The following is a 72,089-nucleotide window of genomic DNA, read 5'->3' on the forward strand; positions in this document are numbered from 1 at the left end:
AGTCAAGTTGAAAACTCCTATATGATTGTTTCCAACTTAAGGTTTTAAATACTCTGATCTTGACTCACATTGCAAATAAAACATGCTTTGCTTCCAAAAGGAATATGCCTATATTTTTTGTCGGTCTTATAATTCATGCTTCTAATGCCCAAAAAATAAAAAAACCTCTTCATTCTTTTGAGATACTCATGATCTAGTTTCCATTTAATATGCTAGTACAGTGGATGATTCTAAGTCCAATGCATCATCATATTCTTTTTTGAATTTTATGTAATAATACATAGTAGGATCGTATTTGGATTTGTATGAGTTTAGGGTGCTCTACCAATCTTTGTAACACGTGGTATGTCAAGGCTTTTTTTGCCCCCTTTTTCCTTTTTAATAAATCATCTCTTAAGAAAATTTCTCTTTGTTGTGGATGATTTCATGGTCTAAACTTGTTTTGTTTCCATTCAATCGTAGGACTAAGAGAAAGTTAAGTATCAAATATTTCAGTTGCACACTTAGAGATGAGAGAGAGTGTCAGAGAGAGAGTGAGAGAAAGTCTCAAATGTTATCAGTCCTCCGGTGAAGAATGATCGACGTTTGTGGATAACCTGAGTATGAGAGTCTCTAGGAGAACGGTTAGGAGAATTTTTCAACAACATGGTAGTGTTATGCGAGTCTACATTCCGAATGTTACTAACAAACCGAATTATAGAAAACATACTTTTACTTTTATTCAGTTCGCGAAGGAAGAAGGTTTGAAGAAGGCGATTGCGAATGTAAATAGTATTTGGATTGATGGGAAGAAAGTATCTGTCGGGGTTACTAAATATAAAAAATAGCGGTCTAGGCTAGCTACTAGTAGCAAATCCAAAATGGAAGAAGACACGTTGAATAAGGGACTGAACTGGAGAAGAAAAGTTAGAGAAGAGTCTTTGAGTCAGTTGAGGGATGAAAGATCGTATAAGGATGCTTTAGTCTCCAATGGTAGGCTGATGGAAGAACCAGTGAGGAAAGAGATTAGGGAGGGGCTTTCAAGAATGGAATCAAGGAAGAGAAATGTGTGGGAGATGCATATCCCTTTGGATGAATCGGATTGGGTGAAAAGATCCTTGACAGGGATTATTAAACTTTATTTTAATTTGGAACTAGTGCAAAAGGGTTTGGCCAGTGATGGGATTAAGGTTAAGTTAGTTAAATGGGGATATGCATAGAACTCATGCATTATCACCTTTGGTTCGGTGAAAGAACTAAATGAGAAGCGGTCAAACAAAATGGAGGAATTATCTTTTGGTTTGAATAGCTTGAACCTCTACTGAATGTGGAAGGTTTACTTATGACATTTTATTCGGTTGAACTAGTTGTTGTCCCTTTATTATGTTGGAATGTTCATTTTATGGAAAAACTTGCTGCAAGGTGGGGGAAGCTGATATGTATCCATGTTTCGACGGTTAGAAGAGAGGACATGACGGTTGCAAGGGTCTTGTTGAGGGTGGTCAGCCCTTTCGATATATCGGAATCAATCACACTGGGATTATATGGAAGATCTTTCAAGGTTAAAATTAATTTAGAGTCGGTTTTTAGAAAACAAAATGTTTTTTTTTTCAGAAATGTCTTCAGTGGTGGCCAATGATGGTGTGTACATGGATGTTGCATCGTCAGAGGAGGTAGAAGATCGGATATCAAGAGGGGTTGGTAGAACTGATATGTTAGCTGAGGATGCTAGGTGTAGGGTGAACACATGGTTGGAAGGGGAAGATGGTGCGGGTTTGTCTGGCGACTGTGGGGAACAACAATCAATGTAGCAGGTAGGAGAAGGCCAACCTAATGGAGATAGGATGTCAGAGTTTCCAGCAAATGGTTTGAATATTATAAGGGATTTTGAGGGAAAATAATTTGCAGGGAAGTGAAAAAGCCCAGACAGAAGATTTGAGTGAGCCTATCTCAAATAATCCAAGAATTATTCCATCTGGGCCAGTTGTAAAATTAATAAAATTGGGTTATGGGAATCAAATTGAATCTTGGGTGGAGTTACAAGGAGTTTTGCAGCAGATTATTTTGGACGAAAAAAAAATAGGGAAATGTTCATTAGAGGCAGGTTTCAGTGGTTCAGAGGCAAGGAAAGTGCTAAGCAGGAGGTGTTCTTCATCCCCGCCAACAAATTGAAGATATCCGATTATCGCTGCTACCATTTTCTGAGATATAGTGTACATCAGGTCAAGTAAGAAAAATCATAGAGGTGGCTCGGAGAAGGGATTTTCTGCAGTCGATGATTCGAGAGAAAATAAGGAGCTGGATTCAACTTGACAGGTTAGCAAAATGTTGGGTGTAACTTTTACGGGAGGGAAGATAACTTTTGCTAAAATGTTTTCGGATATGAATCCGAGTAGGAGTGAGGAGGGTGGGATTTAATCCTACATCTCTGATGAAGGTGTTTATTAATCAGTAATGGTAGGGGTATCTTGTGTAACTTGGAATATTAGGGGATTAGGAATGAATGAAAAGGTAAGGGCAGTGAAGAAGGTGGTATTAAATAAGAAACCATCGTTTCTTTTTCTGCAAGAAATGAAATTGGAGCTAGTTAATCAGTCTATGAGAAGGAAGTTGCGGGGTAAATACCTTGGTGGGTTTGTTGAGTCGCCCACAGAAGGAGCATCATGAGGTATACTGTTGAGTTAATCGATCGATGAAATCGACCAAGAGGGGGGTGAATTGGCAATTAAAAATTTGGTGGAAGCTTTTGCAGAAAATTGAAAGTAATTGCACAACGATTTAGAGTGGTTTGACTTTCTCAAACAAAGTCTACGTCCACTACCTTAGCTATCCACAATAAGGATTTTCCAACAAATTCACTAATTTGTTCTTTCTTTTAAGGCCAAAGAGATAACCTTACAATTCCCTGAAGAATATACCCCAATTCTTGAGAACACTCTTTCTCAAAGAGAAGATTACAAATTCGCAAACTTAATGAAAAATCTCATAAGGCAAATGTGTTTACACAATTCTAGAACAAAGAAAAGACACTAAAAATGAATACAATTGAGTACAAGTAGTGTTCTTGAAAGCAAAATGAATATTGAATGAAAAATAGGCTTGAATTGCTCAAACAATGAGTTTGATGCTTTCTCTTTGATTCTCTCTTGATTCTAGTTGCTTGTTGTTTCTTGTTGTTGATCAATGGCTTCTAAGCTTGTTTAAATACTCCTTCAATTGATTCTGAACGTTAGGGATGATTAGTGGAGTCAATAGAGCCGTTTAAGTGTGAAAACAATTAATAAAATCAGTTGGGAGCGTCAGTGCATCGATGCATATCCAAGGTGCATCGGTGCATCAAGTGTAAAATTCAAATATTTTGACTGTTGCATCCCTTTGAAAAATTGATTTTAGGCTCGTTTTTTGTTCAAAAATACTTTGTGAAAATTGTTTTAAAAATAGTTTAAGTATAAAACACAATTTTACACATTTAGTAAGGATTAAAAATTGATCTTGAAAGACTTGGAGTAATATTTGGATATTCGTGTAATTAAATCGAATATTCTTAGAAAATCTTTTGTAAAATCTTAAAATTCATTTATACTTAATTTGTTATATCGAAACATCAAAATGTTTTCAACAATCTCCCCCTTTGATATAACAAAACATTTGTGTAATTTTAATATTTGTTTAAGAAAATTATTTTTAAAATCAATTTTGAAAAATTACTCCTTACTCCCCCTTACTATAACACTTTTCTTGCTATAACACTTTTCTCCCCCTTTTTGTTAAATAAAAAAGACTCTAAAACGTTATTAAATAAGGTTTGAAAAATATACGCCAATTGAGTTATTATTTCAACGTTTAAGCTGCTAAGATCACAATCAAAAGAGAGATTAGCCATTAGTTTTCATAAACAATATTCATAAACATGTAAATGATAATTGGTCATATATGTCTAATGATGCAAAAATTAATAAACATTAAGCTCAAATTGAACGTTAAAACCAAACCAAATATATATAATAAGCTTAAATATCCAAACATATAAATCATAAATCCAAACAAACATCAAACTAAAGAAAACAATCCCAAAGCATTCAAAATGTTTTAAAAATTAAAGTTCTTTGTTCCAAAATAAAACAAGGTCTACTCGTCCATAGAAGGATCGGGAGGAGGATGAGGAAATTGTGCTTGCATCTCAAGAGTAAGAGCATCCATACGTACAAGCATCTCCCTTTGAAACTCCATTTGTCGAGCTTCCAAAGTGTCTAAGCGATGATTTACCGCTTCGTGAGTAGCAGTCAAGTGGGATTCGATGAAAGAATATCTTAGATCAAATGTCTCCAAAAACGAACGAAAATATGGAGGCACTTGATCCTCTTGTGGAGTGGTTCCGGTGCAGGCTCATTATCTGGTACGTGATCATCGATATCTTGCATAAACTGTTGAAGTTCAGGATCATCGTCAGCAGCCGGAGCCTGAAGAGGAGGGGAGCACGAGAGGAGTTAGGAACAACTCTTGAAGATCTCGCTCCCGGAGTTTGCTTACCGGGTCGAAAGACCCAAAGACCAGTTTCCTTGTCTTGTTTCTAATCCGCTTTCTTCAACGAGGTGAGATTGATTTGATTTTGGAGAGGGATGGGATTGTCAAGAGAGATGTTTAGACCGAGTTTGATAAAAAGGTTACTAAGAAGACATCCATAAATTAATGTTCCGACATGTTTTGAAGGAACAATGTTTATGATATCCACTAGTTGACTAAATATAATATGAGGTAGATTTATTTTGTTCTTATTCTTGATACAGTGCATCCACCATAAATCCCTAGTACGAAGAGTGGAGTACCTACCTCCGGATGGTCTAAACCACCAAGCGATCATCAAATGAAGAAAACGATCGTGATGAGATCATATAGTACTAACACTAGAGTTTGGAACATAGGGATATTCCACAATTTCATTCTCATTATATAACCCATCATCATCTAGCCTAAAATGGAAAGCTATAGTCTCGGGGTCAATATTAATATATTGGCCTAAAAGATATGATCTAATTGCTATAGTCCCACATTGAGTTTGGTTTTGAATGCATACCGCATTGAAATAGAAAATGCGGACTAAATGATGATAGACGATAGGTTTGAGGTGAAACATTTTATCAAACTTCCAAGTTTTAAGAATCAGAAGGTATTCGAAGTCAATATCTATCATGGCTTGAAGAGAAGGAATACGCTCTTCCCGGATTCTATAGATTGGAAAGAATTTATGTACCTAGAGTACAAGTCTTGTCTACGACGTTCAGACATATTAAAACAAGATCCTATAAGACTATTAGGTAGAGGAGGAATGGGATTAGAAGGTCGGGTTGAACGACTCGATGAATTCCTAGGACGTTTGGGGTTGGACATGGTTTAAGGAATCAGAATAAGGAAAGAAACCTACAATCTGAAACACATGTATGCACAATAATCAATCCCAAAACTCAATTGAGTCCTCAATAATTCAAAGTTCTCTAAGCCGAATCCTAATGGGCATGATTTTGAAAACTATTGAAAATATTATAATATATATATAGTTTTCATGCAAACAATACAATTAAGTCAAAAACATCAATAAATTTCGAAAATAACAATTTTTTTTAAAATTTCCAAAATTCAGAAAAATCTTGAAAAATTGTTTGTTTTTGACAAAATTGATTATAAAATCTAGTTTAGAATCATAATATAATCAAAGTCCAATATAATGTTCATCTTAGAACTAATTAAAACTAGTCCTAAGATCAAAAATCAATAAAAGATAGGTTTTTAGAAAAAATACCTTGAAAATTTCGGATTGAGAGGAATGTTGTGATATTTTGCACGATTTGATTATAAAAGCAGGATATGGAGATGAAATATGAATGAATTCCGATAAAAAAGTGAAGGTTATGGAGCAATTTTGAGAGAGAGAAGAGGAAGAGGAACGACGGCAGTTTGAAAGAGTTTAAGAGAGTATGAGAAAATAAAGAGAAAATAGGTTTTTTAACCAAAAACCCGACGGATTCATCGATGCATGTACATTGTGCATCGATGCACATTCAAGGAGTGCATCGGTGCACCTTCATGGTGTATCGATGCACATTCAAGGATGCATCGATGCACTGTTAAGTGTATCGATGCATTAAGCACAAAAATGTCAAAAATCTGTTTTAAACACTCAAAAAGCTAAATTAATTGGCTCTAGTGGTATTGGCAACTCATATAATGAAAATTAATCATGTTCAATCAATCAAATTAATCCTTAAACTACATTTGAACATAAAGTTAATTTTCACCAAAGAACATAAACTCCCCCTAACTATTAGCAAAGAATGCAATAAAAAATTATTATTATAAGCATTTTTCATTTATTCTTAAAAATGCTAAAATTATTTTAAACACTAAGTGAAGATAGGTCAGTTAAACCTAATTCTCTCCTAAGTGTCCAAAAATATTTCTTTGTCTAAAGGTTTTGTAAAGATATCCGCTAATTGATGCAAAATATCAACAAATTCTAGAACTACATCTTCCTTAGCGACATTGTCTCTAATGAAGTGATGTCTAATTTCAATATGCTTAGTTCTAGAGTGTTGGATGGGATTTTTAGTGAGACAAATAGCACTAGTATTGTCACACTTGATAGGAATGGTACCTACTTCAATTCCATAGTCAAATAGTTGTTGTTTCATCCATAAAACTTGTGCACAACAACTACAAGCTGAAATGTGTTCCGCTTCAGTGGTAGATAATGCTACACAATTTGTTTTATTTCAAAACCAAGAAATCGACATATTTCCAAGGAATTGGCAAGTACTGGAGGTGCTTTTCCTATCTAATTTGCATCCTCCATAATCCGCATCAGAAAAGATATTCAAGCTAAAGCTAGAGTCTCTAGGATACCAAAGTCCTAAACTAGGAGTGTCCTTAAGGTATCTAAAGATTCTCTTAACAGCTAGTAAATGTGATTCCTTAGAGCATGATTGAAATCTAGAACATAAGCAAACACTAAACATAATGTTCAGTCTACTTGCAGTTAGATAAAGCAAAGAACCAATCATTGACCTATATAATTTAACATCCACACATTTACCTCATTCATCTATGTTAAGCTTTGTTGATGAGCTCATTGGAGTGTCATGAGGTTTCCCATTTTCTAGTCCAAACTTCTTGAGCATATCTTTGACGTACTTAGCTTGATTGATGAAGATACCATCTTTTCTTTGCTTGATTTGGAGTCCCAAGAAAAATGAGAGCTCTCCCATCATGCTCATCTCGAATTTACTTTGCATTAGCTTAGAAAATTCTTGACAAAGGACATCATTAGTAGAACCAAATATTATATCATCAACATAAATTTGAACTACTAATAAATCTTTACATTTATGCTTTAAAAACAATGTAGTGTCAACCTTTCCTTTGGAAAAATCTTTTTCAATTAAAAAGTTTGACAATCTTTCATACCAAGCTCTAGGAGCTTATTTTAAGCCATAAAGCGCTTTTGTCAATTTAAGAACATGATTTGGAAATTTTAAATCTTCAAAACCAGGAGGTTGTTCCACATACACTTCTTCCTTTATAAAACCATTTAAAAATGCACTTTTAACATCCATTTGATATAATTTAAATTCATGAAAACATGAAAATGCTAATAACATTCTAATTGCTTCCATCCTAGCTACAGGAGCGTATATTTCATCATAATCTATGCCTTCTTCTTGAGTATACCCTTGAGCAACAAGTCTAGCCTTGTTTCTCACTATATTACCACTCTCATCAAGCTTATTCCTAAATACCCATCTAGTACCTACAGTAGATTTATTACTAGGCCTTTCAACTAATGTACATACTTTACTTCTCTCAAATTGATTTAACTCTTCTTGCATAGCCATAATCAAATGTTCATCATTTAATGCTTCTTTAATATTCTTAGGCTCTATGCATGAGATAAATGCAACATAATTACAAATATTTCTAAGAGAAGATCGAGTTGTTACCCCTTTGGATGGATCACCTATAATCTCACCATCCTTGACATAGGGGTAAGATACTTCCCTTTCTTCAATGGTTGGATTCTCGAGAGGATCTTTAGTTTCCTCATCTTTCGTTTCTTCCTTTGATGATGGTTCTCCAACGTCATGTTCAACGTCATTTATATTTATAATACCTACATCATCATTCAAACAAGAATCCTTCATCGGAAGGGGATTATCATCGAAAACAACATGTATAGACTTTTCTACAACTAAATTTCTTTTATTAAATACTCGATAAGCTTTAGAATTTAAGGAATAACCTAGAAAAATTCCTTCATCACTTTTAGAATCAAATTTGCCAAGATTGTCTTTACCGTTGTTTAAAACAAATTATTTACATCCAAAAGGATGAAAATAGCTAATGTTAGGCTTTTTATTTTTAAAAAGTTCATATGGAGTTTTCTTCAAAATAGGTCTAATCATTACTCGATTAATAACATAACAAGCGGTATTTGTGGCTTCTGCTCAAAAATATTTTGGCAAATTGTTTTCACAAAGCATGGTTCTAGCCATTTCTTCTAAAGTTCGATTTTTTCTCTCAACAACTCCATTTTGTTGAGAGGTTCTAGGTGCTGAAAAATTATGGCTAACACCATTTGAATTACAAAAATCAGTAAATCCAAGATTTTCAAATTCAGTTCCATGATCACTTATAACACTAGTTATAGAGTAAACTTTTTCGTTTTGGATTACTTTTGAAAACGTGATGAATTTTTCTAATGCTTCATCTTTAGTACTTAAGAATAGAACCCAAGTATATCTAGAATAGTCATCTACCAAGACAAATGCATATTGTTTTTTACCCAAGCTAGTAGTCCTAGTTGGCCCAAAAAGATCTATATGGATCAATTGTAATACTCTACTAGTTGATACGTCATTAATGGATTTAAAAAAAACTCGTTTTTGTTTTCCTTTAGCACAAGCATCACAGATTTTATCATTATCAAATTTTAGTTTAGGCAACCCTTGAACTAAATCTCCTTGAATTAGCCGTTGCAAAACACTCATATTAGCATGTCCTAGTCTTCTATGCCATAACCAACTATCATGCTCATCCTTAGCAACTAGGCACAAATTAGTCATATCAATAGAGTCTAAATGCACTATGTAAATGTTTCCTATTCGATGACCAACAAGCATAATCTGATTAGATGCAATGTCATTAACTTTACAACCATTAGTTTCAAACATGACATTGAATCCCTTATTGCATAATTGACTAATAATCAAAAGATTATGCTTTAATCCATTCACATATAAAACATTTTTAATTTGTATGGAAGAGGTATTACCTATTGTACCTATACCTTTAATGTGACCTTTTGAATTATCACCAAAAGTCACTTGTCTTCCATTTTTGGCGTTAAGCTCTATGAACCAGCTTTTGTCCCCGATCATGTGTCTTGAGCATCCACTATCAAGGTACCATGAGTTTGAATTTGTTTCTCGTGCCTTGTGGCAATGCTCCTTTTCTTACAAACGTAGATTAATTTCTAATTTTTGGTACCCAAATTCTTTTGGGTCCATATTCATTAGTTTCCAAAATCCTAATCCCATTACGTATCCATTTGTGTAGGATATCCTTATCTTTAGTAGTAACGAGTCCTTTAGGAACCGATATACTTCTAACGATTTTTCCATTAGAGGTTCTTCGGGGACCTCTATGATTTTAGTTTTTAATACTTTTTTCTAACAAAGTTGGATTTTGATTTTTCTCCATTTTCAAAACGTTTTGTTCCAACTTTATCAAAAGAAGCTTTAAGATCATCAATTTTCGTTTGATGATCATCATTGACCTTTGAAAGTAAATTTTGCAAATCTGATTTTTTCTTTTCAAACTCTTCTAGTTTGATTTGCAAATCTTTGATTTTACTTTCAAGATCGTTGTTGGTTTTGGATATGAGTTTATTTTCATTTTTCAATTTTGAAATATCATTTTTATATTTTAAAAACAATTTCTCATAATCCGAAGCCAACCCATTATATTCCTCTAATAACTCATCATAAGATAAATCATCTAAATCAAATGATTTAGAGGTTACTTTAGAATCTTCCCCGAATGCCATCAAGAACAAGTTTGCTACTTCTTGTTCCTCTTCATCGAAACCTTCTTCATTGCTCCATGTAGCTACATGAGCCTTGTGCTTATTTGATTGACCCTTTCTCTTCAATTATGGGCAATCATATTTGACATGCCCCGATTTTTTGCATTCATAGTAAATGATCGGGTCCTTCTCTTTTGGTTCATTTTTGAAGCCTTCATTTCGTTTGAATTTTCTTCCTCGGTTAGGCCTCATCATTTTTCTGAACCGTTTGACAAACAATGCCATTTCCTCGTCATCGTTATCTTCATCCGAATCACTCTCATCTTTTGTTGATTTGAGAGCAACTCCCACGTTCTTTTTTTTTCTCTGTGTCCTTCTTTGGTTCGTCTATTCTCTCAAGGTCTTCATCTTCTTTAAGCATCATTCCATGCGTGAGGAGAGAGTTAGAAGAGAGTAAACTAACTTTCTTACAAGCTTGTCATTTGGAATGATTTCTCCATATGATTTGAGGCTATTGAAAATCGTGGAGAATCTATCCGTCATAGCTTTGACATCTTCATCCGGTTTCATCATGAAATTTTCATAGCTATGAGTTAGAAGACTAATTTTATATTCTTTTACCTCGTTTGTGCCTTCAAGAGTGACTGGTAGTTTATCCCATATCTCATTGGCGATTGTTCAAGATGAAACTCTCTCGTATTCATCTGGTCCAAGAGCACAAAAGATGATATGGATAGCTTTGGAGTTGATCTGGAACAATCTTGTCTCTCATTCACTCCACAACCTCGGGTGAGTAGAGGGTTTGATGTATCCATCTTCTTTGATGTTCCATGCTCCCATGTCACTTGCTTGAATGAAATACATCATCATATTCTTCCAATAAGCGTAATTAGCTCCATTGAAGAAAGGAGGCTTGTTAACGGGCAATGAATCGAGATCGAAGTCGGAGTTTGAAGTGTCGACCATTGATGACTTTGAAAATCGATGTAACTCTTCCCGAATCGACTCTAGAGGCGATTAAACCTTCAAATGAGTGAGGCTATGATACCAATTATTGAGTTAATTGATCGATGGAATCGACCAAGAGGGGGTGAATTGACAATTAAAAATTTGGTGGAAGCTTTTGTAGAAAATTGAAAGTAATTGCACAATGATTTAGAGTGGTTCGACTTTCTCAAACAAAGTTTACGTCCACTACTTTAACTATCCACACTAAGGATTTTCCAACAAATTCATTAATTTGTTCTTTCTTTTGAGGCCAAAGAGATAACCTTACAATTCATTCAAGAATATACCCTAATTCTTGATAACACTCTTTCTCAAAGAGAATATTACAAATTCTCAAACTTAATGAAAAACCTCACAAGGCAAATGTGTTTGCACAATTCTAGAACAAAGAAAAGAACACTAAAAAATGAATACAATTGAGTACAAGTAGTGTTCTTGAAAGTAAAATGAATATTGAATGAAAAATAAGCTTGAATTGCTCAAACAATGAGTTTGATGCTTTCTCTTTGATTCTCTCTTGATTCTAGTTACTTGTTGTTTCTTGTTGTTGATCAATGGCTTCTAAGCTTGTTTAAATACTCATTCAATTGATTCTGAACGTTGGGGATGATTAGTGGAGTCAATAGAGTCGTTTAAGTGTGAAAACAATTAATAAAATCAGTTGGGAGCGTTAGTGCATCGATGCATACCCAAGGTGCATCGGTGCATCAAGTGTAAAATTCAAATATTTTGACCGTTGGAACACTTAGTGCATCGATGTATCAAATGCATTCGATGTTTTGTAAAAGCCTGAGTGCATCGATGCATGGTATGTGCATCGATGCATCAAATGCATTCGATATTTTCATTAAAACCATAGTGCATCGATGCATGACCTGCATTCGATGTTCAATTAATTCATTGGTGCATCGATGCATGGATTGGTGCATCGGTGCATCCCTTTGAAAAATTGATTTTAGGCTCGTTTTTGGTTCAAAAATACTTTGTGAAAATTGTTTCAAATATAGTTTAAGTATAAAACACAATTTTACACATTTAGTAATGATTAAAAATTGATCTTGAAAGACTTGGAGTAATATTTGGATATTCGAGTAATTAAATCAAATATTCTTAGAAAATCTTTTGTAAAATCTTAAAATTCATTTATTCTTAATTTGTTATATCGAAACATCAAAATGTTTTCAACATATACTCACTTTATGGGATGAAAACTGGTTCTTACCTCAGATGTAGAAAATATCATTTAGGTTTGTAGCTTTGAAAGGTATAGTCAAGGAAAGAAAAGAAGATTGTTGTTTTATCAATGTGTACGGGCCTTCAGTTGAATCGGAAAAGGAGTTTTTTTTGGGAGGAATTACTCGGTTTCATTACTAAATTGAAGTGTCCCTTATGTGTAGGAGGCGATTTTAATACTTATTTATCGCATGATCAGAAGATGGGGAAATCAAAGAATGCAAACTCAATCAGGTTGTTCAAGGATTTCCTGTTGCAAGCAAATTTAATGGATCTACCGTTGGTTGGAGGGAGGTTTACATGGTGTAACAACAGGGAAGTTCCTTCGTTTATGAGACTGGATCGATTTATAGTTACGAACAATTTTTAAGGCTATTTTCAAACATTGTACATGTGTTATTAACAAAATCTCGCTCGGATCATAATGCAGTGGTGTTGGAATCCAACAAGTTAAATTGGGGTCCGAAGCCTTTCAGACTTTTTAGTTATATTATGGAAGAGGAGGGTTTTAAAGACGTTGTTGAAAGAAAAATTAAAGACTTGAAGAAAAGGAAGAGGCCGAGTATTGAAGTGTTAATTAAAGAAACAAAAGAAGTGATCAAAAAGTGGTCTAATGAAAGTAGAATGCAATTACCGAGATTGATAGATAGCAAGGAGAAGTCAATTTCGAACCATGAAGCACAACTACAACAAGGGAATTCAATGGTTTTGAAGGTGGATATTGCAAAAGTAAAGATTTAATTATGGGCCTTATATAAAAAGAATGAATTAATTTGGTTCCAAAAATCAAGGGCGAATTGGATTCAGGATTGAGACCGGAACTCGAGGTATTTTCATCAATGTGCTACAAATAGAGGGAGGGTCAATGCTCTTAACTCTTTGGATGTGAGAGGAAATTTTATTGAGGATCCAAATCAGATAAAATCATTCATTTATGATTTTTTCAAGGATGCTCATAATGTAAAGCCTACGGTGGAGGTGGAAAAGCTGGATCTGAATTTTAATAGGCTATATGAGGCTTAAGTCGTACTTCTAGAAAGGAATTTCTCGGAGGAATAAATTTGGGAGGCAATAGAATCATCGGATAGTAATAAAGCACCGGGTCTAGATGAATTGAATATGGGTTTTTTCAAGAAATTTTGGTCGGTTTTAAAAGGAGACATTCAGAAGTTTTTCAAAGGTTTCTTTGATGGGAAGAAGTTTGGGAAAGTCGTGAATCATTCTTTTATTATACTTATTTCAAAGAAGTTGAATGCAGTTGGCATTAAAGATTATATACCAATTAGTTTGGTAGGGGGACTATACAAAATTTTGTCTAAAGTCTTGTCAAGAAGGTTAAGGATGTGCATAGATGGGTTGATTGGCCATTCTCAGTTTACTTTTATTCCGGGGAGACAGATTTGTGATTATTCTTTAATAGCTAAAGCAGGCATTGATTATTGGAGGAGGAAAGAGAGGGAATGTATTGTGTTCAAATTGGACTTTAAGAGAGCTTACGATACTGTGGATTGAGATATTTTGATCAAAATTATGGAGTGTATGGGGTTCAGACAAAGATGACAGTCTTGGATATTAGAGTATTTAACTTCAACTTCAATTTCAATTCTTGTCAATGGTTCTCCTATAGAAAGTTTTAAAGTTTCTAGGGGGCTAAGACACAGATGTTCTTTATCCACGGTTCTGTTTAATCTTGTGGGAGAATTTCTAAATCTTTTGCTTTCTAAAGCAATAGCGTTGGGGTTGTTCGAAGGTTTTCAGATAGGCTGCGATAATTCATCTGTTACGCTCTCTCATTTACAATTCGCTGCTGACTTGATAATTTTTGCAGAGCCTCAAAAGGTCAATTGAAAAATCTTAAAAGGGTTTTGGTAGTATTTGAGTTGTGTACAGGGCTGCAGATGAATCTGTTGAAGAGCAAGATTTTTGGTATTAATTTACAAGATCAAATTATTGAGGAATGGCCAAGATCTATAGGGTGTTTACGAGGTGCTTTTTCGATGGATTATCTGGGGTTACCTTTGGGAGCAAGGAGAAATCCTATTCATATTTGGAAACCGATTGTAAATAAATTTTATCAGAAACTCCCAGACTGGAAATCAGGTTCTTTATCCCTTGCGGGAAGGGCAGTTTTAGAAAAATTAGTCCTGAATGCACTTCCTAATTACTATATGTCGATTTTTAAAATGCCAGTGGTTGTTCCAAAAAAGTTGGAATCTTTAATGGCCAATTTTTTGTTGGGTCCTCGGCAGGGAAGAATCAGTTCCACTGGGTTAATTGGTCGATTGTTTGTAAAAATAAATAATTTGGGGGTTTGGGTATCTCAGACCTAAAGTTGAGGAATAAGGCTCTTTTGGGTAAATGAGTTTGGAAGTTTGGAAGTGAAAAGGATTCTTGGTAGAAGAAAATAATATGTTGTAAGTATAATGTTGATAGGATATATATTGTGTTGGATGTTAATTTGCCTCCCAGTTCGTATTGGATTTGAAAAGGAGTTCTAAATAACTTTCGGTTGAATGACACATTTGGGTTATGTTTTCGAAATCATCTAATGCTACAGGTGGGAAAGGGAGATTCAATTAGGTTTCGGCATAACAGATGGATTTGTAACTTACCGTTGAAGACTGAATTTTCAAGGATATTTGCTTTGTCAGTTAATAAGGATGGGGTTATTACAGATTTTGGGTGTATTAGTAATGGGGAGTGGGTATGGGATTTTTAGCTGAGGAGAAATTTAATGTACAGTGAATTTGATCAATGGACGGATCTGATGCTTTTGTTGGATAATTTTCGTATGTTGTTGAAGGGTGAAGATTGGTATGCTTGGAAAGGAAATGGGGATGGAGTGTTTTCGGTTTATTCATGCATTAGATTAATTTCAAGCTTATCTGAGTCAGATGCTTCTTGGTCTGAACTCGTGTGGAGGGGGTTAGTTCCTTCTAAAGTTGAGGTCTTTCTTTGGCAAATTATCCACCAGAAGTTGCCAGTCAAGACTGTTTTACTAAGCAGAGGTGTAAAAGGTATTGAGAATTCAAAATGCACGATCTGTGGATTGGAGCCTGAATCGGTGAATCACTTGTTCTTTTCTTGTAAACAAGTTTGGGAGATTTGGGTAAAATTCCTTCAATTGCGGAATGTATTTTCGGTACTGCCCAATAATCCTAAAGGGTTTTTGCTTTCATGGTTGGAGTTGAGGCCTAATTCGATTTTGGAAATTTTTGCTGGGTGCCGTATTGTGGTTAGTCTGGAATTACAGGAATCAGATAGTGTTTGAGAATGGCAAGATGAATAAAGTTAATCTATTCTTTTTGGTCAGGAATAGGGTTGCTTCATGGTTTTTGGCTAAAAATAGTGAATTCTTTATACAGGTTAACAGCCTTGTGGGTGACTTAACCTTGGCGGATGTGCATCGTTCCCCTTCTAAGATTGATATATCTAAGTTAAAGTGGTGTCCTCCACCACCGGTTTTTTTAAGATGAATGTTGATGGGGCTGTTAATTTTGACTGGAGAAGCAGTGGTATTGGAGGAGTCCTAAGGGATGTTGATAACAAAAGGTTGGATTTTTTTCTCCATAGCGATAGGACTTTGCCCTCCGATTCTTGCAGAGATTTTTGCGATCAAAGCAGGGTTAGAATTACTTATTGATTCAGTTTGGAGGGATAAGGTGATTCTAATTTTAGAGAGTGATTTCTCTCTTGCTTTGAAGTGGATCAACAACCCGAATCTTTGCCCTGTTCGTTATGTTGATTTGGTCAGAGATATTCAGAAGATTGTGCTGCATTTTAATGTCATTACTAGGCATGTTAACAGATGTATTAATGGGGAAGCTGACTATTTAGCTAAATCAGGAATATGTTAGGTTGTGGATTGGTGAGAATGGGGTGGTGGGTTGTTGGAATGGATGTCTTTGGATTGTTTGGTTGGTTTTGGTTGTATTTCTTATGTTTGGCAATAAAATTCTGGGCACTATTTTCCCCCTTCCAATGACTATGGAGTTCTACAAAACTCAATAGTTATGAAGGAGGTTTTTAACGAGGCCTAATTCCTATAAAAAAAAATCACAGGACTAGCTGGTAACAATCTAAATTATATAACAATTCAAATGCTTATCAATTAATCAAATTACAAGTTATTATCAATTATTAATTTATAATATTTGTTATTAGTATTAATTAATATAAATTAATAATATTTATATTAATATATTTCGATTTATAAATCTATATTTGTATATAAATAAATCTATATTTGTATATAGTATTATTAAGTCTATATAGTATTATTAAGATATATAATATTATTAATATATTATTAAGAATAATATAATAATATATTTTATTATTATATAATTCTTATAATGTATATTATTTATATTATATAATTCTTACTCTCGATGTGCAATGTTATTATGTATTATCCAACAAATGGTCTAGGTATGTCTAGGACTAAGGCTTCATACATGCTGCTTACCTTATTAAATTCATCATGACTTATCATGTAATTCAACTCATAGGATCATACCCTTTGGAGAGCCACCTTCACCAAGGGCAGCACATGTGGCAACTGCTGTCGTGACTATGATAGTTATTCAGGTTAGTAGACAGTGTGGTATTTTATAGTGTGTATATATATATATATTGCTGCTTATAAATTATTTAGTTGAACTTCTTCCTACTGCAATTCCTGATCGGGAGCTTTTACTTTGTCTCAGGGTGGAATTGGTCCAACCAGCATGTCCGGTGAGGATCTTCATGTTCTTGATCTCACACAGAAACGATCACGATGTCATAGGTTGGGCCTCGAAGGATGCATGTGCGTTCACCTTATTTATAGTGTTACAATTAGTTTAATGATATGACTGTCAATTGTATTTCAGGGTTGTCGTTCAAGGCCCTGGGCCAGGGCCACGCTATGGCCATGTAATGGCTTTACTAGGGCAAAGGTATCTCATGGCAATTGGCGGAAATGATGGTAAATGTTTTTCTCTGTTTTTTCTTGCATGCACCTTTTAAAGATTTATCATTAAACACTTTATATTTTATTTTCATGTATGATAGAATTTTCTTATGAATTGCTTGTTGAAAATTTTGGTGCATCATATCTAGGAAAATGACCTTTGGCAGACGTATGGGCCTTGGACACTGCTGCCAAGCCTTATGAATGGCGTAAATTGGAACCTGAAGGGGAAGGTCCGCCTCCATGCATGTACACTACACACACAATTGATTTTCACTGGCCAATCTTAGGATTTGCACTCTGTTTTATTTTATGATTATGGGTCTCTTAGAAAGAGCAGTATGCAAGAGATGAAAAAAATTACTGTCACTTCTCCGATACCTTACTTATTGCCATGCCCATCTTACCATGGATGTGATTAATGTTCTTTATTTTTATTTATTTGATGATTTATTTTGATCTTTGTAGATTAGTTACTTGTTGAAAATTGTTGTTTAACTAGGTATGCTACGGCAAGTGCACGATCAGATGGCATTCTTCTGCTCTGTGGCGGGAGGGATGCAAACAGTGTGGTGAGTCGAGAAGTCCTCATTGTATGGTATAGAGTTGGTAGTTCTATGGCATAATGTATGTTTTTTAAATATGTTTTTTTCTGAACAATATGCCATTAGATTTCAAAACCCATAGTTTTAACTTGTCATATATTATTGCCGAGGGCAGCTTTTTCTTGTTCATTTGAGTAAAGCTTAAATACATCTCAATGTACTTTGGCACTGATTTAAGTATATATTTTATCCATGTTGATAGGAAAAAGAGGCATTCTAATGAATTCTGAAGAATTTGAAAATAATAGCAATGAAGATAATTTAAAAGATTGAGCTGTGATACATGAAATGATGTCTTAATTTTGTCCTTTTTGTACTTCTAAAATATAAAGATCCCTTTTTAGCATTAGATTTGCTCAAATAGGTTCTCTGCTCATGGTTTCCTTTCTCTGTGATTCTTTCTCAGCCATTAGCAAGCGCATATGGGCTTGCAAAACACAGGGATGGCCGTTCGGAATGGGCAATTGCTCCTGGTGTCTCACCATCACCAAGATATCAATATGCAGCAGTGAGTTTCCTTTTCTTCCATGCACTCACTTTTAAATAAGTTAGTTCACTCTATGATTCTTCTAATTAGGTGGATCACATCTACATGGTATGCTTCTAGGTTTTTGTCAATGTAAGGCTCCATGTTTCGGGTGGGGCACTTGGTGGTGGACGCATGGTTGAAGACTCATCAAGTGTTGCAGGTACTTGATCTTGTTTTTCCAATGTTGAGACTTCTAGTGATGTGCTGTGTTAGTGTTTTTACCGGCATGCTATCAAATGTGGGTTTGTAAAAGATTTAAGGTTTAAAAGTAGTTTTTGGGTCAAATATGTGTTGAACTTCCCCAATGTGCTCTGCTCTTTCTGTCGGGAAAAGGATGCAATGGTAGTGTAGACCATAGGGAACAAATTTTCTTAGATCTGAAAGTTGTCCACTCATTTGTAACTTGGAGTTTCCATATTGTAATAAAAAACTAAAACTATTATTGAGGTTTGACATCTTAATAAGATTTTGCTCGGAAGTTTTGAGAATTGTATCTGTCCAAAGGTTTTGTTACCTGAACTGAACTCAGGCTCTATAAAGTTCTGGAAATTTGTTAAATTTATATAAATCAAGGAAAAACTATTTCTGTACATCTACTAGTTGCTAACATATCCACATTTCTTATAGTGTTGGATACCGCTGCGGGAGTTTGGTGTGATACAAAATCTGTTGTTACTAGCCCAAGGACAAGTAGATACATTGCCGATGCTGCTGGTGGAGATGCTTCTGTTTAGTTAACGAGGCGTTGCAGACATGCAGCTGCAGCTATTGGTGGCTTAATATTTATTTATGGTGGTTTACATGGTGGTAAGATATTTTTTTATTCATTAATATGTGCACCCTGCTTTTTCCTATCTTCAGCATTGAGTTATCAGTTATCAATTAGGTGCATGCCTTTACATATTGTATATTTAATTATATTCTCTCTTTAGAACTTTATTGTATGATTAATCTAGAATGATGCTTTTCCATTTACATAAACATAATTTAGTCTTTAATTTGTCGATTACTATTTGAATGTGTGATATATTATGCATTATGTGATCCAAATCTGGTTATTTTGGATTTCTCACTGCATTTGTTTTATTGAATGATCCTCCTAGTTCCTATCCTTTTTGTTTTCCTGTAAGTGCGAGCTTTCTGGCTGATGGTTTGTGCTTTAGGGTTGTAATGGTAGAAGTTACAGACTTTTTTGAGGAAGTTATTGATAAGGCACTGTAGCTTTAGGGTTCCAGATTAAATATCTTTCATATTTGAGCAGTGATTGATGATAACATGAAGGAAAAGAAATACATTTACTGGAAGAAGCCTGGTTGTGATATGACCGGGATTGGATGGGGTGTATTAAGAAAGCTATATTGGGATAAAAATATGGTCTTAAGTGGGCTAGTATGTACTGTGAAAGTTTAATCTTGGCATCATCATTATGCATTTAAATAGGACACAAGGACTTGCAGAATTTGTAAACTAGCTGGTTGTAAGGACCAAATATTGATCTCGGAGATAACTTTGGATACCCTGGTACTTCCCCATTTCACGAGATCAAATTTTGAATATTTAAAATTGGTAAAAAGTGGATTTTGTTTTTGTTCTCTTTGCATTGTCCTCACTGAAAATGCTCCTCTTTACTTATATTTGAAATTTAGTTGTAAGGGAGTCTAGAAAATTTCAATTCATCTTTGGGTTGGAAATTAAAAAACTTTATTTCTTTAAGGTCTCTATTTTCATATAATTGTTATTTTCTTTTCATTTATCATAGAATTTTAAGCTGCAGCTATTTTTTGATATTTCGTGCTACTCCTTATGTGCATCAATATTTGAATTTTTTAGTGCGGTAATATGTTGTATTTGTGCTGTAGGAGTGTTGCTTGATGACCTGCTTGTTGCTGAAGACCTGGCAGCTGCCGAGACAACAACGGCAGCTTCACATGCTGCCGCAGCAGCAAATGCTGCTTCCCATGCACGATTACCTGGAAGGTATGTATCTATTGATGGAAGAGCAAGGCAAACAATGACTGAAGCAGTTCCTGATGGAGCTGTTGTGTTGGGAACTCCAGTTGCTCCCCCTGAGAATGCGATGCTTCAAGTATCACGGTAAGATGACCCTATATACTTGTTTGTGTTACAGGTCTCTTGGATGGTTACGCCTCCTCTGTTAATCCAAGGAGATATATAATGTGGCATATCTTTCAGGAAAATGGGCAAAGGTGTTGACTATTTGGTTGAGGCATCCGCTGCTGAAGCTGAGGTTATAAGTGCTACACTTGCTGCTGCCAAGGCACGACAAGTTAATGGAGAAGTTGAACATCCTGCTAGGGATTGAGGGGGAGAGGCCACACCTAGTGGGAAACAGATGTGTACCTTTATTAAGATGCCTGATTCTGCTGGATCAAATAATGTTGCACCTGCTGGAGTTCGGCTTCACCATAGAGCTGTCAGTATCAGAAAATTTGATCTACATTGTACTGGTCTCAGGTCAATATTGGCATTTATTTAGCAGTGACACTGTCAAATGTTTCCTTTATGCCAATAGGTTGTTATAGCGGCAGAGACTGGTGGAGCTCTGGGTGGAATGGTCAGACAGCTTTCTATCGATCAATTAGAAAATGAAGGCAGGCGGGTTAGCTATGGGACTCCTGAGAACGCAAGTGCAGCCAGGAAACTATTAGATAGACAGATGTCAATCAATATTGTCCCCGAAAAGGTACTAGTACCTTCTTCTTTTCTTCTTCATGCAGGACCTGTGTGTTTTTGGGGTAATTATTGAACGACCAAATGACAGTGTTGAATAGTAAGATCAGTATCTGCTTTGGTGTTGCCCAAAACCTCTAACACTTACTCTTGAGAATGATTTCTCTCTATTTGAATGGTCTTTATTATATGGAATAGGATCTTGTTATATCATTTATCCTTATTGCAATATGATTGATTATAGTTTTAGTTTTTGGGTTTTCTTAAGTAAGACAAATCTTTTTTTTTTAATTTTATAGACGTGGTACTCAATCAAATTTAAGAACAGAATATTTATTATTTTTTTAAATTAGAAAAGAATGAAGAAATAATATGTGTCTTATTTCTTGAATGAGTACAAGGCTCCTTTTATACAGAGGGAAATTACAACAAAAAAAGAAACTAATTAGAGCCAATATTTGACAGCTTCTACTTTTCTACTTTTTCTTGATTTACATCTTTTACTTTCTATATTTTCATAGAAAACAAATCCTAGAATATCTCACAGATTATGACTAAATCAAGGCTTTCAATGACCAAATTTCCAACACTCCCCCTCAAGCTGGTTTAAAGATATCTTCCATAGCCAGCTTGCTAGTCAGATTACCAAATTGCTTCTTGTGTAGTCCCTTCGTTAGTACATCAGCTAATTGTTCATCAGTTGGAAGATATGTCATGCATATTATTCCCGCATTGACTTTCTCCTTGATGAAATATATATCCACTTCTATATGTTTCGTTCGATCATGAAGAACTGGATTATGAGCAATAGCAATAGCTGCTTTGTTGTCACAATAGACCTTCATTGCAGTCGAGTAAGAAAACTTCAATTCTTCAAGAATCCAATTTATCCACATCGCCTCGCAGATTCCATGGGCAACGGCTCTGAATTCTGCTTCAGCACTACTTCTAGCTACTACATTTTGTTTTTTACTCCGCCATGTAACTAGGTTTCCTCCAACAAAGGAACAGTATCCAGACGTTGATCTTCTGTCTGTAACACTTCCTGCCCAATCTACGTCTGTGTAGACTTCAACTTGAAGATGTCCATGTTTCTTGGACAATAAGCCTCTTCCTGGAGTTCCTTTCAAATATCTTAAGATCTTATAGACGACCTCGAAATGCTCCGCCCCTGGTGAGTGCATGAATTGACTTACCATGCTAACTGCAAAAGCAATATCAGGTCGTGTATGAGACAAGTAAATCAACTTTCCTACAAGTCTCTGATATTGTTCCCTGTCCTTTACTTCTTCAACCTTAGCAGCTTGTAACTTCAAGCTTGGCTCAACCGGAGTTTCAACCATCTTACAACCAAGTAGACCTGTTTCTCCAAGGAGATCAAGAACATATTTTCTCTGATTGACAAATATGCCTTCCTTAGATCTTGCAAATTCCATTCCAAGGAAATACTTAAGAGCTCCCAGGTCCTTAATTTGGAACTCCTTTGCTAGTCTTTTCTTCAGAATAGTTAATTCTGTTTCATCATCACCAGTGAGAATAATATCATCAACATAAACAATCAAAATTGCAACTTTACCATCTTTTGAATGTTTATAAAATACTGTGTGATCAGCTTGACTCTGCAAGAAGCCATAACTGATAACTGTCTTTTCAAAGCGGTCAAACCAAGCTCTTGGTGACTGTTTGAGTCCATATAGTGACTTATGTAATATGCATACTTTGTTACTGCCAAGTTTCTTCTCAAATCCTGGCGGTAGGCTCATATACACCTCCTCTTCCAGATCAACATTGAGAAATGCATTTTTAACGTCAAGTTGATGTAGAGGCCAATCGAAGTTCACTGCAAGAGATAACAACACTCTAATAGAATTTATTTTAGCAACAGGAGCAAAAGTCTCTTGGTAGTCAATCCCATATGTCTGAGTAAAGCCTTTAGCCACCAATCTCGCCTTGTATCTCTCAACGCTTCCATCAGCTTTACTTTTTATTGTAAACACCCATTTACACCCGACTATTTTCTTTCCTTTGGGTAGATCGACAATCTCCCATGTACCACTTCTCCTTAGAGCATTCATCTCCTCCATGACTGCTAATTTCCAATTCGGATTATCCAATGCTTCCTGTATATTCCTTGGAACAAACAAATGTGAAATCCTAGATGTGAAAGCTTTATGGTTTTTTGATAGTTTGTGATAGGAAAGATATTTTGCAATGGGATGTTGAGTGCAATTTCGGACACCTTTCCTAAGTGCTATAGGGACATCAAGATCAGGAATACTAGGTGAATTGTTGGACAAAGTGGAGGAAATCAAAGGTGTAGTAGGGATAGGATTACCTGAAGTTTCGACACAAGAACTTAGATCTTCAGATTGGTTTCGTGCAGGGTTGATATTTGAGTCTTTATTTCTCAAATGAAATCTCTTCCTAGTATAAAACTGAAGCTCAGAATTCAAATCATGTTGATTAGTTTGTAGTACTTCTCCCCCTGAACGAGAATCTCCTTCATTAGGCACCAACAAACCTGGTTCTCCTAGGCAATCGTTATTAGAAACACTTGAATTTGGATTTTCAAAGCGACCACTCTCAGAAATGCGCGGTTTTTGTGTAGGATAAATGACATTGGGTAGTGGGATAGAAATGTCCCAAAAATTGTGTTCTACATCACTTGTCTCCACTTGAAGAGAATTTTTTGTGAAATAAGGTTTTGTTTCCAAAAACGACACATCCATACTCACATGAATTTTTTTTGTTTGAGGATCAAAACACTTATACCCCTTTTTATTTGAAGAGTACCCCAAAAAAATGCATTTAATAGCACGTGGGTCAACTTTTGAACGAAATTGACATGGAACATGAACATAGACAGTACATCCAAAAACTTTGACAGGTAACTCAGAAAATAACCTTGTTCCAGGAAAAGATGATTTTAGGCAATCGAGTGGTGTTTTGTATGTTAACACCTTAGTAGGCATCCTATTTATCAAGTAAGCGGCTGTTAAAACTGCTTCATCCCATAAGTATTTGGGAACATGCATGTAAAACATTATGGCACATGCTACTTCAAGTAAATGTTTATTTTTTCGTTCTGCAATGCCATTTTGTTGAGGGGTATCCCGACATGTAGAGTGATGAAAAATCCCTTTCTCTTTCAAAAAATCACCTAAGTGCTCATTAAAATATTTTGTTCCATTGTCAGAATGTAAAATACTAATCTTGGTTTGAAATTGGTTTTCAATCAGAGTGTAAATTTTTTTGAATAAATCTTTTATGTCAGACTTTTTATTCATTAGATAAATCCAACATAACTGTGTGTGGTCATCAATAAAAGTAACAAACCACCTTTTACCAGAAATAGTAGTAACTTTAGAAGGGCCCCAAACATCACTATGAATCAGATAAAAAGGTTTGGAGGCCTGATAATCTTTTGGTAAATAAGGGGAACGATGGTTTTTTGAAAAAAATGCATTTTTCACAATGAAAAGAAGAACAATCAATCCCTTTAAATAATTCTGGAAATAAGTGTTTCAAATAAAGAAAACTAGGATGTCCTAGTCTATAGTGCCACAACATTATTTTTTCTCGAACAGAAATTGAACTAGTACCACTAAAGCTCTAAACGTTTTTATTACTGATAGATACTTCATCAAAGTAATAAAGACCTTCAATCATCCTAGCATGTCCAATCATCATCCTCGAGTTCCGGTCCTGAAATTCACAATGTGATTCAAAGAAGGTAATGCAACAATTACAATCTCTAGATAGTTTACTGGCAGACAAAAGATTGCAGGCTAATTTAGGGACATGAAGAACATTATTGAGATTAATTTTCTCTGTCAGTTTAATGAGTCCTTTTCCTGCAATAGGTGAAAAACTACCATCGGCAATTCTAATTTTTTCATTTCCAGGGCAAGGTGAATAGGTATTAAATAAATGAGAAAAACTAGTCATGTGATCTGAGGCTCCAAAATCTATTATCCACGGAGAGGAATTTGGACAAGAAAGGGCTTTAGGATTACTACCTGTTTGTGCCAAAGAAACACTAGGAATACCGGATGAGAAATTGGATTTTATCAGTTTCAAGAGTTGATCAATCTGCTATTTGTTGAAGGGACCTGAGTCAGCTTCACTTGCAGTAGGAATTCCACGATTCTTCTTTCCTTGCTTGTTGCTTTTCCAGTTAGCAGGTTTGCCATGAATTTTCCAACATGTCTCACGTGTATGGCGGGGTTTGTTGCAAAAATCGCACCAGACCCGTGGTTTATCATCAGACCTGCGCTGGTAGTTTGTTGTCTTGTAGGCTGCAACATCACTCAATAAGGTAGAATTTTCAATTAACTCACCATTACTCTTCTTTTTGAGCATGACATTCCTTCGGCTTTCTTCTCTTCTAACTTCGGCAAATACTTCGCCAATGGATGGAAGAGGAGGTCTGCCAATAATCCTTCCTCGTACTTCATCAAACTCAACATTGAGGCCGGCAAGAAACTTGTAAATACGACTATCTTCTACAGTTTTCTTATGGTGATTACAGTCGTCAATACTTTTCCATTCGTATGTGTTGAAGAGATCAAGATCCTGCCACAACCTTTTCAACGAATGGAAATATGTGGTGACAAAATGATCTCCTTGACGAATCTCCTCCAATTTTAAAGTCAACTCAAAAACCTGAGCTTGGTTGCCTAGGTCAGAATACATCTGACTAACATTATCCCACAATTCTTTTGCAGTAGGATAGCACATGTAATTGGAGCTTATGTCCTCCTCCATGGAATTGACCAGCCATGTCATAACCATGGAGTTTTCAGCATCCCAAGTAGCGTACAGCAGGAGCCTTCTTGTCACCAGTGATGTAACCGATTTTCCCTTGTCCACGAATATACATCCGGATTGATTGTGCCATCGAAGGAAGTTGTCACCATTTAAGCGGATGGTGGTGATTTGGACAGAATGAGAATTGGAGTGGTGCTGCGGAGTGGCCGCAGCAGGGGTTGAGGTGATTTCCGATGCGACTTCGGATATGGCTACAATGATTTTGGAACTACTGTGTTTTAGGGTTAAGACACGATTATGGCTCTGACACCAAATTAGAAAAGAATGAAGAAATAATGTGTGTCTTATTTCTTGAATGAGTACAAGGCTCCTTTTATACAGAGGGAAATTACAACAAAAAAAGAAACTAATTAGAGCCAATATTTGACAGCTTCTACTTTCCTACTTTTTCTTGATTTACATATTTTACTTTCTATATTTACATAGAAAACAAATCCTAGAATATCTCACAGATTATGACTAAATCAAGGCTTTCAATGACTAAATTTCCAACATTTTAACCTTTAAGTGAAGACGACAGGTTCCTTGATTTTTTATCCTAGTGGCACAATTACCCTCCATTATTCTGTATTATTCCTGAGGTGGTTATTCCCTTGATGTAATTTGGAAAGGCACAAAGAATAAAATCCATGAAAGGCTATATAATCTGGATTTACCAGCTGAAGCTGTACATCTCATAACATTGGGAAAAAAAAAATCTCCCTTGGCTTCTTAATCAGTCATAGCTCAAATTCATGATATCAAAGGAAACGACGATAGAGAAGAAATGAAAAAAAAATAAAAACCACAAATTATTTTGCATGTCATTACTTGGAGGCCTGATTTCATCACCTTGCTCTAAATGCATCGTACTCTTGTCATGGCCATGCAATCTTCAATAATACCCATTAGTATTAAAAATACTTAATTATTGGTCTGATTTATTTTTTCTGTTATTAGTTCTATGTTGCTTGGACAGACTTCATCCTTGAGGTTTTTCTCATTCTATTTGGATTACTGGGCATAAAAATCCATTTTTCTATTCAGTGTCAGTTCAATTATGTAGTAAACTCTTATTACATTGATCTGATTTGATTTTCAACCAGTTTTTGAGATGTTAGTGAATGTTACAGCTGATAGAAGTTTATTCAGTAATTGTGCCCTCAAGCTTCTTGAAAAGTTCCATTTGTTGTACTATAATGGTTTTTGTCGCTTTCCCCAGGTCATTGCACATCTTCTGAAGCCTCATAAACCTCCAGTTTGTCGACAGTTTTTCTTAGACTGCAACGAAATAGCAGATCTATGTGAAAGTGCTGAACGAATATTTACCATTGAACCAACTGTTTTACAGCTGAAAGCTCCTATTAAGAATTTTGGTGATCTACATGGACAATTTGAAGATCTTATGTGCCATTTTGATGAATATGGCTCACCTTCAACAGCTGGGGACATTGCGTAAGTGTTGGCCTAAAGATCTTGTTTTCTGAAGGCTCTTGATTGGTGATGTTTCAGCATACTAAGGACTGACCTTTCTAATATCTATAAGCACTGTTGTCTTCTCATGTGTAATCTGCATGCGCGGTGTTGCATCTCATTTTTACTCTTTACATATTTTAACTTGATACTAATTTAGTATAAATTACTATCAGATATATCGATTATCTCTTCTTAGGGGATTATGTGGACCGGGGCCAACACAGCTTGGAGACCATTGCTCTTCTGCTTGCGTTGAAGGTAAATATAGAAGTTTGGTACCTCCACTATCTTCTCATGCTCAGTTTTACTTCCTATTGAAATATTGATGAGCTACCTACCTATGTTAATGTTGCAGGTTGAGTATACCAAAAAATGTTCATTTAATTCGGGGGAATCATGAAGCTGCGGATATAAATGCACTTTTTGGCTTTCGGATTGAGTGTATTGAGCGCATGGTACTGTTTCATGTGTTAGAAAAATGTCAAGTAATGCTTTCTAGATTAACATTTAGTCACAAATCTGATGGCTTGTGTAACAGGGTGAGAAAGATGGAATATGGGCATGGCATCGCATAAACCGTTTATTCAATTGGCTTCCTCTGGCAGCTCTAATTGAAAAGAAAATTATCTGTATGCATGGTGGCATTGGTCGGTCTATAAATCATGTGGAACAGATTCAGAACCTACAGCGTCCAATTACAATGGAAGCTGGCTCGATCGTTCTTATGGATTTATTATGGTCAGAGGATGTTACTGTTTTTTCTGGTGATGAAATATAATATTCATAGTTTTCTTTTGTTGATACATTTTTTGCCATTTTCTTCTCTAGGTCCGATCCAATGGAAAATGATAGTGTGGAAGGGTTGCGACCAAATGCTAGAGGTCCAGGTTTGGTTACTTTTGGGGTGAGTAAGCTACTTTAAAGCTTTTAAGCTACAGAAATTCAAGACCTCCATGTTGCTTTCATTTCGAGATTTGAGGAAAGTAAGAAATTACTGGCTGGTTGATCTCCGTACTGTACCTATGAAACAATTTCTCTCTCTCTCTCTCTCTCTCTCTCTCTCTCTCTCTCTCTCTCTCTCTCTCTCTCTCTCTCGAAAGCTAAAACTTTTGATTGAAGATACTTGTTTACTTTGTTTGTGTATTTCTTTTCTTACTTGCTTATACTGGCCTATATCAGAGTAAAACTTATTCTGTGGAGTACTTAATGCTCTGATTTTTCGTGTTATATTTTGTAAATGATTGTTTCCTTTTGCAGCCTGATCGTGTTATGGAATTCTGCAATAATAATGACCTCCAGTTGATTGTCCGTGCCCACGAGTGTGTTATGGATGGCTTTGAGCGCTTTGCACAGGGACATTTGATCACCCTTTTCTCTGCTACCAATTATTGTGGTGTGTCCCTGTCTTGTGTTTTGATTTTGTGCGTGTTTGACTATCAGGTCTTAAGACTAGTAGCCTTTAAATTTTGGATTATGCTTGTATTTTTCAGGTACTGCTAATAATGCTGGTGCAATCTTAGTTTTGGGTAGAGATCTTGTGGTTGTTCCAAAACTCATTCATCCTTTACCCCCAGCAATTTTATCACCAGAAGCATCAGCGGAAGGTCATACAGAAGATACAGGTGTTGCTTCTTCCTCTTTGTTAGCAGTAACTAAGCTTGAATTGTTTCTGTATGTTTTTTACTTGGACTAGGTGTACTTCTGCTTTAATGACGTTGAATTTTGTGTTTATGGGATTAGGAGCTGAATGCTAACAGACCTGCAACACCAACCAGAGGTCGTCCTCAAGTAGCAAATGCAAATGACCGAGGCTCACCTGCTTGGATATAGTAGATTCTTCAAATTGATTCTATATATACTCATTCGGGCTTATGCTATACCACCTGGAGATTCTGGTGCTCTGTATAGAGCATGATGACATATACAGGCATTTCCCAAACTTGTAATCTCTACCACTGAAGTTAGAAGGAGTAAAAACACGTGTGAAAAATACCTCATGTATTCATATTAACCATTTCAGTACACTACTCTTATATACAATTCAATTACATCAGCTAACATACTAACTAGCTTCTAACCAACGGCTAACTAACTAACAAACCTTCTAACTAACTCTCAACTTCTCAACACTCCCCCTCAAGCTGGTAGGCTAAAGATATCTTTGACTCCCAACTTGGAAATTAAATACTCATACTGTTGAGTTCCCAAAGCCTTGGTTAAAACGTCAGCTAATTGATTTGCTGATGAAACATAATCTGTGCAGATCACTCCTTGTAATTTCTCTCAAATGAAATGACAATCTATTTCAATATGCTTTGTCCTCTCACGAAATACTAGGTTTGCTACAATCTGCAGTGCTGCCTGCCTTGCTATCACAATAAAGTCTAGCTGGTTGGAGATCCTTTACACCCAGCTCTATTAACAGACCTCTTAGCCATACAATTTCAGCTGCCACCATTGCCATACCTCTGTACTCTGCCTCTTCTGATGACCTTGCTATAGTATTCTGCTTTTTTGGCTTCCAGGAAATTAAGCAATTTCGTAGTTCAACACAGAAACCAGTAATTGATCTCCTTGTCATCAAACAAGCTGCTCAGTCAGCATCACAAAAGGCTGTTAGCTGACATTGTCCTACAGAAGACATAAAATTCATTGACCTGGATTCTTCTTTATATACTTAACCACTCGAAGGGTTGCTTCCAAGAGTGACCTTTTAGGTTGCTGTATAAACTGACTCAGATGATGTACCACAAAAGTGATATCTTGTCTTGTATGAGTGAGATAGATCAACCTTCCTATCAACCTCTGGAAGACTTCTTTTTCACCCTGCAACACTTCATCATCTATCCTCTTTTCACCATTTTCAATCAAACCAGAATCATAACCAGTAGAAGTAAGCTTGACATTCTGCTCCATAGGAGTACAAACAGGTTTAGCACCTCCTAATCATGTTTCTTCTATTAGCTCTAGTGCATACTTCCTTTGGTTCAACAAGATTCCTTCACTAGATCTAAGTATCTCAAAATCAAGAAAATACTTAAGTTCCCCTAAGTCCTTCATTCTGAAGCTAGCATGCAAAATTACCTTCAATTCTTCTATCATGGTAGCATTATTTCCAGTAATCAGTAGACCATCAACATATATAAGCATGACCACTATATTTGTTCCTTCTCTTTCTGTAAAAAGCGAGTAATCAAACTTACTTTGAATATATCCAGCAGCAACCAAAGCTTCAGTCAGCCTCATGTTCCACTACCTAGATGCTTGCTTAAGGCCATAAATAGATTTCTGCAACCTACAAACCATGTTCTCCCCCTGGCTGCAGAATCCCTGAGGTAACTGCATGTAGACCTCCTCAAGCAAATTGCCTTGAAGAAACGCATTATAGACATCCATTTGAAACAGAGATTAGTGCTGCAAAGAGGCTAACGCCAAAACAGTTCGTACAGTAACAAGCTTAGCAACAGGCGAGAAAGTTTCAACAAAATCCACACCTTCTTGCTGATTGTAACCTTTCGCAACCAGAAGTGCCTTGTAGCGTTCAAACTCACCATTGGATCGAAACTTGACTTTATACACCCACTTGCATCCAATGGGAACCTTTCCCGGTGGCAAAGGAACTACACACCAAGTATTGTTTAATTCTAATGCTTGAATCTCCTCTTGCATGGCAGTAACCCATAAAGGGTCTTTAATGGCATCATTATAACTAGTAGGCTCAACAATAGAAGTGGAAGAAAGGAAAGATTGAGTGTGAAAGGGAAGATGAGAATAAGAAATATTATTTGAAATACCTCGTGTATTCATATTAACCATTTCAGTACACTACTCTTATATACAATTCAATTACATCAGCTAACATACTAACTAGCTTCTAACCAACTGCTAACTAACTGACAAACCTTCTAACTAACTCTCAACTTCTCAACAGAAGGCTTTACGACATTTTGGTTTTTTGGCGATTTCAGCAGACTGTTGGCCTTGAGATCATTAAAAAGATGCAAGTTCAGGCACAAGATTGCCATACGCCGTTGGTTTGCCTTCCCGTAATGTGCTGAAAGTTGCACTCAAGGCTTCTCCCTCCGTGTAAACTGAGCGTGGAAAGCAGGCTGCCTGGTGGTTTCTTCGATGGGTTGGTAGTATTTTTCACATTTAGTTTATGTATATATTCGTCATTTTAGATCAAATATTTTTCTGCCCTCCTTTGGGGGCCATTATATGTGAGGATGATGATGAGAGAAATAATAGTGATACATATGTATCATAGAGGGGTTATATATTGGTGTAATTTTCACATTATGTGATATGTACAATATTGTAATGTTTTTGTGGGAAGATAAAAGAAACTTTAGTAAACAAGGTGAGAAAGTTTAGGCAGGTTTGATCACAAGGCTTTTCCCCTTTTTCTTTTTAAAGGGCCAGCTTCAGATTGCTGCCATGTTTATGCAGTTAGTTTAGGTGTTTACATTTACATTTTCTGGTCTGATCTGAGGTAGTGTTTGGTTCTGTTCATATCCATGAGAATCAAATGTTATCAATTTCTAATTTAAGAAACTTGATGACGTTTAAACTATATGAACATAAAAGATTTAAACAAACAAAAAATAATAATAATAACAACAAATGTTCGCTCTCTGCCCAAAAATTTCTAAACGTTCACTCACTGTTTATCAATACGATACTAGCTCTCTACGTCAATAAAGATTCTATACAAAATAGTAAGGGTCCTAGCCACATTACCCCTTTGTTTATCAATATGTTTGTATTTTTTTCATAGCGTTATTAATAAAATATTATTAAAGGATCATTTGAAAAAGCTTACGTAAGTGTTTTTAATCTGATTTATATCGTTTAAAAAATATTATTAAGGGGTTTGAAAATATTTATGAAAATATTTTGGCCTAAAATTCTAATTGAAACGTAAGAATATTTCCAAACAATTCTTTCTATACAATTCATTTTTAACAAAAATAAAAATTTACATTTGAAACATTATTATGGACTCAAAACAAGAAATTAGAACAATGATTTTGCGTTAGAAAAACTTGTTTGTAGAAACATTCCCAAACGAAACCTAATTATGTTATTCGACTTAAATAACATTAACCTAAAGTCATGTTTTCTTGTTTAAAAATAAAATATTAAAATTTTACGATTTACATCTGAATGTAAATGCATAAATACATATAACGTATTAAGAAAATTATGGAGAACATGAAATTGAGCTATTTATATTACATATATTTATGTACTTGGGCAATACTGAAGAAGTCGAAATAGACAAGTTCAGAAGGGTTCATCGAAAGGTGATGGTATCGGAATACAAAAGCTACATTGTTAAGATGAACGGACACGCACAGCAGCAGTTAACCACGCTTTACAGGCCTCTGAACATACGATTTGTTGGGATCCTCCGTCTTCAGTTTTGGTGGACGAAGTTCTCCTTTCTTCGACTGTGAACCAATCATTCCATCAATCTCTCTTCTTTTTAATTAACACAATTTCTCATTTGTTTCCCTTGGAATTTGAATTTGACTTGATACATCCTAAACTCTTAACCCTAAACCTAAATAAGACGCATGTTAAAATAAACCGAACATAAAATCTAAATCCCTAATGATAAACCCTATGTCCCAAACCCTAAATAGAACACGTCATTAAAATAAATAGGCTGTAAATTAAAGTTCACACAGCATGCGAATAAGATGATTTTAATATACAAAACTTTTACCTTTTTCCCTGACTTCATAAAATCCCTCCAACTGGAAACCTGGCCAAGAAACAGAGAAGAGAAAACAAACATTTTAAGCATTTAATAAAGCAAGAGAAGGTTGAACTGGTAACTTCATTATTCCGGGTTCTTAAAAAAGAAACCAAAAAGAGAGGAGAAAACATACTCGCTTTTCCCTTGTTCCTTCCCACTGCTCCTCATGTTCACGCTTCCTTTTCCACATCTCCTTTTGCTCTTCTTCGTCCTTCTTTAGTCGACCTTCTTCTTCAGATATCTGAGATGACATTAGAAGAGGTGATTAGATCATCACAATCAGAAGCCTTTAACAAGCCAGAACAAGTAAGGAAAGCAAGGACGTTAACAGAATCCAGTGTACCCTCATTGCCATTTTTCTTCGCCGCCATTCCTGCTCTGTTAATAACTCCCGAACCTTCAATTTCAACGCCTGCTGGAACTCCTCTGATTGTTCATATTCTTGTTCGGATTTTCCCTGCAAATAAACATACTACCTTAGTCTCTTCTCTTGGCAAAAAATATAAAGGAATTGGATGGGGCAGGTAAACAAGAAAAACCCAATTCAATTGGATGGGTTTAGTTCCTCCAAGAGTTGAGGCTTTCCTTTGGCAAGTATCCCATAAAAAATTACCGGTTAGAGTGGAGTTGAAGAAACGGGGGGTTCCCTTAGGGGACGATATTTTATGTCCTCTTTGCAATCTTTGTGAAGAATCTGTTCAACATCTTTTTATTTCTTGTCAAGTTTCGTGGGAATTGTGGAATAAAATTATCGGCTTTTGGGGTATTTCGTGTGTTTTACCCTCTGATCCTCCCTCCCTCCTTAGCTCTTGGACATACTTGAAGCTTTATTCTGCCATGTGGAAGTTCATCCCAGCGGCAATCCTATGGTCTCTATGGAAATTTAGAAATGATATCATCTTTAATGGAGGTAAACTGGACAATTTAGCTTTGTTTTTCACAGTTCGGCTAAGGTTAGCGAAATGGTTCTTAGCAAAGTATCCAAAAAGCTCTATTCAGCTGGATTCATTAATTGTTGATCCTTCATTGGCAGACACTTGCTCAGTTATAAAAGATTTGAACAGGCCGGAGGTTAGTTGGAGTCCACCTCCTACTGACTTTTATAAAATGAATGTGGATGGAGCTGTTTGTACTGTTGGGAGATCTGCTGGAATTGGGGGTATTCTCAGAGACTGGAATCGGACAAAGCTGATTTCTTTTTCAGAAAATGTTGGTCATACTCCTATCATCATAGCAGAGTTGAAAGCAATCAAGAAAGGAATAGATTTATTTGTTTCTTCAGAATGGGCACCAAAGGGAAGGTTAATTGTGGAATCTGATTGCAAACTAGCAGTGGAATGGTTGGAAGATCAAGCAACTGTCCCTACTTTTCTTACTAATCTAGTTAAGGAGATAGCTTCTACAATGTCTGCGCACGAGATTATAGTGAGGTGGATTCTGAGATGCTGTAATTGCGAGGCTGATAAGTTAGCAAAGGAGGAGATTAGATGATGGGATTTGTTGTTTCAGCGAGTTGTGGCGTTTAGTAGTTCTGATTTTTAGCAGTGTGTTTAAGTTTTATGTATCTTGTAGGACTGTTTTTAAGTCTTATGTAATTCTTTTGCAATCAATAAAGTCTGGCACTCTTTTTCTCCTTCCGCTAGTCGGTTCTTACCATATGGTAAAGGACCTCTAAGAGGGAGTTTTTTAATGAGGCCATCTATTCCTATCAAAAAAAAAATGTAAAGGAAACATCAGACATAGAAAAGCAAATATATTACAGAAGTGATCAATATGAAAAGGTAAAACTCTAATTGCACCAAATCGATCAATATTAAAAGCCTGTAAGGAAAATATATTAAGGATATACCTCGTCAATGACTTTAACTTGGAAGCCGTGTCTTTCTTTAACTGCTCCTTCCTCTTCGCCCCAAGTTCTTCTGCACATTGCATCAAATGAAACATGAGAACCTTTTTTTTGCAACAGTTTTTTGGTTTATTTTACTTATTCATGTAAGAAAAAAGGGGGGGGGGGAGAGAGAAAAGTGCAATTCAAAATGATCAAATCAAACACATGCATGTTATGATAGCACATTTCCAAAGATAATCATACTGATAAACTGACAAGTTTACTAGTTATTCATCAAACTAATTGAACATAACATTAAAGGAAAAGTCAACCAAAGAAAAGTGAGTGCAAAATCTACAATTAGACTCTTCTTTAGGTACATGGCACCGGCAATAATATTCCAAACAAATGTTTTCGATTTTGAAGAAATTTTAAGTGAGAAGTAACAATGCCATGCAAATAGATAAAGCATCCTCAGAAAGTTACTAAATTTTATTACTAGTTATTCATCAAACTAATTTTTTTTTTTATAAAATAAGGCCTCATTAAAAAACCCCTTCTTATCCTACATGTTACAAACATAACATGAAGGAAATTGGAAGGAGGAAAAGAGTGCCTCTAACTTTTATTAATTAGAACAATAATACACCTCCACACCTCAACAGCTAACAACTTCTTACAAAACAGAAAACCATAAATCTGGAAACATAACACACCCTGATACTCCCTAAATAAGAACAACCAAGGCATAACACCTTAACCATTACACAAACCTAAAGATCAGCCTATACCAGCTTTAGCTAACTCATCCGCTTCCCAATTTGCTGCTCTCGAGATGAGCCTTGTGATAATACCCTTCCTCTCCACAGTAGAAGCTATATCCCTTACCAAGGAATGAAACAAAGTAGTACTAAGGTTCGGATTATTAATCCACTTCAGAGCATTAGAAGAATCCGATTCCAAAATGATCCTCTGATTTGAAAAGAAATCAGCTTCAACTTCCTCAATAAGAATCAACCCTCTCTTGATCGCCAAAAGCTCTGCGAGTAAGGGAGGACCTCCCCCTACCTTCTCTGAAAATGACCCAAGCACCATCCCACTACCATCTCTAATCAAGCCACCTATTCCACCCTTATCCCAACCTTTGACCATTGCACCATCAACATTAACTTTTAAGAACCCTATCGGAGGAGGACTCCACCTAGAAGAAGGAAGATACCTCTTATTCAGATTGACATGTTGATCTGCTAGTTTTAAATCCCCCATCAAGGAATCGAAGTGAAAATGAACATCCTTAACTGATGTTTCAAACCAAGAAACAGTTCTGAAACGTGAAATGAAGAACAACAACGCTGAATCTACCTTCCCATTCTGAAAAATCACATCATTCCTACATTTTCAAACAGACCACAACACTGCTCTTGAAATAAACTTTCATATGTGGGATCGCGGCACTAGGTCATCCCAGGCAATTAAGAAGTCCATCAACGAACCAGGAACCGCAAAGAAAACATTCCATAACTTTAAAAACTTAGCCCACAAAACCCATACCACTTCACAGTGAAGAAACAAATGAGAGACCGACTCATTGTACTTCCTGCACAAAGGGCAGACAGAGTCTTCAACCCCAGAAACTCCTCTCTTCAGCAATTCCTCTTTCACCGCAACTCTATGATGAGCAAGTTGCCAAACAAAAGATTCCACACGTGGTGAAGCTACTCCTTTCCAAACATACCGTTCCCAATTACTTTCTAATTGATCAATACCCTCTCTATCAAAATAAGTCTTCATGCATGATTTTGCTGTAAAACAACCCTCTCCATTTCCCAACCAAATCCAACAATCTTCCTCTACTAGAGACAAAGAAGAGCTATTCAACAGAGAGATAATTTGCAGCCACTGCTCAACCTCCCAATCCACCAAATTCCTTCTCATTTGAATATCCCAACCCAACCCGAATCATTTTACAATCTGAATTCTGCAACCTTACCCTCTTTGTTATTCGAAAGAGCAAATAACCTTGGAAACCTATCTTTTAGAGGAACCGAACCCAACCAAACATCATGCCAAAACTGAACAGTTTCTCCATTTCCAGCCCTAACACACAAATTTCTCCTAAAACAGTCCCCAAATGCATCACTTGAAAAGAAGTTCTTAACAACTCCTCTCCAAATCCAAGAAAAACGAGCTGTCCAAGTATTCCGGATCATCAATGAATTAGGATCCATATTGTAAACACAACACACAACTGATTTCCACCAAGAATTTTTCTCTGCAACAAATTTCCACACCCATTTCCCCATAAGAGCCCTGTTTAATAGCAACAGATTCGAAATCCCTAAACCCCCCAACTTCTTTGGCTTACACACCAAATCCCACTTGATCCAATGAATGTTCTTTTTATCTGATGATCCCCCCATAGAAACGATGCCATGATAGAGTTTAGTTTGTTGAGAAAACTAATAGGGATCCGAAAAATAGAAAGATAGTGAATTGGAATAGAGCACAACACCGATTTGACCAAGACAGCCCTTCCAGCCAGAGATAAAGACTTGGCCTTCCAACCAGCTAAATTATTATAAAATTTTTGTACAACCAGTTCCCACAGGGAAAAAGAATTCCTCTTGGCTCCCAATGAAAGACCTAAGTACTCCGAAGGAAAAACTCCCCTTATGCACGCTATTTCCTTTGCCCATGAAACTAGTTCCTCCTCCCCCACATTAATTCCAAAAATTCTGCTCTTAGACAGATTCAACTTCAAACCCACCATCAGTTCATAAATTAAAAGCACCCTTCTAATATTCACCAAATCATGAATAGAAGCCTTACTAAAAATTATTAAATCATCCGCAAATTGTAAATGAGATAACATGAAAGAACGATCATTAGAGCCTAATTCAAAACCCGAAAACAACCCCTTGTTCACTCCTTTTACCAACATTAAATGTAGCAATTCCCCTCCCAAATTGAACAACAAAGGGGATAACGAGCAGCCCTGCCTTAGCCTTCTAGTAATGTGAATTTTCTCCGTAGGTGTGCCATTTACCAAAACTGAAATGGAAGCTATTGAAACACACTTGTACATCCAAGAACTCCATCTAGCTCCAAACCCCATTTTACTCATTATTTTCAGCAAGATCCTCCAATCAACCGTATCAAAAGCTCTTTTGAAATCCACCTTAAAAACAACTCCCTTCAATCCTTTTTTCCTCCAACAATCGATGCCTTCATTTGCTATAAACGAGCAATCTAAAATATGCCTCCCCGGTATAAATGCGAACTGTGAAGGACTAATAACTTCATTAATGCAAAAGCTTAACCTTCTAGCCAGAACTTTTGAGAGAATTTTGTAGAAGCCCCCAACTAGACTAATAGGCCTAAAGTCTTCAAGCCCCTCTGGATTGACCCTCTTGGGAATAAGAGAGAGGAAAGAATGATTGGTTTCCATGTCCCATTCCTTTCCCTCATAAAATTCTTTAAAAAACAGCAACAAAACTTCCTTCAGACTTGACCAAAACTTCTTAAAAAAACCTAAATTCAGTCCATCCGGGCCAGGTACTTTATTACAATCCTAATTAGCGATTACACCCCAAATTTCCTCTTCAGAAAAAGGCTTCTCGAGTGCCATACTCTGCTGATTCGATAGCTGTAAAAAATCCAAGTCCATCTCCTCAACTTCCAATGTATTTTCCTGATTAAACAACCCCTTAAAAAAGTGCACCACCGAAGCTTTAATTAATTTTGGATCTGAAATGTCTTCATTATCTACTTTGATGGATTTGATACCATTTCTCCTTCCTCTACCTCTTGCACACTGGTGGAAAAATCTAGTGTTCTTATCCCCATTCAAACTCCACTTCAATCTTGACTTTTGAAGCCAAATCAGTTCATCTTTTTTATACAAGTCCCACAGCTCTTTCTTTGCTTCCACTAGGTTCTTCATAGACACCATAGAGAGACCTTGTTGCAGATTAAGTTCCATCTCCTGAATTTCTTTCTCCAATCTATTTATTCTCCCGGGGATCTCAAGATAACCCTTCCCAGACCAATTCTTCACTGCATCCTGCACTCCTTTTAGTACACTAGAGATTGGTTGTCTATTCTCCACATTACAAAGCTTGACCAGTTCTCCCTCCATCATCCTACAAAATCCATATTCTTCCAAGACATAATTAAACAATTTGAACGGTTTAGGGCCCCAATTCCATCCCCTATTTTCCAGCAAGATGTTATGATCTAAAACAGACATTTCAAGGAGTCTTTGAGTTATCATAGGGAACAATGATAAAAATCTTTGATCCACTAGGAATTGATCAAGCCTCTCATAAGTTGGGATATCCCTATTGTTACACCATGTAAATCGACCTCCAACCAAAGGCAAATCCAGTAGATTAGCTTTGCTCATAAAATCTTTGAAAGCAAACATTGTAACTAAGTTCACTGCACCTCCAATCTTCTCATCCTGTGACATTACAACATTGAAGTCTCCTCCGAGACATACTGGACAGTCTATATTCTCTAAGAATGATAACAGCTCCCCGAAAAATGCCTCCTTTTCTGAATCAACACTCGGACCGTACACATTTATGAACCAACATGATCCTTGTAACTCATTAATAATACCCTTAATTGCTACAAACCTCCTATGAATGATCTCTTCTATAACCTTACACTCTTTTTCATTCCATAAAGTAATCAGACCTCCAGCAGAACCTACAGCTGCTGAAACTGCCGAAGCTGTCAACAAATTACCACCCATTTTCCTCACTACCAGCGGAGTCAACACTTCCATTTTCGATTCCTGAATGAATAAAATTAAAGGCTTTCTCTCCTTAACAACCCTTCTTACAGCTCTAGCCTTTATCCTCCTACCCAAACCTCTAACATTCCAAGACAGTAAATTCCAACTAGTCATCTATATCCAGTCATAACCTTGAAATCCATCACCCCTTAGTTTCCCCCATGCGCTCCTCTCCCCTTAACCAATGGATTTGCTTTGTTCATAAAAGCTTTTTCCCCCTCTAAATGAAATCCCTAACAATTTACTTACATTCCAGCTCTCCAATGCCTCTGCCCCATCCCCCTCCTCATTTCTATATTCATATTCCGAACTTGTACCTAAACAGCTCCTAGTTCCCCTCAACCTAGATCTTGAATAAACATGTTTATATTTGCCCCTTCCCATTCTACTCCCAGGTACAGTCCCCAAATTCCTATGAGAAGACAAGGAAACAGACCCCACTTGCACTGGAGTTTGACAATGCACAACATTATTTTCTGCTGTTTCAAAACAACATCCCTTGCTTAATCTCTCCTCCTCTTGATCCAACCCACTCCTCAAATGTATATCCGGGCCCCTAATAAGCCCATTTCCGCAGTCAACTTTTTCATGCTCTATGCGAACACCTCCCAGACTTTTCCTATTTTCTCTCCCTTCATTAACTTCTTCCGACTTTTCCTGCTGTATGGAGACATCCCCTACTTCTGTCACATTTTTGCACAAGACAAAAGTATTTTCCATACCTATGTTTAAATTCAAGCCTCCCTCGGTAGTTGTGTTTTTGCCTTGTTGAGAACTTCTAATCCAATACTAAACCCTATTCTGGGGTTCTGACAACTCTTGTACTCCCACATGCTCTTCTTGCCTATTCTGCACATCTTCCTTGCTCCAATCCGAAGAGCTTTCCTCCCATGGTTCCTCTGCAACTTCTTCTACCTCCATATCTGTTAATTCTGGGAAAAAATCCTCAGCACCATCAACTTTAATTTTAATCATGAATTTTCTCCCATACGTAGTGATGATGATCTGTTCTGGAATGTCATATGGACTCTCAACCCTTAGTAACAACTGCGCCACTCTGCAATCCACTCTATGTGCAGTTTGATCTTGGATTTTTACTACCTTGCCCCATCTGGATGCTAAGCTAGAAAAGAACGGGACCGACCAACAATTTAATGGGACACCAATCATTGAAATCGCACAATAAGCTAATGGAATGCTCCCCTCCTCTACCACTGGCTCCAATATTTCAAACCAGAACATCAGGGCTTCCCATTTTTCTTCCATTGCAATCCTTCTCTCTTCAACCGACTGAAACACTACCAAACACGCATTCTTCGCATATCCCCACCTTATCACCTTAACTTTGAAGCCCTCATTTCGTAAGGCTTTCTGCACAAATTCTACTTCAAAAATATCTTTGCAAATGGCAGGAAGTGAATTTTTCAACCATAATCTCTCTTCCATCGGGATAAAGACTTCCAAAGATTTCTTCTCTTCCTTAGTATTCCTTTGACTGCTTATTTGATGACCCTCTGGAACTTTTTTCACCCTAACCACCGTGTCTCTATAAATCCTTCCATCAAGGAACTTGCTCATTCGTTCCATTTTCTCTTTCCCTTGTGCTGGAGAAGTTAATCTTCTACCCTTCAATTCTCCTATTTCTACCTTATTGAAGCCCTCCTCACTAGCCCCTTCACGACTCTTCATCTCAGATAACTTGTCATATTTAGCTACTGATACATAAATTATCTTCCCGTCAATCCTGACATTATTCATCTTCTCCACCGCATTGCACAGATCCTTCTTGCTTGCAAAATGGACAAATGCAAACGTACAATCCTTGTATTTCGGTCTGTTGTTAATAAAAGGAATAAACACCCTAATAACTTTTCCATGATAACTAAAATGTTCCCCTAATGTTCTTCTGCTCACTCTCCTACTAAGATTATCAACGAATGCAGACCAAGAACCCCCTCCAAGAACCTCTCCATCTTTGCCATCAGAATATCTGCTCTCTCGTTCTCTCGATCTCGTTCTCTCCATCTTTGCCATCAGAATGTTATTCATCAAACTAATTGAACATAACATTAAAGGAAAAGTCAACCAAAGAAAAGTGAGTGCAAAATCTACAATTAGACTCTTCTTTAGGTACATGGCACCGGCAATAATACTCCAAACAAATGTTTTCGATTTTGAAGAAATTTTAAGTGAGAATTAAAAATGCCATGCAAATAGATAAGGCCTCTTCAGAAAGTTACTAAATTTTAAGCATTACCTTTTGCCGCAGTAACTTGGCTTAGGATATAATCCCTTTCTTGTTGATCAAGCAATTGTTGTTGGGCTTTTGCTAAAGCTGTTCACAAGTCAAAAAACCAGTGTAGTTAAGACATCCTAATATAAACTTTAGTAGTAATTCTAAATAAATACAGATGCATCAAGAGAATAGTTAATACAACTTACCCTTAATATTTCTCCACTCATCAAACAGATAAACAGACCATGTATCTAAGTATGTAAATGCAAGATGCAACATCCCAACATCTTATGTGAAAGTGGCAGTGTGCAAAGGAATAGATAATCTCACTGCAACTCTTCAGTTGTGATTCAGGTGTTATTATATGCTAACATCTGGTGTTATTAGGGCTGAAATGTTGTCAACTTTTTCAAAGGAAGATTTTATGGTGCCAAACTAGATGGAAATTAAGGACCATTACAGCTAAAATAGAGAGCAAAATTCCGCATCTCCTCAATTCTTTATCTAGTTTTATGTCTTCTTTTTTAGTTCAACACAACAAATCATCATCGCTTTTCTTTTTTCCATTAATCATTATCATCTTTCAATTCACTAAGTTTCATCCTAAATTTCATATCATTTTGAACAAACAACATGATAGCTAGCGCCTACCTCAAGAGACAAAAACACAACAAATTTACTGATTTTCATGATAACTTCTTATAGTTGGGGGAACAAAGGAGAAGATGAGGTAGGAAAACCTTAGATATTCAACCGGCACAAGCCCTTATTGTTGGATTATTTCTATCAAGAGTCAGCAATGCTGAATATCAGGATGTTGAATTTTATTTTCAGTGTATGAGTCCTCAGAGGGGTAAGGAGGAGGTGTCCATTATTCCTTTTTATCAACAATAGTTGTTACCAAGCAATGGAAAAATAATAATGCGGATACAAACAACAACAACAATATGCTGATTAATCTGATAATTTTCTATTTGAAGTTAATTGATAAGGCAGGCTTTCCAGATGAGAGAAAACAGCACCATATATGATGTGAAAAAAATCAACTAACCTCCAAAAGCCTCTTTTGCTTGTGGATGTTTGCATTTATCAGGGTGGACCATTAATGATAACTGCATATGTTTAGAATGAAATCAATCGATAACTATCCAAGTTATAAAATCATCAATGAATAAGGAAATGGTCATGGAAAAATAAGATACCTTGCGATACTGCTTTTTGACATCATCTGGAGATGAAGAATCAAATGGTAGCTTCAGAAACTCGAATGGATTTAACTTGAAGCTTGAAAGGATTCTATGATTTCCAGAAAGAATTTAAATAAGCCAAAAGTTAATCAAAGGATGATAGAAAAAAGTAGCTCATCAACAATAACCAAAATTGTTATTATTTGCTAGATGCAAACACAGTCAGAAGACAACATCAAACAAAAGGATCATTAATATAATAAATATTAATAAGTGATGGTCAGGTAGCTTTCTTATGTACACCCATATCAATTTGGTATTGGAACAGGGATCGGACAAAGCAAAATCTCTCGTGGATTAAGATAGTTCTTTCAAATAAGATGGACCACTAAAAAATGTCATAAAATAAAGGTCATGATGTAAAAAAAAAAAAGTAAACCATTAATCCAATAGAACTTCCCAAATTCTGGTGTTAAAGCAAAATGAACAAAACCAAGCCATACATGCATAGTAGACATAATGGTAGTTGTTGCAGTTTTAGAAACCACCACGTGTTATTTTGCATCAATGAGACAATGACCAAAATCAGCCACTATAGTTGTGGCAACCTTAGTTTAAAAAAGCGCCGCTTAAGCGCGATTAAAGCGCTAAGCGACACGAGCGAGGCCTTTGGCGCTTCAGCATAGCAAAAGCACTACGAATTCATTAAACGGTAGTAATCGATGCTTTTGCAGCGCTTTTAGCAAAGCGCTAATCGACGCTTAATCGCGAGTTTAGAAGATACGATTCTGGGCTTTAGCAGATACGATTTTTGGGCTTATTTAGGGTTTAGCGGGCTATTAAATTATCAGTTTTGGTTTTTTTTTTTCTTATAGCTTCACACTAAGAAACGAAATAGATTGGCACAATCTAGATTGAATTACATGGTGTTTGTGAAATTCAATCATGCCTTGGAGCGTCGAGCTAAAAGTAAGGAGACCAATCCCATTCTTTTGCAAGATATTGATGAGAGCAATGAGTGGTTGATGAGAAGAATGGAAGAAGATGAAGATGATGATGAGGCGGTGTTTATTGGTGAGGATTTGACATAGAGTGATGTTGCTAACGCTTCCGGTGCATATGAGCCTAGTTATCTAACTAGAGCATCAAAAGTAATGAATGATGGAGCCGGAACATCGAGAAATGATAAAGGAAAATCTCCTGCTCATAATCCTATCTCTAGTATACCATCTCGTAGATGCTTAGTTGATGAAGATGAGATGGAAGAAGATATTGGAGTGTCTAGTGATGAAGGAGATGGTGTTGTCCGAGTTGATGACGATTTAGAGGATTTTTAGTTATAAGGAATTGAGGGTTTAAAAAAATACTTTTGTTCATCTCACTTTAGACTACTTTTAGTGTAGACCATCTTTTGAGATTAGTATGCTCGTATAGTCGTATGGTTAATCGTATATAAGTATTTAAGTGTTTATAACTTATAAGTTATAAGTAAATTGAGAATTATATTTTGGTGTTTAAGTACTTATAAGTTTTGAATATGATATTTAAGTATTTATAAGATAATTTATAAATATTTTGTATTTTTTTGTAAATTTCGGCCTTTCTGGCGCTTCTTGTGCATAAAACGAGTGCTTTCGTTTAGCGCTTAGCGCTTCGGCGTCTAGGACCTTAGGCGCTTTAGGGCGCTTTACGCTTTTTAAAACCAAGGTGGCAACAAACAGATAAGGGGGAAGCTATATTGCTACAAGCCTACAACTATTTTTTTCTTCATCCCCTAAACTCTAAAGTGCCCATTTTGGCCACATATCTGAAACTTCAAACTGGGTCAGGATGGGGCCATGACCCTTCAAACAGAACAAGCTTTGGCAAACCTGAAAGTATCTTGTGTATGTCTTATATTCAACTTGCACACTTATGTGGAAGGAAAGAATCATGTATCTATTGCATTTCTGGTTATCTCAACAAACGCACAAGGGGATTAGAAAAAATAATAATGCTTCACATGGACTACAGCACTAAACCACCAAATGTATATCAAAGTGCCACAAATTCATGTTATATACACTGCTTACATCATAAGCAAATGCATTCAAATTCCATTCAACTTCTGATACTCTCTCTTAAGCATAGGCTAATAGGACATCGGTTATAAAAATGCCGAAAACATCAAAGCATTCTCTTATTAAATATTAGTGTATTTAGAGCTTTCACCAACTTAGATAGTACTGGCTACTTGCATGACTTTGATCTTGAAAACATCCACTAATATCAAGTTCTAATAAAGAACGGAAAAACAATGTAATCTGGAATTAAAAACAGCATCAAATACAAATAATACCTATCAAGATTAAACGGCAAAATGAGCTACAAAATATACACATATTTCCTACCTAAGCATATTTTTATAAATATCGAACTTAAAAAGTATGCCAATTAATCGAATGGTAAAGTATATTATTTGAGCTGAAAATTTACAGAAAGAAAGAAAACCCTAATATGTGAGAGCAATCAAACCAAAATAAGTTGAAAAAAACACATAAACTCCGTGTATAAGAACAAATTAACGGGAAAATACAGATAAAAATTACTATATTCAAAGAAAATAAGAAAAGAGATGGAGAGATAGAGAAAACCTGACGACTTCATTGTCTCTTTCGACTTCGCTAACTTCAGCGAAGAATTCTTTGAGAAGGAAATCCTCATCGACGCTGCTGTTGCTCTCTCCCATCGCTGATTTCTGCTTTCTATGTGTATTTTTTCCACAGATTGATTCTCTTTTCGAAGCTATTTGGCTGGCCTGCCTTTTGCCTTCGCGTCCCACAGACGAAGACGAAGCAACAGAACGGAATCGGGCCGATTGCTTGGTTTCTATTTATGTTTTTTTTCCAATACCCCAACGGATTAATTATTCAAGCAGATTAATTATTCAGGTGGATTGGGTTAATATGAACTTTATTTTAAAAACTATGACATTCTCTATAGTGAACATCAAAATCGTCACCTTTAAAGATATTATTTTTAAATTATTCTCGTGAAATAGACTCCATATAGATCATTATTTTATTATTATTAAAATGACTCGTCACTTCGACATGGCAAGTTCATTTAAAAAATATATTTTTTAAAATTAATAAAATAAAAAATATAAATTAAAAAACACGTGGAACTCATCACCTCGGCGTGACGAGTTCTTTCAAATTCAAAAAAGTAGTCGTTGGTTAACGGTTATATGGGCAACGATCATGGCCAACGGTCAATTGGAACTCGTCACCTCGAGGCTCGTCGAGTACGTTGGGATCGTAGGCTTTGATCGTCGTCGTTGTCGTCGTCTTACCGAGGAGGTGTACTTAACACACTCTACGATCCACCTTTGAAATACGATGATAGATTTATGACATTTGAAGCTATCATTGCCGTAATTGTGTCGACTTGGCTTCTACTTTGTTGATCATATAGGATATGATCCCACTCACCTGCAACCGTATATTTTGTCGAAGATGCTTGAGTGTATTGCAATGCATCCCATGAACCTCCAACCCATTTCGACCGAGTCTCGACTGAAATATGAAATGGAGGATAAAAACTGAAATTAGTCTGAGATGCATAATAGTACTCTTCAACTGCATATGTTGAAGCGGAAGGCGACGACGACGACGACGTTTTCTTCCTAGACTTAGACTTTATGCGTATTGCCTGATGATGTTCTCATTCTCCCATCTCTTCCAGTGTCGTGAGATATGATTTCCAATTTGCTTCGTAATTTTGGAGATGAGGAGAATAATCCAAATCGAAGTCAAGCGATGTAATATCAAGACGCGGGGGAGCGATTGTTCACGTTGATTCCACGCATCAATGTATATAGTGTGTTTCACCGGTCAATTTTTTGTATGTTTCCCACGCGTATCAATTCTATGGAACGCATCCATATCAACCATCTACGTAGGAATTGGCTAATGTGATGCAAATTGTTGTATCACTCTATCAGCAGCGTGCCACTCAACAATCACATAATACAATAACGTCGTCACGACACACCATAAGTGGGACCCCTAAAAAATCCCCTTGGCAATAACTGGTTGATCTCTTCTTCAATATACGAACGCCAAGAGAACTGTAAATATTAAATATCAAAATTAGTATATATAAAGTTAAAAAGATTAAAAAAATTGTATGTCATACCGCATATCAACCATCGACGTCAATCCTCAACCATATATCTCACACAGTGGCATCACCAACTTCGTCACAAATATTTTATGACACAATCTAAAATTTTTAAAAATAAAAAATATTATAAAAATAAAAAAAAATAACTAATTTATTAAATTAAAATTATTAAAAAAACAATTACCTTGTAGCTAGAGGAAACTAGACTGAGGTTGTTGTAATCGACGTAAAAAAAGAATCGATACCACGCCCAAGATTGTAGCAATATTAGACAACCTGCTATATTGACCTTTCGACCTGGCTAGACAATTACAGCTTTGCAAAGCTCCTGGTACAAAGAAGCTAAAATTGATGAGACTCAACTGGTATTACAACACATAACGAAGTCTTCTAAATATCGTAGATACTGAGTGTGCACCAAATTACCAGATTTATCCGGTAATAATATCCCTCTAATCAGTTGGAGAATATATGCTCGAGACACGAAAATAACCTCATCCTCGGTAGAATCGTCCGACACTTAGAATTTCGATTATAACCATGTTATCCATACCTGAAAACCGTCGATGACGTCGGGTGATGGTCATTTTCCCAAAACTTGGTAGACCAATGATGGGGGACGTACATGTTCTGATTCTCCACGGGGCTTCATTTAAAGGAACATCGAGTTGGTAAGCCACTCTTCCAAAGTTATCGTCACTTCACCACTCCGGAAGTGGAATGTGTGTGTCTCGGGTCACCAACATTTGACCAGAGCCTCAATCAACGCCGGGAACAGCTTGAACCTAGGCACAAATATGGTTAAAAATATTATGGATTTCTACAGATATATCATGGTCCACTGATACATCTCTGCGTATGTCATCCTGCGCTTCTGGATATTTCATTCATCATCCTATCGATGTACGATCGACAAAACATGGATGTTATCTAGGTATAACATATATTCTCGAGTTTCCATTTTTTGATATTTTGACAGAAGGTTTTTGTAATTTTTTGTATCCCTATTTATAGCCTTAAATCCAACAACTATATGGAAAAATACCCAGACAAACTTGTCACTGACGTGCTCATTTTTCACTTCAAATAATTTCCTTCCTTCTCGGATAAAAATAAAAAATAAACAAAGGAAATTAAATTGAATAGTATAGGAAAAGTAGGGTCGATCACATAGGGACTAAGGAGACTGATAAATTTCTTCATCTTCAATTATGGCCTAGGCGTGATTTACTTGGAAAGTAAATAAGACGGGAGATTTGATGGTTTGAGAATAAAATTGAAAGAAAGATTGTAAAGAAATTAAAGAAGAAAAATAATTAAAGAAAATAAAGAAAGGTAAATTAGAGAAAATAAAATCTGAAAATTCAATTGATTTAGGCAGCCTTGGGTAATAGTTTTGACTCAAATTCTTCGGATCATCGAAACGGAGTTACCCTTTGGGATTTACGTCGATTATCATGACACATAGGCAATCCACACAACTAAGTTGTACACCGAATACCCAAGTCAATTTTCGATTTCGATTTTGGAAATTAATCAAACCAAGGCAATCTTGATAATGATCAAAATCCAAGCGTATTTGCAACCAAGTTGGATAAGATATTTCAATAATTGCTTCCCCAATCTCAATTCCCATTTAATAAGGCAATCTTGTTAAATTGTGTTATTAGGAAGTTGAATGTGCTTTAAACCGATCATTCCTCCCACATATATAATCGCGACAATAATTAAGACTGAAATCAATATTTAGTTTTGAAAAATTGTTTTGATTTTATAAAATAAGCACAGAGAATAAGAGAAAAAAATATGAAGTTATTGAAGTGTTATTTAATTCTCTCGTCAGAATTGAGTCATTTCTTGTACCTACGGCTAAAAAAGAAAATTAGCTAAGCATGACAAAAGTCATACTTAGCATTAGCAATAAAAACTTTAAAAGAAAAATAACAGAGAAAGTAAAAGAAGAAATTTAATAAAACTAAAAAGAAAGAAAAAACAAGAGAATTCTAATGATTAGAGATATTGAATGATGAAAATGACTTACCCGAGATGGGTATTTATAGCCTTCGAAAACCCTAGAAATGCTAAAAATAAATCAAATAAATTACAAAAAATAATTCCTAAAAATGTTTGAATTTAATTCTAAAAGATAAATCTAATTTCTTGAATTTGAATTATTCAGCCGTCCGCACGTCTTCTAGAAGCTTGTTGACTGGATCCTGACTGAACCTTCTGGAAACTGCTAACTCACTATCACGTCAGCATTTTATGCCCGATTTTATTCCCACTGTTTCAGTCTTTGATTCCAGAATGAAAAGTGTAGTTTTGACCCTTTTTAGCACATTTTACAGAAACTACTGTCATGCACAAAAAAGATGTAAAACCACCCAATTCAGTACAAAAAAACATGAACAAACAACTAGCAATTAAATAAGAGAAGTGGCACAAAATAAACCTCTGTCAAATTCCCCCCACTTATCTAATGCTTGTCCTTAAGCATTTTTCAATTAACATGAATAGAATATAGGTTTCCATTCCCTAACTCAGTTCACAATCCAATTGCTCCAACAAATCACAATAAAGCAAAGAATCGAAAATTAGAAAGCATTTCAAGTAAGTGAGTAACCTAACAAATAATCGAAGTTAGACATTCCAATTATTAAGTTAATCTCATGATGCACAACTTGATTGCCTCACAAAGGTTTCACTCATTCACTCTAAGTGTTTAAGGATAAGAAACGCTCAAGCCAAAGCAAAGTTAAAGCACAACCATAAGATTGTAATTTAATCTAATCTCCAATACTTAAAAATGAATTCAATGCAAAAGTCAAGAGGTATTTTATTCGGGTTGTAACTAGGCTAAGGTTTGGGGTAGGGAAATAGGTCGAAAGAAAGGGTTATTTTTTGCCAAAACCAAGAACATTGAAAAATTCGTATTAAGCCACAAATCAAAATAAATCACAAGAAAGAAAACAAAATAACCAAATGATAATATATTCGAATCAAGGACTATTTTTTTCTTTTTTTCTAACAAGGAGGGGGTTTTATCTTTTTCTTGATGTTCAAATAGTGAACAATACACTATTTTTTTCGGTTCAGACATAAATTTTCAACAGTTAATTTTCATTGTTTTGGCTGCTATTTTTTGTGTGTGAAGAAGAATGGTGATTTAAGTGGTGAAAACAAATTCCCAAAGTTTTGGAAAAGGGTGGAAAAAAGAGGGTGAAAGAAAAGAAAATAAAAGAAAAGGATAAGGCTAATTTTGACTGAATTTTGGTGAAAACAAAGAAAGGTTTATGCTCAAATTGGGTTCACTAAGGGGTAATTAAAGGTAGGCTTTTTAATTTGGGAGAAGAAGTTGGTTAATCCTAATGCCTCTATCATCCAAATACATTATATCCACATGTATGTAGTCTCGAAAAGTATTAAATGACAAGTTCTATAATGCAATACATTGCTTGGCACACTCAAAGAAACAATGAGTAAGGAACGAAATCAAAATATCATGCTCATATAGGCTCAAGTCTCACTAAATTAGTTCAATTAAATAAAGTACATGCATCAGTTAATTAATCAAGCTTGTGAAAACATAAAAAATTTCGAAAATCATTTAACTAAACCAATAAACCATCATGCAACTAATCATCAACTCAAAGCAAAATTAACAATTCATCAGAAAATCAATCAAGCTAATCAACAAGTCAAGGAATTAGGCAACCAATTTCAAGCATATCAACTTTAAAAATTTTCAATTTCAAGCATAAATAAGTAAGGAAAAATTTAACTATCCTCCCCTTCACTTATTCCGTTTTGTCAAAAAACGATAACTAAAATTAAAGTGCAAAAGTGAGGGAAAATAGTAGCCCCTGATTAATTATAGTGGCATCCACATCTGCGTCGAGACAATCTCAGGCGTAAATAGGAGAGAATCTTTGCAAGGTTGGATTCAATGGAGATGAGGCGCCCTTGAACGTCTTGCATTTCTTCTCGTACATCCGGTTGAGTGTGCGCCGCTTGTGCGAATGGTGGATCGCTCATTCTAAAAAATACGCTCTCATGGCATGGTCCCATGGAATCCAAGCACCTTTGTCCCATTTTACATACACCATAAAAAGAAAAATTCAACCTTACTCAGGCAGGACCTAGTGTCGTTACATCCCAAGTAATTGTATGCCAAAAAATATTGAATATATTGCAGAGTCGGATCATGAATGTGTCATGCCTTCGTTGTTCGAGAGTCAAAGAGTTTAAAAATGCATGGTCCATGACATCCATCATGAACTCCATGGAAAAGTTAAAATCAACCAATGTCATCCTAAAATATTATCCCATTAAGTGAAAGGTAATAACACGATTTCGAGAAAATTTAAAAATTGTATAAAACTCAAAGACTAGCTCATAGTAAGTATTGCAATGAATATGCAAATATAGAGTCCAACCTATAGCATCGAAATACTACATTACGACATCACTCAAATGTAAAATATCTAAAGTATGTGATGAAATATACTTACAAACATGAAATCAGCGATGACGAATATTTTCGAAGCGTCACGCTTCGATATCGTCAAAGTCGAGATAACCTTGCAACACCTCCTCAACCAAAACCAAATAAGTTCGACCATATTTATTGCGCTCGTCGAAGGGTTCGAACTCATCATCAACCACCTTCTCGAATTCGGTCGAATGAGTTGGAGAGGGAGGCGCATGATGCTGTCCGAAAAAGTTTCACGATGAAGATGTGCGCTCAGACGCGGGCGAGGGCTTCGAGCTTGGTTGTGGTGGAACACCGATTTGAAATGAAAATTCATTCTGAAAATCTTTGGAATAACCGAACACGGGATGCCACATCATCAAAGGCTCGATGGCGATGGGCTCAGATTTGATTTTAGGCTGCTCAGTAGTTGTAGAATTTACCGTAAAAGACATAGCAACATCCGTCATCGTTTGAGAATTGGATGTCGAAAGTGTCGTATGAAAGGAACCGACCGCGGAGGATGACGGGTAGTGCGTCCGTGCATGAGAAGGATTGAAAAAAAATTGTGGTGGAATGAGATAATCGGTGGAATTGTACTCAGTAATAGCATAGAATTATGGTTTGACCACATGAACCGGCTCTGAAGTCGGTGATCTCACGCGTGGGAATAAAGCATGGCATCATCCTCGTCGGGTAGTAAGGCGTAGGGCGGTGATGATTGAGCGGGCTGAGAGTCTGTACTGCTCAAGACTTCCACCATGGGTGGCACGACAAAACATCGATAGCCTCCTTCGAGAGTGAAGGGGGAGAGGCGGGTTTCTGCTTTGATTCCTTGTATGAACCATAGTGAAAGCAAATTATTAGTGGAAAAGAAAATGGAAAATAGTAAAGAAACTAACATTTTTCGTTCAAAAATAAATGTCGATCGGCGGTGGGAGTGGAGTTTGACGACGGTTCTAATTATTGGAAGGGTGGTGCACGATTCTTTTACAAGCACAAATAAGGCGTCGGAGCGGAGTGATGATCAGAGCAATGGGGTAGCAGTGCGCAATCTGAGCAAAGAAAAAGTGGTGATGGCAATGATGGATGATCGATGATTGATGTGCGTCTGGAGAAAATGGAAGAGTTTTGGTTTTGTTGGGTTTACATGAAAATGGAGGGGATGAGTTATGATAGGAAATAATAATTTAATTTTGGTCAATGGATAAAATAAAATTTTAAAAAAGATGGATAGTGATAGGGTGAAAATTTCTGCTAAAAGTAAACAAAGCAAAGTATTTTGAATTTGGAGGGAGATTTGGTGGGGTAGACGACAATGAAGAGGGGACTAAATTTTGGATTTTGCAAACTTACAGTGGCCCCACTTACTTTGCTAACTTGCGCCCATTGCTTTAGTGAAATGGTGAGTTTCAATTGTGGATGCAATTTGTACCCAATCTGCCTGATTTGCTCTCAAAATTGGCGTGCTCTCCTACTCCAATTTCCTTTGAAATTTATTTGCTTTAGGCACACGTACTATGCTTGATTCGATTCGATTATTTGACTGTTAATTCGAACTGCTTTCAACGAATAATTTTAAATTCAACACCAGACAATGGGGTACCTACAAAATCAAGAAAAATTAAAGAATTCAATTCAAGAAAAATAAAATAATTAAAATTGAAAACAAAGCAAAATAAAAATAAAAAAACTAAATTAAATTAAAAGAAAACGAAATATGAGTTGTCTCCCATTAGCGTTATTTTTAATGTCGTTAGCTCGATGACCTACTTAGTTCAGATCACAGGTTCTTTGAACCCAATATACTCGATTAATCCAATCAGAGCATTATTGTAATAAGGTTTCAACCTTTGGACATTCACTTTGAACCGACAATTCTTATCATCTTTATTTTCTACTACTCCATGTGGGAATGTCTACGTTACTCGATAAGGTCCAAGCCACTTTGATTTCAATTTTCTTGCAAAAAGTTTCACTTTTGAGTTAAATAAGAGAACATTTTCACTAACATTAAAAGATTTAAAGGAAATTTTTATCATGTTAATTCTCCTTAAATATTTTAGTGTTGTTGTAAGCATTATTTCAAATTTCTTCAAACTCTTGAATATCCAATTTTCGAGTTTCGCCAATCGCATCCATGCCCATGTTGCACTGTTTAACAGCCCAATAAACTCGAAGCTCTAATTCCACTGGTAAATGGCATGGCTTACCAAAGACTATTCGATATGACAACATCCCAATCAGACCCTTATATGCAGTCTGGTATGCCTATAACGCATCGGGAAGCTTCAAGCTCCAATCTTTTCGATCCAGTTTCACAATTTTTTTCGAGAATCCTTTTGATCTCGCGATTTGATACTTTGGCTTGTACGTTAATTTGCGGATGGTAAGAAGTAGCAATCTATTGAGTTACTCTAAATTTCTTCATAAGGGATTCGATCACCTTGTTGATGAAGTGGGTTTCTCGATCGCATATTATTACTCGAGGTGTTCCAAACCTAGAAAAAATGGTGTTTTTCAAGTAGTTAATAGTGGTTATGGCATCATTATTTTGGGTAGCTTTAGCTTCTAACCACTTAGAAATGTAGTCAACAACTAATATGATGTAAATATTTCCAAAAGATGAAGTAAAAAGACCCATGTAATCGAGACCACACACATAAAAAATTCACAAACAAAAATTGAACTATGAGGTAACTTATTTCTCCAACTCAAATTCCCTGCACATTGACATTTCTCACAAGATTTACAAAATAAATATGTATCACAAATAAGGATTGTCCCAAAGGTAAAATTGAGATTCTTGTTTTAAATGTTTAATTTTGAATTTAGATAAATTTGAGGGAAATTTACCTGTGGCAAGATAATTTACCATGTCCTCATACCATGGGATTGAATTATGTACTACCATCAGATGTTCTTTTGGGAACTCCTCTCAAACCGATCGATTGACTAAGGAAACAGGAATACGACTCAGATGATCTGCAACAAGGTTCTTGCTTCTCTTCTTATCTTTTATCTCCTAATTAAATTCCTACAAAAAAAGGATCCATTTGATAAGCCTTGGTTTCGCCTCTTTCTTACTTAACATTTACTTTAGAGTAGCATGATAAAAAAAACAACTACTTTAGTTCCTAATAAATAAGATCTAAACTTATCCAAAGCAAATACAATAGAAAGTAATTCTTTTTCTATTGTAGAGTAGTTTTTTTTTTGCTGAATCTAAAGTTCACGAGGCGTAGGCATATATGGCTCTTTTCTGATTCTTTGACCAAGAACGGCTTCAACGCTTTTATCTGAAGTGTCACACATAAGCTCGAAAGTGTAATTTCATTCTGAAGCTTTAACGATCGGTGTCGTAATCAACTTCTCCTTAAGTAAGTCAAATGACTCTTTACACTCTGGGTTAAAGTAAAAAAAATGTTATCTTTTTGCAGTAACTCGCACATTGGTTACACTAGCTTCGAGAAGTCCTTTATGAATCTTTGGTAAAACCCTGCATGGCCAAGAAAAGATCGAACCTCCCCCACAGTTGTGGGGTAGAGTAGTCAGCGTATAACATTCGTTTTAGCTTTATCAATAGCAATACCATAAAAATAAACTACATACCCTATAATCAACCCTTTATCTATCATAAAATGACATTTTTCATAGTTCAATACTAGATTATATTATAGACATCTTTTAAGAACATTAGTCAAATTTTCAAGGCACTCTCCGAAGGTATTACCGTAAATCGTGAATTCATCCATAAAAACTTCAATGCCCTTCTCCACATAATCGAAAAAATACTCAACATACATCTCTCGAAAATAAATGGTGTATTACAAAGACTGAAGGGCATGCAGCGATATACAAACGTTCTGAATAAGCAAGTGATTGTAGTTTTTTCGTGATCCTCTGGTGCTACTGGAATATGGAAAAAACATGAAAAGCCATCAAGAAAACAATATTGAGTTTTTCGGTCTAATCTCTTAATCATTTGATCAATAAAGGGAAGAGAGAAATGATCTTTTCTAGTGAGAGAGTTAAACTTCATGTAATATATGCAGACTCACCATCCATTTTGAACTCTTATCGGTACCAATTCCCCTTCTTGATTTTCAACTACAGTAACTCCAGTTTTTTTGGGAACTACATGAACCAAACTTACTCAATTACTATCTGAAATTGGATAGATTATATCGGCATCGAGAAGCTTCTGAACCTCCCTCTTTACCACCTCTATCATTGGCAGATTCAAGCGGCATTGTCCCTCTCATGATGGCTTCACTCCTTCTTCAGTTTTGATCTTGTGCATACAAGTTGAAGGGCTAAGGCCTTTTATGTCGGCAATGGTCCACCCTATGACTTCCTTATACGTACACAATACCTCTACTAATGCCTCTTTTTCATATCTGAACAATTTATTCGAGATGATTAAAGGTAAAATGTCTTTTTCACCAAGGAAGGCATATTTCAAGTGTTATGGTAACTGTTTTAATTCTAATTTGGGTGCTTGCACAATGGAATGTAACATTTTTTTAGAAGAAGGTAAATTTAAACTAGAATTAATCGAAAGAATTTTTCAAACTCTATTTCTTCATTTTTATGACAAAACTCAAGTTCCCTGTACAAATTATAAGAAAAATTAGTCTCAATAAATTTGTCAACTAAAGGGTCGATCATATCAACCGAATCAATGTGTTTAACTTGATTTGTGTACTTCATATCCTTTTAAACATTAAATTCAATGATCTCACCATCAAACTCCATTGTAAGAATATCACTTCTTACATCGATCTTCGTACTTGTCGTGCTTAGGAAGAGTCGGCCCAATAGAATTTTGGAACAATCATCTGTCTTATTTTCTTCCATATCGATTATATAAAAATCGGTAGGAAAAATAATAGTTCTTATCTTTACTAAAACATTTCGAGCATACCTTCCGGGTAAATGACCAAGCGATTCGCCAACTGTATGGTCATTTGTGTTTCTTTCAAAGGTTCGTTTGTAAACATTTTATAAACAGAGAATGACATTACATTAATTGAATCTCCTAAGTCACACATTGCACGTTTAATTTTAAAAATTATTGATTTCACAAGGTATGACAAACATACCTTGGTCCTCTAATTTTGGTGGAATTTTTAGGATTGCTGATATGTTCACACTTAGACTTATTTCCTCATGACCAATCAATTTCCTATTGGTGCAAAGTTCTTTAAAAAATATGCATACTTTGGGATCTGGTGGATTGCTTCATGGAAAGGTATATTTACTTGAATGTTTTGAAAAATATCCATAATTTCCCTATCTACGATTCTTTTATTATCTTTTACCAATCTCGAAAGGAAGAGAGGCATGATTTCGTGTGATAGGGAAGAAGTAGAAATATCGACTTTGGCAGGAAATAGAGAAGGGGTTGGTGTAGATAATTTACCTGAATTTTTGAGATTTTCCGTTTCCTATTCATTATCGTTATGCACATCTTCATCTTTTTCTAGGACTTCAGGGTTGATTTCAGTTCCACTTCGGAGAGTTATAGAACTCGCATTTGCACACTGGTTTAGCTCCGTTTAGAAAGGCTGATTTTCTTGTGATTGCAACCTCACCATATCTTTTTTCAATAGGCTCACTCGCCGATCCAGCATTTGTAAATGCTTTTCAATTTTGCTGCGAAACTCCTTTTGTCAAGCAATCAATTCTTCTTGGGTAAGTAAGTATTATTCCATCATTGCCTCAAATGGTGTTGTTTGCATTTATGAAAAGGTCTCAGGTTGATAGCTCATCATTGTGTTCAGTTCTCCCAGATTATTCCTGGTCATAAATCAAAATAAACTCAAGAAAAATATTAGTTATTGTCGTTAGTCCCTGGCAACGACGCCAATTTGACGTACGTCATTTTTCACGACAAATAATTTCATTTCTTCTTGAATAAAAAAAAAGAAAAAGAAAATTAAATTGAATAGTATAGTATAGGAAAAGTATGGTCTATTTCATAGGGACTAAGGAGATTGATGAATTTCTTCATCTTTGATTATGGCCTAGGCGTGATTTGAGTGGAAAGTAAATAAGATGGGGGTCTGATAGTTTGAGAATAAAATTGAAAGAAAGATTGCAAAGAAATTAAAGAAGAAAAATAATTAAAGAAAATAAATAAAGGTAAATTAGAGAAAATAAAATCTAAAAAATCAGTTGATTTAGGTAGCGTTGGGTAATAGTTCTGACTCAAATTTTTTTGATCATCGAAACGGATTTACCCTTTGGGATTTGCGTTGGTTACCTTGTCAAGCATGGGCAATCCACGGGTATAAGTTGTACACTGAATACCCAAGTCAATCTTCGATTTAAGTTTTAGAAATTAATCAAACCAAGGCAATCTTGATAATGATCAAGATCCAAGCACATTTGCAACCAACTTAGACAAGATATTTCAATAATCGCTTCCTCGATTTCAATTCCCACTTAACAAGGCAATCTTGTTAAATTTTGTTCCTAGGAAGTCGAATGTGCTTTGAGCCGATCCTTCCTCCCACATATATAATCGCGATAATAATCAAGGCCAAAGTCAATCTTTAGTTTTGAAAATTTATTTTGATTTTATAAAACTAAGCGCAAAGAATGAGAGAAAAATTCTGAAGTTATTGAAGTGTTATTCAATTCTCTCGTCAGAATTGAGTCATCTCTTTTACTCATGGTTAGAAAGAAAAATTAGCTAAACATGACAAAAGTCATACTTAGCATTAAAAATAAAAACTTTAAAATAAAAACAATAAAGAAAGTAAAAGAAGAAATTTAATAAAACTAAAAAGAAAGAAAGAACAAGAGAATTCTGATGATTCGATATATTGAATGATGAAAATGGCTTACTCGAGATGGGTATTTATAGCATTATAAAACCCTAGAAATGCTGAAAATAAATCAAATAAATTACAAAAGATAAATCCTAAAAATGTTTGAATTTAATTCTAAAAGATAAATCTAATTTCTTGAATTTGAATTGCTCAGCCGTTCGTACGTCTTCCAGAAGCTTGCTGACTGGACCTTCAAGAAGCTGTTGACTCACTACCACATCAACATTTCATGTCCGATTTCATGTACACTATTCCAGTCTTGATTTCAGAACGAAAAGTGTAGTTTTTTGCCCTTTTTAGCACATTTTCCAAAAACTATCGTCCTTTACAAAAAACATGTAAAACCACCCAATTTAGTAGAAAATATGAACAAACAACTAGCAATTAAACAAGAAAAGTAACACAAAATAAACCTTAGTTAGTCACCTCGAGGTGACGAGTTCCAATTGACCTTTGGCCATAATTGTTTCCCATACAACCAGTGACTAACGACTACGTTTTTGAATTTGAGACGAGTTCCATGCGATTTTGTTTAATTTATACTTTTTATTTTATTTTTGTAATTTAAAAATATATTTTTTAAACATACTCATCATGTCGAGGTGACGAGTTATTTTAATAATAATAAAATAATGGCCCACGTAGAGCCCATTTCACGAGGATAATTTAAAATAATATCTTTAGTAACTCGTCACCTCAAGGTGACAAGTTCAGTGTGCACTATAGAGAATATCATAGTTTCCAAAATAATATTTATGTTGGCTCAATACCCTAAATAATTAACATGCTTAGGGTATTGGGCCAAAAAACCTTTTATTTATGAATTTAGGCCATGGATCCAAATCGGTTCAAAATTAATTCATGGATGGACTATCTGATTAGCTTGGTAGCTTAGGCGTGGACCTGGACCAAGCCTATATTAAACAATGTTGAATCCTAATTATACCTATCTTGGCTAGATTTTTTTATTTTTTGACCAAAATTTTGGCTTGAATATTAACTTTTTATTTAAATTCAAAAATTCAATCTGAAATTATGTAATATTAATTTTAAATAAATAAATAGAATTTTAGAACTAAGTTTTATAGATTATTATATGTCAATAGATAAATACTTATTTTGTGTTTTGATGATGACTTTATTTTTTTATCATGATAATGTTGATTCTGTTCTAGGAGTCATGAGCACCTTGGACCAATTTTTTGAAAAATCTAAACTGAAGCTTAATAGTACCAAGACCGAATTCTTTACTCGTAGGGTGGTTGCTGAGAAGCTTCAAGAGATTGTTGATGTAATCAGATTCGGAGTGGGGCATTTACTTGTTACACGTCTGGGGTTCTGCTTGTGATTAGAAAACTAACTGAAAGTGATTGCTTAGTCTTAGTGGAGAAAACCAAAACTAAGTTGGGCCAATGGTCTAAAAGGAAACTAAGCTATGGTGGTCTGTTGTAACTTATTAAAGCTATTATTTTTAGTTGGGTTAATTATTGAAGTTGACAGATTATTTTGCCTAAAGCGATTATCTATAAAATTGAACAATTTTGCATGAGGTTTTTTTTAAGAGGAAGTGAGTGTGCTGCTAAAGGGGCTTGGGTTAACTGAAGGTAAATTTATTCTATTAAATCTGAAGGGAGTTGGGTTTTAAGAGTTTAGCCTGCTGGAATATTTTTTTTGTTTATTACTTGTTAAAAAGTACTTACAAATTAAGAGAGTCTATGAGTCACCTTGATTAATGAATATATGTCAAAGGGTGATGACTTTAGAGTTGATGCCTATAAGCCTCACTTCAATTGGATTATGAAGAAGTTGATGAAACTTGGGTCTTGTTGGTAATGCTCAATCCCACATAGTATTGGAAATACTATTGGGAATGGGAATTTAAGGTTTAGATTTCTCACTTCCTTGTTGAGTGAAAGAGAACAAGGGGGACTCTCGCGCACCGCCGCTGTCCGTCTTGGCTCGGCTCGGCTCGTGGTCGTGGTAATACGTGTCTTCGACACGTCCACGTGAATACTATCTTTTTAGAGAAAATTCTTGAGGAATTTCTCTTTGAAAGAAACAAATGGAAAAATGTGAAAGATTTCTAAATTAAATCAAAAATGTTAAGATGTATCTGGACTGATTTCCAGCTTTGTACAAAGGGGACAAGCTGTTAATATCAGGAGTTACAGGAGTTATTTGATTTAATTCCAGGGGTTACATAATATAATTTTGGGAGTTATAACAGCTGAATAATGATGCAATGAACCTGGACTATTTTTGAGTCAGGTTCATCTAGACGTTTCAGCTGTTACAAAAAAGAGATTTAATCCTGAAATTTTATGGATGATTTTAACCCTATTTCTAGCCTATAAATAGAGAGCTATATTCAGCTTCTCAACTCACTCTCAACATTTCAGAATTCACTCTCCAAGTGTTTTCTAAAGTTCTCTCTGTGTGCTTTTCGATCAGAAGTGCAATACCATCAGCAGTCCACTCCAGTTTCGGGTGTACAAAATTCAGAGCGACCGTGTTAACCTCAGGGGACGATCCGCCTACTGCGGCGATTACACACATTGGGGCGAATTCATTTCTAAGGCAGTGGTTATACCACGACACGGTTTACCAATCTGTTCTTTTTTAATTACTATTTATCTTTCATGTCAGTGCTAACAGTGTGGTTTTGCAGTCTATTTTACCAAAAATTTAGAAACGAATTCAAATATACTGCAATCATGTCAACACCTTTGAGCAAACTGATACCCGATATTTCCAAGCTCAGTGCACTTGATGGAAAGAATTATAGAAGGTGGTCCCAAAGAATCTTGATATTCTTCGAGCAACTTGATCTTGACTACGTATTGCTCAAGCCACCACCTACCATGCCACCAACCCCAGCTACCGGTAATGATGTTGATGCGGTCCTAAATGATGATGCCCTAGCAACTGCCGCTGCTGCACTCGCTACCTACGAGAAATACAACAAAACGGTGCGAGGACATGTGCTCAGTCACATGTCAAATAAATTATTTGATATGTTCCTTAGAGAAAGAAGTGCCAAGGAAATATGGGATACTCTCGATAAAAAGTATGGTGCGGACGATGCTGGCATCAAGAAGTACGTTGTCGGCGAATGGCTCAAATTCCAGATGACTGATGACAAGCCGATAATGGATCAAGTCCATGACTATGAGAACCTAGTCACTGATATCATCGCCGAAGTGATGCAAATACGTGAGGTGCTGCAAGCCAATGTTCTCATTGAGAAGCTCCCCAAGTCCTGGTATGACTACCACAACTCTCTTACGCATAATAAGAGAGAAATTTCGCTTGAAAAGCTCGTGGGCCATATAAAGATTGAAAAAGCCAACCGTTTAAAAGATAAGTTTACTAATTCTATGAGTAATTTATCTTTTAGAGCTAACTTGGTTGAGTCTAAATTTAAGAAGATCATGAAACGTGGGAATCAAGACAAGAAGACGAAACCTCAGAAGGCTACCAACTTCAAGAAGTCAGGAAAGGCCAAACCTGAAGGAAAGACGCTCAAGTGCTATGTATGTGGTTTACCCGGCCACAAAGCTTACCAATTTCAACACCGCTCAGACTGCCAGAATAAAAACAAGCCACAGATGCACGTTGTAGAAGAAGATGATGAGATCATTGTTGCGGTGGTCTCAGAAGTCAATCTGGTGGAAAATAGTTCGTAATGGGTTGTTGACACTAGCGCTTCAAAGCATTTCTACGCAAGGAATGCGTTTTTCATCGAATTCGAGGATGGGAAAGTAGGTGAACGTGTGTACATGGGGAACTCTAGCAGCTCTGAAGTGCTAGGAAAATGCAAGGTTTTACTCAAGCTGACATCTGGTAAAACTCTGGCATTAAATAATGTTCTGTATGTACCTGCATTGCATAGAAATTTGATAAGTGGTGGGCTTCTGAATAAGGCAGGCATTAAGTTAGTTTTTGAGGCAGATAAACTTGTACTTTCCCGAAATGGTGATTATGTTGGGAAAGGGTTTTTAAGCAATGGTTTATTTTTCATAGAAACTCAATTTAATGAAAATAAAGCTACCACTTCTGCTTATATTGTTGAATCCATTGATATGTGGCATGCTAGATTAGGACACGTGAATATTCATTCTTTAAAGAAATTAATAAATATGAATGTTCTGCCTAAACTAGACACAACTAGCTTTAACAAATGTGAGATTTGTGTAGAAGCTAAGCATACTAGACCTCACTTTAAGACTGTTTCTAATAGAAAGACTAAGTTGTTAGAACTTATTCATATTGATCTAGCAGATTTTAGAAACACTGAAAGTAAAGGAGGAAAACACTACTACATAACTTTTGTAGATGATTATTCAAGATATACAAAAGTTTATCTCCTAAGGACTAAAGATGAAGTTAAAAACTTCTTTCTTATTTATAAGGCAGAAGTTGAAAATCAGTTAGATAGGAGAATCAAACGGGTTAGATCTGATAGAGGTGGTGAATATGGATCTAATTTCTTAAAAGATATTTGTGAAAAGAATGGCATAATTCATGAAACTTCAACCCCCTATTTTCCTCAACAGAATGATATAGCCGAAAGGAAAAATAGAACTTTAAAAGAGATGATGAATTCTTTACTAATAAGTTCAGGGTTATTTGATAACATGTGGGGGGAAGCCATTCTATCGTTAACTCCTATCTTGAACCGAGTTCCTCATTCTACCCCATATGAATTGTGGAAATGATACGCTCATAATTTACAATACCTGAAAGTGTGGGGGTGTCTGGCTAAAGTGGGTTTGCCAGACTTTAAGAAGTTCACCATCGAACCTAAAACCATTGATGCAGTGTTTATAGGGTATGCTACGAATAGTATTGCATACAGATTCATATTTTTACAAGATTATTCTATTTGTGAGTCAAGGGATGATGTTTTCTTTAAAAATACTTTTGCTTTAAAGGAACCGAGAATAAATATTGAAACACAAATAGAATATATTCCATCAACTTCTTCTAGTAATCTTGCTAGGTCTTCTGAACAAATTGATTTTGAGCCTAGAAGAAGTAAAAGACAAAGAGTTGAAACCTCTTTTGGACCAGACTTTATTACTTCCTTTATTTCTGAGATAAATGATTTAGACTCCATTTCAGATCCTATAGCTCAAATTTTTCTGTTAGATGAGGATCCTAAAACTTTTGAAGAAGCTATAAGATCTATCGATGCTAGTTTTTGGAAAAGCGTTGTTAATGATGAACTAGAATCGATAATGTCTAATCATACTTGGGAATTAGTTGACTTGCCTAATGGATTCAAACCAATCTCCAACAAATGGGTCTTCCGGAAGAAACTAAGGCCAGATGGTTCGATTCAGCGGTACAAGGCAAGGTTAATCGTCAAATGGTTCACTCAAAGGTTTGGTTTAGACTACTTTGATACATACTCTCCCGTTACAAAAATCTCAACGATTAGTGCATTATTTGCACTAGCCTCTATTCATAAGTTGCAGGTACATCAAATGGATGTTAAGACTACTTTCTTGAATGGAGATCCAGATGAGGAGATTTACATGGAGCAACCACTAGGTTTTGAAGCACCTGGTATGAAAGACAAAGTCTGTAGACTCAAAAAGTCACTCTATGGACTTAAGCAGGCTCCTAAACAGTGGTATGAGAAATTTCATAAAACTATTCTTAGTTTTGGTTTTATTATGAATGGTTTAGATGCTTGTGTGTATTCGAAGATGTTTGACACTGAATGTGTTATCATAAGTCTTTATGTTAATGACATGTTGATTTTCAGTTCTAACATTGAGTCCATTAACAAAGTTAAAAATTTCTTGTCCACTAAATTTGAGATGACATATCTGGGAGAAGTAGATGTAATATTAGGAGTCAAAGTTACCAAAACTGAGAAGGGATTTTCTTTATGTCAAGAACATTATATAGAGAAAGTGCTAAAGAAATTTGACAGTTTTGATGTTGTCCCTGTTCAAACTCCTTATGACCCTATCATACATCTAGTTAAGAATAAAGGAAGTAGCGTTTCCCAAATTGAATATGCTAAATTAATTGGGAGCTTAATGTTCTTAATAAACTATACTCAGCCTGATATTGCTTATGTTGTGAGTAGACTGAGTAGATATACTCATAATCCGAGTGGTGAGCACTGGATTGCTCTTAAACGCTTACTGAAGTATCTTAAGGGTACTTTGGATTGGAAACTTGAGTTTGTTGGATTTTCTACGGTACTAGAAGGATATTATGATGTCAACTGGGTTTCTGATAATGATGAGGTAAGCTCTACGAGCAGGTATGTTTTTACTTTGGGTGGAGCAACAATCTCGTGGAAATCATCAAAACAGACTTGTATTGCTCGTTCTACCATGGAGTCGGAGTTTATAGCTCTTAACCTAGCTGGGCAAGAAGCCAAGTGGCTCAGAAACTTATTAGCAGATATTCTATTGTGGGGAAGACCGACTCCTCCAGTTTCATTATTGTGTGATTCACAAGCTGCGATATGTGTGGCTAAGAACCAAGCTTACAATGGTAAGAAAAGACACATTCGCATAAGACATGAATCAGTTAGATACTTAATAAAGAATGGAGTGCTCTCTTTAGAGTATGTGAAGTCGGAAAGGAACCTAGCAGATCTGCTCACCAAAGGGTTAAGTCGAAAGTTGGTCCTAGATTCGTCGAGGGGGATGGGTCTCAAGCCCATTGGTTGAGGAATTCATGGTGGATACCCAACTTAGTTATCTAAGTTCCATGTGGTCAAACGAACCCATGGAAAGACTCATAGTGCACATTCCTACTTCCTATCCCTATGACGAATAATGTGCACGCCCAGGATGAGCTTAAGTGCTCTTAATAAATTCATAGCCCAGGCTTTGGGTGGTCTTAGTGAGAAAGACTTGATGAATTTACCGATTTTGGCTGAATATATATTCTTAATAAGTTCAAAACCCAATTTGAGTGGGTATTCCCAAGTGAGAATGAAATAATGAACTTACCAATAGAAAGGTTGAGTTTGTTAAACTCTTAATAAATTCAAATCCAAGTATTTGGATAGTTCTAGTGAGAAGGACTTATTGAATTTATCGATAAATGAGGTTGAATATTTATTCTTAATGACTTCTTAGCCCAGAGTTTGGGTGGTTCATTTATAATGAACTTGAAGAAAGTCACTATACTCTTTGTGAGGTTGAGCTTTTATAAAAGCTCTTAATTATTTCATATCCCTGTTAAGGGTGGTTTATATCGAGATAAACTTGATGAAATAACCTATGTAAGTGAGAAGGGTTAGCCACATTCTATGAAAAATGTTGGGCCATTTTTCTAGAACACTTACTAGAATCCTGAGGTAAGATGGCCAAATATATACTTTTGTATATATATATCTTACATATCGAGGACTCAGGTGGATGAAGGGGTTAGTTGTGTGTTATGAGTTTACCCCCATCTTAGAAAGTTCCAGACTAGTTTCACTTATCTAAGAGAAAGATTGCTCATTATCACTATGTACTAGTTCCAGATACGTTCACTAGTGCTTAAGCAACTAATCTAGCTATTGCTCTTTTGGAAAGTTTGTTTTCGAGTTTCAGAAGAATTCTTTCGCATTAGTGGGGGAATGTTGGTAATGCTCAATCCCACATAGTATTGGAGATACTATTGGGAATGGTATTTATGGTTTGGATTTCCCACTTCCTTGTTGAGTGAAAGAGAACAAGGGGACTCTCGCGCACCGCCGCCGTCGCCGTCCGTCTCGGTTCGGCTCGACACGACACGGCTCGGCTCGGCTCGGCTCGTGGTCGTGGTAATACGTGTCTTCGACACATCCGCGTGGATACTATCTTTTTAGAGAAAATTCTTGAGGAATTTCTCTTTGAAAAAAACAAATGGAAAATGTGAAAGATTTCAACTGACATTTATAGGCTGCTGAGGACTGTTTAAATTTAAATGATAACAGTTGGTTTATGAGAGTTATCAGAAATTAAACAACTTTTCCTAAATTAAATCAAAAATGTTAAGATGTATCTGGACTAATTTCCACAAAGAGGACAAGTTGTTAATATCAGGAGTTACAGGAGTTATTTGATTTAATTCCAGGGGTTACATGATATAATTTCGGGAGTTATAACAGCTGAATAATGATGCAATGAACCTGGACTATTTCTGAGTCAGGTTCATCTAGACGTTTCAGCTGTTACAAAGAAGATATTTAATCTTGAAATTTTATGGACGATTTTAACCCTATTTCTAACCTATAAATATAGAGTTATATTCAGCTTCTCAACTTACTCTCAACATTTCAGAATTCACTCTCCAAGTGTTTTCTAAAGTTCTCTCTTTGTGCTTTCCGAAAAGGAAGTGCAATACTATCAGCAGTCCACTCCAGTTTCGGGTGTACAAATTTCGGAGCGACCGTGTTAACCTCGGGGGACGGTCAGCCTACTGCAGCGATTACACACATCGGGGCGAATTCGTTTCTAAGGCAGTGGTTATACCACGACACGATTTACCAATCTGTTCTTTTTCAATTAATGTTTATCTTTCCTGTCAGTGCTAACGGTGTGGTTTTACAGTCTATTTTACCAACAAAGATGTGATCACTTGTTTACCAACAATTTTAATTGACAGTTGATTAACAGTAGGTGGATTTGGGACATGGTGAGTAGGAGGGATAAAGTGAAATGGCATAAACTCATATGGTTCCCTTCTCATATTTCAAAGCTTTTAGTTATTGCTTGGATAGATCTATTGGACAGGTTGCCTACTTAGGATAGGCTTGGGTAGTTTGGTATTCCTATCGACGAATTATGTGATCTTTGTGGAGTTGAGGGAGAGATAAGAGATCACCTTTTTTCTACTTGTTCTTATTCTTGTGGTGTTGGGATAAAATCTTGCTAATTTGTGGATTGTAGTGTAGTACTGCGTGCTAGAACAATGACCTATTATGGGTTGAAATGAATCTGCATGGTATGTCTCTCGTTGTTCTTATTCTCAAGCTTGTTTGGACCAGGTTCTTGTATATGATTTAGGAGGAGAGGAACTGCATGATGTTTAGGGAGATTCTCGTTCGATTGATACAATTGTGGATTGTATAAAAGAGTTTGTTCGAGTCAGATTATATAGCTCTTGTATAGATAAAAATGACAGGGTGAATGAGAGGTTGTGAATTGATTAGGAGATTCTTTAATTGTGTGATCGCGTCTTTGGTTGTATTTACTGTTGCAGTTGTTGCTCTCCTCGATAAGAAATTATTTAATTTATCCAAAAAATATTAATAAAATTATACTTTAAATATCTAGTTTAAAAATAGTTAGTTTATAAGAGACATGATTTAAGGATTAATTTTACATTTAAATCAAAATATAATAATACCAAAGATGATCATACGAATTTACTATTTGTATAAATCAACAACGAGCCCTGAATATAAAATTAACTAATTTTACACATTTTATTTCATAATTCTGTGAATTTATTGCTTCATTTGTAATGAAATTATATTTGTGCATGGCAAAATTTTAATTAACATTATTGTAATATTATATTAATCAACGATACCATCTTTTAGGTATAACATAACGGTAGAGGTATTTACAAACAAAAATTAAGTTTTTGAATTTATTCTCATGTAAATAAAATATAAAATCAAATGGATATAAATAAAAAAAACAATGTTAATGTTTATATTCATTATTTTGAAAATCTTAAAAGTTGTATATTGAAAATTAATTTAGTTAATGTGTCGTGAATTTGAGCACAGGTAATTATTTCTTATTTAAAAATGAATATGTACGAATAATTTAACTATTATATAAAATAAAAATCTCAAAATTATTCTCTTTTCATCTGTTATCCATTTATTGGAAATTTAACTGCACAATCACAGCCACCCTCAAGGAGTGACCGTGGAAAAACTAGCTCGGGAGGCTAAAAACAGGTAGGGTAAAAGTAGTAAGTAATAACAATAATGATGGGCACAAATTTTGTGGAACTGTGGGGTGGTATTTTGACGATGATCAGGAAGTGGCAATGCAATAGGGACCAGAGAAGACAAGAGATTTCCTACTCTCTTTGCAGCCTCTTAACAAAGGAACAAAGTAATCACCATTGTTCCCTCTCAAAACCAGCAAATGTTGTTGATCATTAGCCGTTTGATTCTTGGGGAGAAGGAGATGTTTGTAGCCGTTGTCCACGAGCACTGATGGCGGGGACTGCTCAGCAAGTGGGTTAAGGATGGCTGCCTTTGACGACATGCCCTGATCGGGGCTCCTCCAATAGTACTCATGTGCATTAAATGATGCTGCTGCAATTGTTGATGGCGGTGATGGTGTTGATGGAATCATCCTAACCACCCGTGGCCGTGGAGGAAGTGATTGTGGCGACGGCGATGATCGGGTGGTTGGCTCAACTTTCTCCTCTCCAAGTTTAACTATTTCATCAAATGTTTTGGGCCATGTTGGGTTCCTATTTGATAACCATATGGGCTTATTCATCATTACGGCTAACCTATGCACATTCATTGCTCCACTCTCCAGCTTAGGTACCTGCTCCATCTCACGACACATATCTTCTCCTTCATCTTCGGATATGTTTGTTTCAGTTCCTTTCTCTTCAGATTCATTAATGGTATTGGAAAAAGTGAGGACTAGGCGACCATCTTGGCGTTGAGCGAGGAAGTTATTCTTCGAAGGCACTGAAACAGCTTCAAGAACCAATCTGCCTTTATCACGATGAGTCTCCATGCGAACCGAAGCACCATCTTTGCGAGAAAGGGAAGGTATAGGCGGAGGGAACGATCCATAGTGTGGCGATTTCTTCCCGATTACATCATAGTTACATTTCACGTACCACGGTTGATCGTCTTCGTAATCAAAACAAGCGGTTTTTTGTTGCTGGAGCACTCCATGTTGATCTTCCTCTTTACCATCTTCCTCCACGTCGCCGGTCACTGACGGAGGATACGAAGAAAACCCATCGGAGCCCGTCTCGGAACCGAGGCTCTCGGTGCAGATTTCGAGGCTTTTCTCGCTTAAACAACTCCCCGATCTTTTCACGAGAGGGTGAACATAAGGCGGGGGAAGTGATTTCAGGGACTCATCGTCAGCCTTCTTCGAGACGATGGAGCTCCATATATCGAACTGGCATGGCTTATCGAGATCCTTCTTGTCTTCACAATCTTGTTTAGACGATGAATCTGCAATGGGAACAAGGAATTCTTCTGAAGATGCAATCTTTTTCAATGGAGAGAATCCATTTAGAGTGAGCCATTTCTTGGAAGACATATCAGCTGATAAAGTCTTTCGAAGTGAAGAGCCTGTGACCGTTGGTCTCTGATCAGCATCCGATCCCAGAATTGACACTATGCCTTGCTTCTCGGTGACATTAATGGCTTCTTCGATGATATTCAGGGCTGAAGATAAGCCTAAGTTCTTACTAAGTGGACCAGACATCGTACTAGGCACAAGTGTACTGAAATTTTATCTCAAAACGAATTAACGAGAGAGATCTTCCAAAAAAAAAAAAAGAAGCAAATAATCTTAGAAGATTGGTAGAACTGTGTTGATTACCTTTTGATCAACAGAGGCCTAAATTTAAGTGAGGCAAATGAATGGGGGTGTGCTTTGGTTTGATGGAAATGGAAGGGAGGGGGTATTTGTAGCAGCCCAAAAAGCCTTTGGAATCATGTCCAATGGGACCTATCTTACGCCACCATCGAAATTGAAACTCCTCCTTCGGTTCCAGAAAAATAATTAAAGTTGGCACATAAATAAATAGAGAAACATCCACGAGGACTAAATTTAAATTAATCTTAAACAAAACATTAATTAATTTTCCCGATTCCTACTTAATAAATTTTATTTAAAATTAATCTATTTCACAAATGAAAGCTCACCTCACCTCCTCTGTCGGTCTGTCCCCTCCTGGTAGAAACAGAAAATAATTTAATTCTGTAACACATGCATTGTGAAATGAAAATGGAAGTGTCAATCGAGAGGCTAAAGAAACGCAATCGCGTATTGGTATCTATGCCATTTGTTTCCCCTGCTGAACGTGGCAGCTATTGGAAGGCAAATAGTGACAAAGTAATGGAGAAGAATACAAATCCAACAAGAGCTGGACACCATAGCTGTGCTTTCTTCCAGATCACTGAACCTCTTCTTCTTTTTTTACTCACTTCAAGGCTCAATGCATATGTCAGATTCATTCATGGCCACGGTTTTTTCATTTTTTTACGAATATCATTTTAGTTTTTAAAATATTATATAATGATAATAAAACGGTGATATGAATACTTATTTAAAATTTATAATGAAAATAAGTGATAAACATATCCATAACAGTGATAAAGAAAAATGTGTGCGTATGGATGGAGCGAAGGTGGCTTGAAGAGGAAGCCAAGGAAGCACTTCCATAGGCCAAAAACCCATCCTTCATATGGTCCTTAAGTGATAGAGATTCTATCCATCCATCGTTTTTATCATTTAAAAAGAAAACACAGTATTTTTATAGAGAATATCTTTAAGCCTATATTCACACACAAAAATGAAGAATAATGTATTAGAAAATAACCAATAACCAGTTGGTCTAGTGGGATGAAACACTAGGTCCTTAAGTAATGTCAGAAGTTTGAATCCTGACGTTTGCGAATGGAGCAAATTGGATTGGGAGGGTCGCCCTCGCCTCTGCAGTACCCAATCTGAATTAGTCGATTAATAGATCGGATACCAATAATTAATTTTAAAAAAACAACATAGGGCGTCACGTCTGGATTTTGATACCTCTTTTTTTTTTTTTTATCTTTAACTTTGCTTAATCTGTCATTCCCCCCCCCCTCTTGTAAGAAAAGTAGTGAAATTAATTTATACGTATATGGAAGAAGTGGCCGATACAAAGCATCTTCTCTCTCTGTATATGCCAAAAGGTGGTGATGTCGATAATAAGTGTCGCACTTATCAAGTTTATGGATGTGGCTATTAGGAATTTGTTATCCGTTGCTTTGAATACAATTTTTAAAATAAATTATACGATTTTTAAATGATATCAACATTTTGGTTACTCTATTCATGATTTTTAATATATTGGAAAATATAATGAAATTTATGTTATTAAGTATTTCTATAAGATAAATAAGTAAAATTATTTGAAATCAAACTTGAAATTTAATATCAATTAGGAATGAATCTGTCATTTTTTTTAAGTTTTAACAATTCCCACCACCTAAATTCAATAATCTATTTATTTTAAGTTTATTATATTTAACTTCAAATTTGTAAGTATAAAATGAAACTAAAAATGCATTAACTAGTTTCTACCAGTTAATTGGGATTTTATAATAAAATTTTATGTTAAAATGATTTTAAAATTATTTGGTGTGTATATATATATATATAATACCAAAAATATCGGATAGCATCCAAATAAATTTTGGTATGGTTTTTTTTTAATATTTCACAA

At 35.8% G+C, this 72,089-nt stretch overlaps 2 protein-coding genes and 2 pseudogenes across 2 annotated transcripts; 1 reads left to right on the top strand and 3 right to left on the bottom strand.

The window, feature by feature from the left end:
• The first annotated feature begins 15,767 nt into the window (after window positions 1-15,767).
• LOC120180884 lies at window positions 15,768-29,189 on the top strand (annotated as a pseudogene).
• Window positions 29,190-30,767: 1,578 nt separating this feature from the next.
• On the bottom strand, window positions 30,768-31,175 carry LOC120180895 (uncharacterized mitochondrial protein AtMg00820-like). The gene has a single exon (XM_039186180.1). It carries the CDS (start codon window positions 31,173-31,175, stop codon window positions 30,768-30,770), a length of 408 nt encoding a protein of 135 aa, XP_039042111.1.
• Window positions 31,176-32,608: 1,433 nt separating this feature from the next.
• Window positions 32,609-46,024, bottom strand: LOC120179862 (annotated as a pseudogene).
• Window positions 46,025-68,473: 22,449 nt separating this feature from the next.
• On the bottom strand, window positions 68,474-70,295 carry LOC120179870 (protein FAF-like, chloroplastic). Its single transcript, XM_039185343.1, has 2 exons — window positions 70,202-70,295; window positions 68,474-70,103 (listed from the first exon to the last, which is right to left on the bottom strand). Exon 2 carries the CDS (start codon window positions 70,082-70,084, stop codon window positions 68,651-68,653), a length of 1,434 nt encoding a protein of 477 aa, XP_039041274.1. The 5' UTR covers window positions 70,085-70,103; window positions 70,202-70,295; the 3' UTR covers window positions 68,474-68,650.
• Window positions 70,296-72,089: the final 1,794 nt, after the last annotated feature.

The sequence above is a fragment of the Hibiscus syriacus genome, unplaced genomic scaffold (genome assembly GCF_006381635.1).
Source record: "Hibiscus syriacus cultivar Baekdansim isolate YM2019G1 unplaced genomic scaffold, ASM638163v2 tig00003715_pilon, whole genome shotgun sequence".
In the NCBI taxonomy this organism is placed as follows: domain Eukaryota; kingdom Viridiplantae; phylum Streptophyta; class Magnoliopsida; order Malvales; family Malvaceae; genus Hibiscus; species Hibiscus syriacus.

Coding starts and splice junctions, on each gene's coding strand:
- LOC120180895 (XM_039186180.1), bottom strand. CDS start 31,175: ATGGTTAATATGAATACACGAGGTATTTCAAATAATATTTCTTATTCT.
- LOC120179870 (XM_039185343.1), bottom strand. CDS start 70,084: ATGTCTGGTCCACTTAGTAAGAACTTAGGCTTATCTTCAGCCCTGAAT.